The sequence below is a fragment of the Megascapheus bottae genome, chromosome 13, assembly GCF_031878675.1.
Source record: "Megascapheus bottae isolate mThoBot1 chromosome 13, mThoBot2.hap1, whole genome shotgun sequence".
Lineage (NCBI taxonomy): Eukaryota > Metazoa > Chordata > Mammalia > Rodentia > Geomyidae > Megascapheus > Megascapheus bottae.
In genome coordinates, this window is record NC_143521.1 from 47,118,093 (window position 1) to 47,190,181 (window position 72,089).

Sequence of the window (72,089 nt, forward strand, 5' to 3'; positions counted from 1 at the left end):
AATAGAGTACTCTAAGAGGCAAAACATATTACATATATAAAAAGTTAACACAAGTAGCCAGCATCAGTGGTTCATGACAGTAATCTTAGCTATTTGGAAGGCTGAGATCAGGAGGATTTTGGCTTGAGGTCAGCATGAATACAGACCCCTTTTCAAACAATAGTTAGACACTGGCCATGATCTCTCAACCTGTGGAGGATGGAATTGGAAGGATCGAGGTTCCAGCCCAGACTAAACAGAAAATAATGTCCATGAGATGCCGTCTTAATGGAAGAAGCCAAATGTGGTGGCACGTGCCTGTCATGCTAGCTATGATGGAATGCAAAGAAGAGGACAGTCTTGATATGGGCCCGCACTCAGGCAAAACCAAAAAACGGTGACCCTAACTCAAAACAGCCAGTCCAAAAAAGAGGAGGACGTATGGATCAATGATAGAGCCTATCAATTGCAAGGCCCTGAGTTCAAAACTCAGGATTGCCCAAAGAAAGAAAGGTTGGCACACATAAAGACGGAAATATCTTATAGCTTCCATTTTGAGATTTTTAGTCATGAGACAACATAATATAGTAATTTAGAATTACTTGTTAATAAAGACAGTTGAATGTCACAGATATATAACAGAGTAGGAAAAGGTAAGTTCACTTCTTTTTTAAAATTTATTTTACTTTATTATTTTTTTTTGTCAGTCCAAGGGCTTAAACTCAGGGCCTGACCACTGGCCTTGGGCTTCTTAAGGCTAGAACTCTACCACTTGAGCCATAGCACTACTTCTGGTTTTTTCTATGTATGTGGGACTGAGGACTTGAACCCCAGTCTTCATGCATCTTGGCAAGCACTCTACCACTGAGCTAAACTGTGGGCCCTAAATTTATTCTTTATATATTAAATATTAGGATTCTTATTTCTAGCCTCATGAAGAGTATGGACAGACCCAATAGTTGTCATAACAGCTTATTTTGTTTCTGTTTTATATTTCTGGTGTTACTGGAGTTTGAACTTGGGGCCTCACTCTTTTTCTAGTTGCTTACTTAGCTGGTGCTCTGCCACTTGAGCCACATCCTCATCCCTACTTTTTTTTTGCTGATTTTCTTAGACATACAGACCCACATTCTTCTCCATGCAGGCTCGTTGTGAATCATGATTCTTTAGATCTTAGCCTCGTGAGTAGCATGCGCTACTGGAACTCATCTTGTTTGTTTCTTTTGAAACAGTCTCCTCTACAGCCCAGGTGAGAGTGCAGTCAGTCATAAGGGGGGTAAGCATGAAGAGAGAAGAGCCCCAACTCTGAAATCTGCCTCCTTGAGATGAGGGTTTGGGGATAACTATCTGGTAAGAAGCAGGGTGCTATGGGGATGGGGAAAGCAACTAGAAGAAAAATGGTCCATGTCTCTATGGGATATATTCAGAGAGTGATGTTGTTAGCAAAGTCTCTGGTGATTTTTTTGAGGGGGGGAGCTGCTAATCCTAGTGGGTGTCCATCAGACACCAGTGCACGTGCAAATGAACAGCCTGTAGCTTTATGTCTCTGAGAAGTAAACTAGGTAACTAGTATCAGCATTACCCACTAGTCATAAGTGTTATCTCCAGAAAAATTAGTGAGTGACTCATTCTTTATTTGCATGTCCTCCAAATTAGTGGTCAAGTAACCAAACCCAAAGCTAGGGCAATTAGCCAGATTTCCCTGGGTTTTAAGATCATGCTTGCCTAGATGGATTGCTCAGCCTTTTTTGGAAGGTCCCACTTGGCCTTCTGCTACTATTATGTGTACAAACCAGTGTTTCCTGCCTGCCAATTGCAAAGCAAAAGACTCTCTTATATGCTCCTCAGAAGTGTGTTTTGGTCTCTTGTATAGCTCTGAATGGCTATCTTTATCTTTCCTCGGAAGTACCAATTCTACTTCTCAATAGTGTCAACTCCAGTGTTCTTGTAGTCATTGTCTCCCCATATTTGAGAACAATGCATGCTCTTTTGCTGCATGTCATCTGCTTTCCCTCCTACCACTGCAGGTAAGAGATGTAGCAATTTCTAAGCTTCTTGGTATGGTATGTGATTTGTGATCTCACATTACTGAGTCACTGCTGGCCAGCAGTAGCTGACCTGCTCCAAAATTGAATCATGGCATCTCCTTCCTTGGGCCATGCCTCACGTCCAATCTTTGAGACTGGGTTCCAAGAAGAGAAAATTCCAAATCAAATGAAGCATTCAGCCTTCATTCCTGATTTCTAGGTGGTAACTTGCAAATTCCTAGGGTTTTATATGTAATCGTGATAGCTTTGTTATTTATAGCCGTTTCTTAAACCTGTCCCCCCCCCCCCCCGGACACAGGATAGACTTGGGTTTTTTAGTCAACCAAAAAGACCAACTATGAGCTTAAAGGGGTTATAGTGTTTCTGTTGTTTTGCTTCCTTAGTCCTAAGGGCTTGAACTCAGGGCCTTCCTGGATATTGTCCTTGAGCTTTGCTCTTCAAGGCTAATAATGCTTTACCACTTTGAGCCACAGTTCCACCCCCAGTTTTCTGGTCTTCATTGGAGATAAGAATTCATGGAGGGCAGGGGGCAGATGGCTCATGCCTGTAATGCTAGCCACTCAGGAGGCTGAGATCTGAAGATCATGGTTCAAAGCTACCCTGGGTATGAAAGTCTATGGGACTCTGATCTCCAAGTAACCACCAGAAAACCAAGAGTGGCTCTGTAGAAAAAAGGGGGCCTTGAGCTGAAGAGCTCAGGGGCAATGTCCAGACCCAGAGTTCAAGCCTCATGACCAAAAAAACCCCAAAAAACAAAAACCAAAAAAAACCTCATGGACTTTTCTGCCTAGGCAGGCTGTGACTCACCATCCTCAGATCTCAATCTCCTGAGTAGCTAGGATTACAGATGTGAGCCACCAATGCCCAGAATAAGGATTGAAATATCAAGCCACACACCAGCCAAACCTCCTTGACTTTTTAGTTGGGGTCAGAGCTGGAAATGGAGTTCAATCTTGTGGCCAGCCATTTCAGCAATCACAGCAATGTAACAAAACTCCAGCCAAAATATTCCAGATAGGTATTTGGAAAGTTCTACTTTGCCAGAACATCTGCATTCAGGACTAGTGGGTGTCTCAATTCCAAAGGAAAGGACAAGGAGGCTCAGATTTGTAGTAAAGCCTTTAATAATAAAACTACAATAAGAACTCTACTGCTTTCCTGAGTTCTGTGAGTGGTTTTAACAAATCATCAAATGGGGGAGGGAGGCGGTCATAAGAAAGCCTGCATTTGTAGCCAGATGGGCAAAGTGCAGATGGCCTGTGAATCCCAAATTTGCAGATGGGTTTTGGTATGAGGGATTTTTACTGGGGACTCTGTCCTTCCCTTGTGAGGGCTTTGGAACCGCTGAACGGTTAGTGACCAAACTGTCTTGTGGTTATGATGTTATCATAACAAAGGACTTAGCTGGTCCCTCAGGGAGATTAGATGCTCTATTGGGCACTGCTGTCCTAAGTGGGGTAGAGGCCCTTGGACTGCAGCTCTCTTTAGGTCAGGGAAGTTTCTGAAGAGAGCTGAGAACTGAGGGGTTTCTGTGGGTAATACTCCTGGGGAACTGAGGGGTGGATCATCCTGAAAGTAAGATTCTGGTAGCAAGTCTTAGGCCCTAGACTTTGTAACTATTTCTATCCCTTAACTAGTAAAACAAATTTGGAAGCATTTGTAGCTGAAAATGATCCAAAGACAGGGATGGATAGACTGAGGACTCTGGGGAAATCCTCATGATTGAGCAGACTGCTTCTCATTTAGATCTTTTGGTTGTCTTTATTTTGAACAAGGACAAAGCCCTGCATCCATAGCAGGAATCCTAAGGCTCTCCAAGCCAGAGCCAGAGGTGCAGTCTCTTTTTTTTAGTATGTGGAAGACTCCTCCCTCCCCTTCCTCACCTCATTGTACCACTATGATTTACTCTCAGGACCTCTCCTAGAAATGCTCTCCTCCCTTTCTGCTTGGCTAATCTCTGTTCTTGTTTTAGGTCTTTGTCTAAAGGTCTTTTTTTTCCTTTTTCAGAGAAATCTCTTTTCTCCTTCACTCTAGAACAAGGCTACTTGTTTCATGCTGTCATAGCTTCTGTCCTGTCTAGTTGACCTTTTTAGTGAAGCTCCACCAGCAAAGTTATTCAAGTGTTTAGCTGTTTAATATTTGTCTTTCTCATCCAATAAATTTTATGAAGGCAGGGATTAGAGTTACATCATCCTTTCCTTTTTCTTTAGTAATTAACTTGGTATTTGACTCTAGGGTTAAAAATATATATATATATAACAGGGCCGGAGTTTGGCCTAGTGGTAAGAGTGCTTGCCTAGCATGCATGAAGACCCAGGTTCGATTCCTCGGCACCACATATATAGAAAAATGCCGGAAATGGTGCTGTGGCTCAAGTGGTAGAGCTCTAGTTTTGAGAAAGCCCAAGAACAGAGCTCAGGCCCCAAGTTTAAGGCATAGGACTGGAAAAAAAATGTACTTGGGCCAGGTAAGGTCGGTCACACCTGTAATCCTAGCTGCTCAGGAGGCTGAGATATGAGGATCGAAGTTCAAAGCCAGCTTGGTCACTAAAGACTATGAGACTCTTATCTCCATTTAACCACTAGAAAATGGGAAGTGGAATTGTAGGAGTAGGGTGGTAGCCTTGAGCTGAATAGCTCAGGAACAGTGCTCAAGCCCAGAGTTCAAGCCCCATGGCAAACAAAAAAAAAAAAATGTACTCAGACCAAAAGTGTGGCCTAGTGGTGGAGTGCTTGCCTAGAATGCATGAAGCCCTAGATTCAATTCCCCAGTACCACATACACAGAAAAAGCCAGCAATAGTGCTGTGTCTCAAGTGATAGAGCACTAGCCTTGAGAAAGCTCAAGGACAGTACCCAGTTTAAGCTGTAGGACTGGCTATATATATATATATATATATATATATATATATATATATTATAGCTGGGCATGGTGGCTCGTGACTGCAATCCTAGCTACTCAGGAGGTTAAAATCTGAGGATTGAAGCTCAAAGCCAGCTCAGGAACCAAAGACCCTGAGATTCTTATCTCCAATTAACCACTACAAAACCAGAAGTAGAGCTGTGGCTCAAGGGGTAATGCAGTAGACTTGAGCTGAAGAGCTCAGGGACAGTGCCCAGATCCAGAGTTCAATCCCCACGACCAATTAAAAAAACAAAAAAATATAATAATGTTATAAATATAAATAAATAAATAAATAAATAAATAAATAAATATGGTGAAGGCCAGGCATGGTACCTCACGCTTGTAAGCCCAGCTATATGGGAGGCAAAGAGACTGCAAAAGCAAAGAAAATTGATGACATTACCATCTCATCAAACAAATCTGGCAAGGTACTGGTGGCTCATGCCTGTAATCCTAACTACTCAGGAGGCTGAGTTCTGAAGGATATGGTTTTAAGCCATCTCAGACAGTAAAGTTCATGAGACTTTTAATCTTCAATGAATCAGCAAAAAGCTGAAAATGGATCTGTGGCTTAAATGGTAGAGATCCAGCCTTGAATTTAAAACAAAAAACCCTAAGGAACAGCACCTAGGCCTTGAGTCCAAGTTCTAGTACTGGCCCAGACACATAAAAAATTTATACAAGACTAAAGATTCTGATTCATGTAACTGTAACAAGTCTGTATATCAACTGTACAATAATATTTTTTAAAAAAAATGAACTGGAAGCATAGCTTATTCAAATGCTTAGCAAAGTGATGAATTCAAACCTCAGTATCATCAACAAAAGATGTTGAGTGAACAATAAAGTGATGAAGAAATTATAACAACCATACAATACAGAGGTTAATGCTGAGGACCTGGGTGCAAATTCTGGACTGTGTTCAAAACCTGAGTTATCAATGAAGAGCCCTGTAAATTAAGTCTCCCACTTGGACAATAGAGACATTTGTCAATTGAGATAATCAGTAATTTTCTGCCTAGGAGAATTGTGTGGCATAAGAATCTGTTTATCAGCAGCAGCTCAGTTTTAGCTGTTAGGCACACATGTAGTCTGGCCTGAATCCAGAACCACTTTCTGGTCTCCATTCTTAGCCTTTTTGTGCATGTCTTAGACTCTTAGTCTTTTTCTTCACCGGCAAACAAGTCAGATTCCAAACACCAGATTCCATGATTCCATAGTGAGAGGTTTAAATATTTGTTTATAATAAGTGCTTTATATGTGTTTACTCTTATCATTATTATCCATTAATTTAGATTGGGAGACACCTTTGGTTTGAAAATGGGAGCTTGTTAGTGGCTTAAGCTATGTCCTCCAGATAGCTAAAGTTATACTATCAAGCAAATAATGGATCTGAGATTATTTTGAAGACAAGAGTCAGAGTCATGGAGTATTTCCTGGAAACATTTCTAGCCAGATGTGGAAGACTTCATAGGATGAGTCTACTCTAGCAATAATTATGTCTTTAAAAAAATCAAGGGTGGTTTATCCTTTCAGAGTGTGTGACAATCCCCAGAAGCTAGGATTTTTCTTCTTTATTTTTGTGTGTGCGTGCCTGTCCTGAACTCTAGGCTTGGATCCTGTCTTTGATGGTTTGTGCTCAAGACTAGTCTCTACTACTTGAGCCACAGCATCACTTTTGGTCTTTTTTGTTAATTAACTGGAGGTAAGAGTCTCATGGATTATCCTGCCCAGACTAACTTCGAAGAGCCGTTCTCAGATCTCAGCATCCTGAATAGCTAGGATTATAGGTGAGAGTCACTATTTCCTGGCTTCCTCCTTATTTTTGAGTCCAGAAAAGTAACTACTATTTTGGTAAACATGGACTTTCTTCAGCCATTTAAGTTTCAATGTACCAGACTGGTGACTTTCTTCAGATCTGCCCTAGGCTTAAGAGCAAATTCACATCACTTATATTTCAGATCTACCTTCACCAAGTCTTCTTATATATTTATGACAGGCTGATTCTCTCAGTTTGGACACTTCTGCAGGTAAAACGGTAACCTCCTATCTCCCCCCTTATTGTTTCTCCACATTTTTAGATTACTTTATTGTATCCCTCAAACTGGTAACTTGGAGCCTGGGACTGACTAAGAGTGAAATCTGAAATTTGTTTCTGCCTGTGAAGCTAACTGCTTGGGTAAATTGGGGCATAACTTGGGGCACAGGTTTCCTGAGGCAGAAAGAGAAAAATGGAAACGTTTCCAAGTTTCAGTGATTATATATTAAAACCAATGTAGTCATAGTGTACATTTAGAGTACACAGTTATATTGAATATTTCATAAATGAATCTAAAAGTTACCCCCATTTCTTTGTGCTGATGTTGGAATGTGGATTTGTTACAAAGATAAAAACTCTCATTCCTTGCAATGTTTCTATTGAATTTAATTCCTAGTGCTGTTCTGAGAATCCATTAAGAACTTCACTGTGGTCGTCAGAGCAGTCTTTGATTGGCTGTTACAAGAAAGACAGAGATGGCCCTGTTTGAGGTCGTTTCTAAGTATTTCTTTTTTAGAATAAATTAAAAAAAAAAAACCAGACAGGTAGATCTATAAGGGTCACTATGCTTCACCAATTTACTCTGGTGTTAGATGCAGTCTTAATGGGTGTGTACTTTCTTAATCTTTGCTGGGCCTTAGCGTGTACGTCTTTAAAATGCCTTGCAGGGTTGACCACAAGACTGAAGACAGAGGCTGGGCTAACACTGAAATGCTGTGTGCATGACAGAGGACACCAAACAAGCAGAATAAAGCAAATAGCGCCCTTGATGACAATTTTTTATACTCTGGTCTCAGAAACATCTATAACGTGAGAACACGTTATCCGTACTGGATTTTATGTATAGTATGTGTGACTGTTATTCTTAATGTACTATGTTATTTCTCATCTCTTTTGTTGTCCCTGGGTTATTCTCATATTGTTACAGTATCTTACCTTGTAATCTGGTATATTATATATACGTTTATTTGCTTATTTGAAATAGGAAAGGGAAGGGGGGAAACAAGATAAAGGGAGGAGTGGGGAAGGGAAATGGGGACAAAAACATGAGAAGGGTATCCATGTGTATGAAGTAATGCACCCTCTATCTGGAGACTGTAACTGTAACCCTTCTGTTAATTACAGTTTTTTTAAAATAACGAGTGTAAACGGGGACCATGGCAAGCTAACCTTTTCCCACTGTCCTAGTGATTGGCGCACTGGCTACAGGTTCCAGGTTGTGCTGGGTTCCAATTCTGGCACTGCCATTAATTAGCTATATCAACTTCCTCAGTTTCTAAACTTCTCCAAGTTTTACACTCCTTTAAGTCCAGATTCATACAAGGCAGACGGGATTTCTTCATCAGAGGCGTTAGGGTGAGCCAGCAGGCGTGGGAAGGCCACAGACTCACTCCCGCCCAAACAGCAGCTCAGCCTGGATCCCACCTCCGGGTGAAGGGAGGAGACACATCCGGCGCCGAATGATCCAGCCAATCGTACAGCAGGACAGGGCTGGAGAGCCCGCCTCTGGACGGCGTGCGCGCGCCCCACGTTCGCACGCACAGCACGCACGCTGCGGCAGCGCGCGCGCAGGCCCAGCCCTCGTCGCCGCCGCCATTTTAGCTTCTGGTTCGGGCCGCACGGTGTGGGCTGTTGTAGCGGGAGGGGTGGAGGTTTTCCCCCCCACACACCCCGTGAGTGAAGTCGCTGCTCTCGACTGAGCGGATAAAGCCGTCCGCTTTATCTCTGGTTGGTTCCTTCTGCTGGGCGAGGGTGAAGATGTCCAAGCGGCACCGGTTGGATCTCGGGGAGGATTACCCCTCCGGCAAGAAGCGTGCGGGGACCGATGGGTAAGCCAGGCCCGGGGCGCGAGGCGGCGGCTCGGGCTCGGGGGGCGGCGGGGGGGGGGCCGGCGAGGGACCCGCCGACCGGGCCTTGGCTGCTTTGGGGGTTGGAGGAGGAGGAGCGGCGCCTGATCGGCCCGCAAGGGCGCCGGGATGCGAATGGCGGGGCCGCCGCCCGGCCTTGTGTGGAGGGCGGAGAGGCCTGGGGCGGCCACGAGGGCGGCGGCGGCGGCGGCGGCGGCTCCGACTCCCTCCCTCCGCCCGCCCGCCCCGTCCTCCCCGCGCTCCTCCGCGCCCGGCCCTCGGCCAGCGGCCCTGTGGGCTGCAGTCGGGCGGGAAGAAGGCGGCGCGGGCCTCGTGGTCCGGACTCCCGAGCCGGGCAGGGGGCGGGGAGGGCGGCGGGGAGGCCTCCGCCCAAGGGCACCAGGTCTTGCTGGGCCGAGGGCCCGCGGGGAGCGGGACGGGGCGCTCGGGAAGGGGGGAGCGCGCGGCCCCGGGGCAGGCCCGGAGGGGGTGTCGGCCGGGGCCCTCCGCGAGGCCGGCCACCTCCGGGGAGTTTGGCGGTGGGTGGCGGGATTGTGGCGGGCCTGCTGGGAGGAAGGAAAACGTGGAGCGTACCTCGTGGATGGATGGGCGGATGGGCGAGTAGATGGGCCCTGGGGTAGGAGCCGTCGAGTTCGACGGAGGGCGGGGGAGAGCCTGCCTGCATAGGTCGATGAGAAGACAACACTTGCGCTTCTCCAGGCCTTTGCTCCCGCCATCTCCTTTTATTTCCTGCTCAGGCAGGTTATTTGGGCATCCCTGGGGAGGCCGCATGTCTCCCCCTTTTAAAGTTCTTTTTTTTCTTTTAGTTTTCCGCCATCTCCCTGCCTTTCCTTCCTAAGTTACTTTTGAAAGACAGACGATGATGACGGTTCTCGGGTGCACCATTTAAGAATGCGTTCCTCGGCATTAGTGACGGGGTCCATGAAGTAAATGTACATGTTTCTCTTGGAAAACACGTGGTCTTGGTCATTTGAAATATCCTCGGCGTTTTAGTGTGGTGGTTTTTTTTTTTTTTTAAATAATTGTAGAAAAGAAAGAATGGTTATTGTTTGTGGCAGAGTAAAGGCTCTGGTGTGGGTTAGAAGTTCCTTTGTAGGTTCTCGGTGGTGGTTTACTTTTTTCTTTCCCTAAGGGTGGCATTTGTGTCAGTTACCTTTTGTCCAGTGTAAATTCCGATCTTTTAGGTGTTTAAAGCTAGAAACTCCACGTAAGTAGGAAGTGTGTGTTGGGACACAGATCAGTATCATCTTTGTAATTTCTGTGAAGTTTTGTTCACATAAAGTTTTCTTTTTTTGTATTCTAAGGAATCTAGAGTAGGATGTACCTTTGGGTGCCTTTCACATTCTAATTTTGTATATTTTTAAAACTTACAATACTAGACCTTGTGTATTAAGTAACATTATAAAACAAGTCTCTAAGGCTGCTCCAGACAATAGGCATAGGGTGTTAGTACCCTCGAGCTCTTTATAGATTCTTAGAGAACCTTCAAGTCTACTCTGCTCCACTTACAGGAGGAGACAAGAAGAGTTAAGATGGTTTGGGATAGAGCACATAGTTCTTATAAGTAGAGTCTAGAAGATTGCTCTTTGCACTTCCATGCTAAAAGTACTGTGTGATGCTGTAGTTTTAATGACATGTCAATGATGGGTTTGTAAAGTGAGGGAAGGCTTGGTCCTTCATTCTTGTGATGCAAACATTGCTTGTTGTCTGGCCAGCATACAACTGATCTACAAGGTCAGATTGGAATGGGATGGAATTGATTGTATTTCTGCATTTGTGCACTATTTAAAATGCATTCCTGGCAGTAATGGGTCCATGGTGTGTGTGTGTGTGTGTGTGTGTGTGTGTGTGTGTGTGTGTGTGTGTGTGTGTGTGTGTGTGTGTAGGTTTTGACATTCTCTTGGAAAGCACAAGCCCTTGATAAAAGTAACACTTTGGGGTCTGTGATGATACCATAATGTCTGTGGGTGTTAACATGTATTTGCCTGTCTGTAATGGAGAGTTCATTTGTAGAATGTGCTGAAGTTCTAGAGAGAATCAGAAAAGGAGAGTGTGGGGGGGGGGAGGGAGGGTGTTAGAGTTAGTTAGTTCTAGGGCTTGAATTCAAGGCCTGGATGCTGTCTCTGAACTTTTGTGACAAAGGCTAGTGCTCCACCGTTTGAGCCACAAGGTCTACTTCTGGATATTTGGTTGTTGGAGATGAGAGTCTCAACATACCTACCTGCTTTGACTAGGCTCAAATTATTATCCTCAGATCTCAGCCTCCTGATCAGCCAGGATTAAAGGCATGAGCCACCTGTCCTTAGCCTGGAGGTGATTTTTACATTAGTTTGTCTTTTTATCTGTTTTATGAATTTGAATGTCAAAAATTGGTCTTAGTGTGGCCTAGTGGTAGAGTGCTTGCCTAGCATGCACGAAGACCCAGGTTCCATTCCTCCTGCCATATACATAGAAAAAGCTGGAAGTGGTGCTGTGGCTCAAGTGGTAGAGCTCTAGCTTTGAGAAAAGTCCAAGGACAGTGCTCCAGCCCTGAGTTCAAGCCCCACAAATGGCAAAAAAAAAAAAAAGTGGTCTTATTTCTCCAGTATTCACAAAGGGGAATAACTAGAAAGGACTTAATTCAGTAATTTCATGCTTCTTACTGAAAAGCATTTATTCTTTCATACTTAAATGGTTGAAGTAAGGTGGAAAAGTTGTAAGTTTTTGCTATGTATTCAGACCTCTTTTTCCTATTTTTAATAAGTCCATAGTCTTCAATATAAAATTACCAAGTGACAGGAAATGTGAGATATGGAAGGAACTTTTTTTTTCTTTGTCTATTGTGGGACTTGAACTCTGGGCCTGGGTGTTGTCTCTGAGCTCTTCAGGTCAAGGCTACCGGCCTACCCCTTGAGCCACATACCTTTGCGCCACAGCGCCACTTCTGGTTTTCTGGTGGTTAATTGGATCTCAGGGACTTTTCAGTGTCCAGGCTGGCTTTGAACCCTCATCCTCAGATCTCAGCCTCCTGAGTAGCTAGGATTATAGTCATGAGCCACCACACCAGGCTGGAACTCTTTTTTTAAGTCGGTCATAAGGCTTGAACTCTGCCCTACCCTGGAGCCAAGCCCTACTTCTCCCCGTGTTTTCTTGAGGTTAATTGAAGATAGGAGTCTCAGGTTCTTTTGAGCCCGCTGGCTTTGAACCTTGATCCTCTTGGCTGAAACTTTTTTTAAACTTAGAAACATTTTTATTCCAATGCTGATTTGGTTGTATTACTTTCTAAGAGCTTTTCCTGTTAATTGAAAGTAGACTCTTATACCACAAATAGAGGGTATGCTGCATGCCTGACACTCTTATAGGTGCTTTGTCATGTGAACACATTTTCACCACAATTCCTTTTGGTAGGTGAGGTTAAATGACTTGCTTTCCTGGAACAGAAATATCCCTGCCCGAAGGTGTTTAGAATGCAGTAGATTCCCTGAAACTTTTCTCTGCATCTTTGGGGAACATTCTGAGAGCAGTTTTTGGTCCCTGGTATTAACATTTAATATCTGGAGGTGAATCTTTCAATATGTGTCATTATATGTGCTTTGACTTTTCTCTAAAATGTAACTAGCGGTAGATAGATATGTTATCCTTTTCATTGGTTGCATAGTGTTCCAGTTGTAAAGGTTCATGGTAACTCAACTAATGTCTTGCTTGTTGATACTTAAGTACTTTCTATGTGGTTTGCAGATGAAAATCATGGTGAACATTTTTAAATAAACATATTGTGCCCCTGACAACTGTGCTTAGATGTTCCTGAAAGTAAGATTACCAGTAAAGGGAGAACAGGGAGATGTTTCATTAAAGTATTGATTGTGATGATGAGTTTACATCCTCTCTAGAACTATTTCAGTGCCTATTTTAATACTCCGTGTGAATTTGTGTGTCTGTGTCTGTGTCTGTGTGTCTATCATGGGGCTTGAAGTGTGGGCCTGAATGCTGTCCCTGAGCAGCTCATCAGCTCATGGCTACTACCCTACCCTTGAGCCCCAGCCCACCTCCTGTTTTCTAGTAGTTAATTGGAGATGAGTCTCTAGGGCTTTTTAGTGCCCTGGTACTGGCTCTGATCTCAGCCTTCTGAGTAGCTAGGATTACAGGCATGAGCCACAGCACCCAACTTCCAGGTGAATTTTAAAGGAGTTATTCTAGTCTAATTAAAAAAATTACCACCAGTATTTATTAGATATTTCCAGTATGCCAGGCAATATTTTATGCACACTTCAATTACATGAAGCACTGAAAAAAATTGCCACCATTGATAGGTGGGGAAGGAAGTACTGTGAGCTAGAGATGTACCTGTTCAAAAAAGAATAGTCCTGTACAAGTTTACAGACTTGTGAAGCAGAGGGCTTGGGTCCCTGCTTAATGGATTTTTATTTTTTTTATTTTATTTTTTGCTAGTCCTGGGCTTGGGCTCAGGGCTTGAGCACTGCCCTTGGACTTTCTCAAGGCTATCACTCTACTACTTGAGCCTCAGCACCACTTCCGGCTTTTTGCTATGTATGTGGTACCAAGGAATCGAACCTGGGTCTTTGTACGTGCTAGGCAAGCACTCTACCACTAGGCCAAACTCCTGGCCCCTGCTTAATGGATTTTTAATCCTTACTATAGGATGTAGTTTCAGGAGGTTTTTGTATCCTCATAGTTGCTTTATTTAACCTGATGACTTTTATTTAAGTTTTTCACTTTGCAAAGTTTATACCTTGTATGTGGTTTTGAATATTTCATTTTTGGGGGAGGGAAGGGGGAATATGAAGTTGTGAATGAGGTGGATCCTTAAACCATTGTCAGGCATGGTTTTTTGTTTTTTTAAACCAGAACATTGGTCTAGTTTTCTCATCATGCCTTTTTGTCTACATTTTATAAGGTGAAGGGGCAGGTCTATATCTTTTTAAGTGCTTGGTACTGTGCTGGATACTGGAGAAGTCCATTAAGCCTTTTGATTTATTCCATGATGAAGTGATTATTAGAAACATAAATCCTCCCCCCCCCTTTTTTTTTTTGGTCAGTCATGGAACTTGGACTCTGGGCCTGGTTGCTGACCCTGAGCTCTTCAGCTCAAGGCTACCACCCCACCCCATTGAGCCACAGTGCCAAGTTTCTAGTGGTTAACTGGAGAGAGTCTCATGATCTTTAGTGCCTGGGCTGGCTTTGATCTCAGCCTCCTCAGTACCTAGGATTACAGGTATAAGCCACTGTGCCCATAGAGAAACAAAACCCCATCTAATACCAGCTGTTAAGTGGTTGCTCTACCACTTAAACCATATCCTTGGACTCTTTTTGCTTTTCTTGTATTCAATTTTTGCCCAAGCCAGTTGAGTCAAAAATATTCGTGTAACTTTCTGTAAAGTTAAGATAATAAGTGCATATCACCTACATCTAGTTCATTGGTTAAGATGGGATTTTACTAACTTGCCCTGTATCCCAAGCTACCCTTGATCCTTGGTGATTTCCACTTTCAGGAAGATCACAGTTAGGATTACAGGTGTGAACCTAGACCAGGTGACTAAGGGTTGTCTCTAGTTTCAGCCATTTGTAACCATAGTGCTTCTTACATTTCCTGGACATATTAAATGCCATTTATATATTACTCTCCATGTTTGGGGGCTTATGCTTATTTATGACCACCTTAGACCAGAATCATAATGGGAGAAACAAAGTAGATGGTTAATAGCATATTCAGAGACAGTCTAGGACTTTCAGATTTCAAATTGTGACACTTCATCTTATGTTGTTATCTTTGAGAGGTGTGTGTGTGTGTGTGTGTGTGTGTGTATGTATATGTATGTGTATGTGTGTTGGGTAAGGTGAGTGGCTTTATTCAAGCTGTTATGCCATCTAAGTCAGTGAGCTTTATAAAATAAGGCTTTTTTCCCCTTCTGATTAATCATGCTTGGAATAAAATTAGATATTTTAAGAAGGATAAGCTCAGATATAGTTGGCTAGTTGACTGAAGTATTCTAACTGAATGCTATCTAAATTTTGTATTTTAGCTATATTCTATGTGAATTGAATTATTGTTGCCTGTGTGCGCATGCTTGCATGTGTGCATGCACTTGTGTATTCTGGAGCGCAAATACTCTCTTTTACCCTGCTTCTGATCCTTCATTCACAGAAAACATTTAAGAATAAGAAACAATAACACAGTTGTGTCTTATGGCATATTGGCTCGTTGTTTTAAGTCTGAGTTCAGTGTGAGAATTGTCTGATGTTAAGTGAATAGTAAAATGAGTAAGCACAGGCTATCAACTATCAGGTCACTTATAGGTATGTCTCAGAGCCATGCTACTTGTCTGATTTCCTAGCATAGATAATGGTATTAGAGTTTATCTCTAATAACTAGAAGTGGATACCAGAACTGGTATTCTTTAACATTGGCTTAACTTCAATTAAAGGAATTAACCTGGAAAAAAATTAACATTTTAGAAACAACTTCAGTGAACAATGTTCAGTGAAACTTTTTTCTAACATTGCTATATTTTACTGACTGAAGGTATGTGAAAATATACAAGTAATCAATTAAAGCCAGGAATAAAGTATTTTTTATTTTGTTTTTCTTACAAGTAGTATATATATATATGTATTTGTGATACTGTATATAATGTTAAACTATGCTTTTTTATTTAGCATTATGGCATGAAACTGCAAAAAATAATTTTTCGCTAAACTTTCTGGGAAAGATTGTGATATCCCTTTTTTACAACTTGACCTTTTCCTTACCTTATACTTAGTCCTTGACTTCTTTTGTTAAAATAAGTAGGGCTTTTTATTTGCATGAGGCTCAGTTCTTGTGTTGTCTTGTTAAAAGTTGTTGAAGGAGAATTTAGATATACTGTGTCATTATGTAAGAGATGTTTATGACAGATTTTGGGGAATTGGTCAATGCTTCATTAGCTATTGAGATTTAGATCTTTGTGACCATGCTACGATAAGCACGGTTTTTGCACAACTGTGAATCTGAACTTAACATTTTTTATTTGTAGGAAAGATCGAGATCGTGACCGGGATCGTGAAGATCGTTCCAAAGATCGAGATCGAGAACGTGATAGAGGAGATAGAGAACGGGAGAGGGAGAAAGAAAAGGAGAAGGAGTTGCGAGCTTCAACTAATGCTATGCTTATCAGTGCTGGATTGCCACCTTTAAAAGCATCTCATTCAGCTCATTCAACCCACTCAGCTCATTCAACACATTCTACACATTCTGCCCACTCAGCACACACTGGACATGCAGGACACACATCACTTCCACAGTGCATTAATCCATTCACCAACTTACCCCATACCCCTCGCTACTATGATATTCTAAAGAAACGTCTTCAGCTTCCAGTGTGGGAATACAAGGATAGATTTACAGATATTCTTGTTAGACATCAATCATTTGTACTTGTTGGTGAGACTGGGTCTGGTAAAACAACACAGGTGAGTTATTGTGGACTGTTGCATATTTTTACTAGTGTTAAAACTTAGTAGATATTGTTTAGTTGATCTGAGTGATCATTTCCATTGTTTATCTTGTAGAACACCTTGAAGAATAGCTACTGTGATGATTAGTAAGGGAGAATACTGTGGGGAGTCATATATTCTTCAGTTCTGTTAACTTAGGTGTGGAGGTGAAAATCTCCAACCCACATTGACTCTGGGGTTAGGTATGTAATTGGAGGCATAAAGTTTGTGTTCTTGTGCTGAGTGGTGAGATCTGAACCACAAAGTGGTGTTTTGTTTTTTAATATTCTTTTAAAAAGTATGAGTGCGAAAAGGCTTATAGTAAAGCCTACTTATGACTTCTGTTTGGCTCTTCCCAGCCCCACTAAACAGTGTCTAAGGTGCCTCATTACTAATATACCTAGAAATTGTCAAATGCAGATAAGGCATTTTTTACTAGGCCCCTGTGGATAGATATCTGCGACGTTTTTTAATGATTTTATGGGTAAGTATGCTGTGTTGAGGTATCATTTGTGATAAATACAGCCAGATAGCCTTTTTTTCCAAGCTTGAGATTTTTACTAACCTGGTAGGTGAAAAGAGTGTTATTTCTGCAAGTTTTTGCTGAGTAATATAAACATACTTTTATATGTTTGAATATATATATAGGTAAATATATATCATGATTACAGAAGTTGTCATTGTAGAAAATTTGGGAAATGGTTGAAATGAATTTAATAATTACCTGTGTTAATATGCAGAGATATGTCAAAGGTACATAGTTAGAAAAGTCTACAAGGCATTGTCTTCACTGAGAGGCTGGATGTGGTGATGAGGTGTACCTGTAATGGTGAAGATGGGAAGTCTAAATTAGCACCCTTCGTGGGAAATGGGATTCTATCTTGAAAATAATTGGTGGAAAATGGGGTTGAAGGTGTTGCTTAGCAGTGTGTGCCAGCTTAAAAAGCACAAGACTGAGTTCAAACCCCAGTAATTAAAAACAAAGGCATTGTCTTTGGAGGGTACTTGACATATGACTACTTAAGATTGTAGGATTTGAAGGGGAAAACCCAGACAGTTTGTAAAGTGAATTTCATTCAAATGATTTTTTTGGCATATGCTTATTAAAACCTACTCCAATGTCAACCATAGTTTTGGTTATCTCTGTGCCAGTGAGAAAATGAGACCATCTAAATGAAATCTAAAGTAATAAGTCACTTTGACAGATGATCCACAGTATGGACATTTTGTATTGCTACTTTGTGTGTATATAATAGAAGAGACTGAAGCTACTTCAGCCAAATGGACAGCAGGAGTACAGGCATAAGTTTACAAGAGGGAAATCATTGCCCTGAGTGTGTGGCAAGAAAAGTGAAAATTGGTTTTGCTTTTACACTTAAGTTTGAGATACCAATAAAATCATTCTGATGGAAATAACTTACTAGATTTTAGGTGAGAGCTAATGAGGACTGACATTTTTGCCTTCTATGTAAAATAGAAGTTAATAAAAAGGACTACTGAAGGTAGTCTCTTGAAGAGTAAAGGGTTGAGGATCAGTTTTGTGGCTTCCCCCACCAATGGGGAACACAAATTCTAGAAAGTGGCCTGTGTTTGCCAAGCAGCTACTCTTGTGCTGAACCATGCCTGTAGCACTGATTATTTTTGAGATAAGATGTTATTTTCTGCCTGGGACCATCCTAGAATGGCAACCCTTCTATTTAATGCTTTCTGAAGTATCTAATGACAGGCACATACCGTTGAGTCGGACTTTTTGCCTGTTCTGCCCTGGAACTAAGATTTTTCAGGGTCTAGAATAGCTAGGATTAGGTTTGAGCCACCATATTCAAGCTTTTGAGGATTTATTTTAAGAAAAGATCTTCATGTAATAGAAGGGAAAATTGCTGATAGCCAGTAGAACTGGTGATTGGCTTGAATGAGCTAGTCTATTTCAGAACTTTGCTTTGTAATTCAGTTTTCTATATGCATTCACCAAGTATTTTGTTTTTGTTGTTGTTTGGTTTTGGTTGGTAGTGGGACTTGAACTCTGGGCCTGGGCTCAAGGCTCTAGCCCTACTCCTTAGCCACAGCACTGCTTCTGGTTTTCTGGTGGTTAATTGGAGCTAAGAGTCTCTTGGATGTTAGTGCTCAAGCTGGCTTTGAACCAAGATCCTCATATCTCAGCCTTCTGAGTAGCTAGGATTTAGGCATGAGTCACTGGACCCAGCCCAATTTGTTCTGGAAAGTTATTCCTGAAACTCAAGGGTCCAAGTATTTCCTTTGTATTATGCAGGCAAAACAGAGTATATATGGCGTAGAAGCAGGTAAAAGAATCAGCTACCTTCTATTAGTCCAACTGATTTTCTAAAAATATAAAAATAATGCAGTCTACTAGCTGAACTTTTTCTTTGTAATGTGTTTTTGTTTGAACACGTATGAACGTAGGTTTTTTTTTTTTAAAGAAAGGGATTTTAGCAGATTTTCACTTTTGTAATTTGTACATTTAATGTTTATTAGGTTGTCATTCTCAGTTAATTTCAGAGTATAAAGAAATCCTGAAAGTTTGAGAACTGCTAAATTCACCACAGCTATCTTGTTTTTGAAATAAAGATGAATTATCCATTTCAGTAGAGTGAGTGTATTAAGAATTCTGAATTACTTTTAAATGCCTTTAATATGCAAGTCGGTGCCCATTAAAATGCATTGTGCCTTTGCAGGATGATTGATGAAATGATGAAGCCTTACTAGAAGGCCATTAACTGATTTTTGTTGATTTACAGAACTAGGAAGATAATTCTTTAGTTTACTGTTGTTCATTTTAACCTTATAAAGATATTTGTTCCCAGAAAAGTAGTGGATTAGCTCTGCTTTCCATGGGCTATAACAAGAGCTATCCCCAGATTGCAGAGAGTACTTTAAAGTATAGCAACCACTGTTTTTCAGCTGTCATTGTGCAAACACCTACCAAATAAGCCATGTATCTTGCGGCCATTGGAGTTTGAGAGGCTTTTGGAAACATTGATAGAGAAACACATGGCTGTGTAGCACTGATTCCTGTGTAAAATGTGGTGGGCATTTATATTTTTCCCATAGTTCTTTTCCTTTTGAATGTCTGGATCAGGACTCAACAGTGGAGGATACATTAGTGTCTGCATAATGGAACAGAGTGAATGTTATCTTCACTACCAAAGCTTGGTTTTTTTCTTTTCCATTTTCACCCTGGCTACCTTTATGTGTAGTGTGATTTCTTTAGGTACAGTTGGATCTTAAACAAGGTTCTGTTGAATATGAGCAGTAACTAAAGTTGAATTTTTATTTTGGGCCAGTTGAGGGGCTTGAACTCAGGGCCTCAGCACTGTCTTTGGACTTTTCTCAGGGCTAGAGCTCTACCACTAGAGCCACAGCACCACTTCCAGCTTTTTTCTATATATGTGGTACTGAGGAATCAAACTCAGGTCCTTGTGCTTGCTAGGCAAGCAATCTACCACTAGACCAAACTCCCAGCTGAAGTTGAATTTTTAGATGATAGCTAAAGTACAATTGGGTGTACTATTTGGGATGATGGAATTTGAATTGAATTTAAAGATGCAGTTTATAGTAGTTACAAAAAATGTTATCTGCTTTAAAACTAAGATATTTTTGGAAATGGGCATTTGTTAAGAAGTATAATTTGCTGATAACTTGGATCTTTTTTATTGCATAAAGAGAAATAATGATGGAATGTCATTGAGCATAGTGTCAGTATACCCAATACCTCAGATTAATCATGGCCTGAGTCAGTGTTAGATATAACTCCTTGGTGTAGAGAGCTCAGGTTATTACAAGTTTGAATCATAAGTGTTTCTCGTGTTTTCCTAATTGAATTTTGTTTTAAATTATTTGAATGAGATGAAAAATACATTAATAATATACTTGATGCTTAGATAAGAATGGAATAATTTAAATGTGATCTTATTTAATAGATTCCACAGTGGTGTGTGGAGTACATGCGGTCATTACCAGGACCTAAGAGAGGAGTTGCCTGTACCCAGCCCAGGAGAGTGGCTGCAATGAGTGTGGCTCAGAGAGTTGCTGATGAAATGGATGTGATGCTGGGCCAGGAAGTTGGTTACTCCATTCGATTTGAAGACTGCAGTAGTGCAAAAACTATTCTTAAGTAAGTATGCTATGTCTTTAAAAATGAATACTTCCTCTGGTTGTGGCATTCAGCTACTACTTAAGTAAGAACTTGGTTAATGGACGCTCAAGTTACCCAAATTTATAATGGAATAGTCTCAAGTAGCTTGTAAACTTGCCAGATGACTTTTCTTGTTAATAATTGTATATTGTACAGTTTAAGGATGATTAATTGGTGCTGGTTCTTAGTAGAATGTTACTGATTGTATAAATTATCAGGACCTCACTGTTCCTCTTTGGGGTACACATGGCAAGAATGAGCTGCTTTTTAACCTTCCTACTGTATTTTATCTTTATCTTAAGCTGTGTTCTTCATAGTGATGTACATTGTTTGATGGTCATTTTTTTTTTTCCAAAAAGATCTCGTTCTTGTTGCTCTGTATCTGTATAGGACATTGAATTCTTTTTTAATCTGTCATATATTATCCCTAAGGTTTTTTTCTTTTTTAATTTTGTTTTCTTGGTGTTTAGTTTTTTGGGGGTGTTTGGTGGTGGGGAGTGGTACTGGAAGAACACAGGACTCCCTTTTTTAGATGATCTCCCATTTAAGCCATAGCCCTGGTTCCTCAGGCTATTTTAAAAGACATTTGGGAACTAAGTTATTTATCTGGACAGTGACCTTTTTTGAATACAGATGTGTAGTGTAATAGGATAAGTGAGAATCTTCTGATTATATTTTTGCTAAATTATGCTTGCACAATTGTAAATGTGGAAGGGTAGTATGAAGCCATGTGCTGATGACTCATGTCTATAATCCTAGGTACTCAGGAGCCTGAGATCTGAGGGACTTTGTTCAAAGCCAGGCCAGGCACTTAAGTCTGTGAGACTCTTATCTCCAGTTAACCATCAGAAAACTGGAAGTGGCACTGTAGCTCAAAGTGGTAGAACACTAACTTTGAGCTGAAGAGGTCAGGGACAGCTGATCCAGAGTTCAAGCCTTAGAACTGACACAACCCCCTAATCCCCGAGTAGCATGAACCAAGATTATTTAATCAAAACATCTAATGTGTCAGATTTTTCTTACTTGTTTGGTATATATTGTCTAATTATACCTTAACATTTTAGTTTCATGTAACAGCAATTGTAATTTTTTTTTTTTTTTTTTTTTTTTTTTTTGCCAGTCCTGGGCTTGAGCTCAGGGCCTGAGCACTGTCCTTGGACTTTCTCAAGGCTAGAGCTCTACCATTTGAGCCTCAGCACCACTTCCGGCTTTTTGCTATGTGTGCGGTACCGAGGAATTGAACCCAGGTCTTCGTGCATGCTAGGCAAGCATTCTACCACTAGGCCAAACTCCCGGCCCCAGCAATTGTAATTTAAGATACTTCCACTGACTTGTCTTTTTTTTTTTTTTGCCAGTCCTGGGCTTGAGCTCAGGGCCTGAGCACTGTCCTTGGACTTTCTCAAGGCTAGAGCTCAACCACTTGAGCCTCAGCACCACTTCTGACTTTTTTTCTGTGTATGTGGTACTGAGGAATTGAACCCAGGTCTTTGTGCATGCTAGGCAAGCACTCTACCACTAGGCCAAACTCCCAGCCCCCCACTGACTTGTCTTTAAGAGGCATATTTTCAGTTTAAACTTTAGTCTTTATTGAGATGCTAGCACATTATTGATCACTTGTAATTACAGTGTAATTGACAAAGTAATTACATAAAATCGTAGCTCATTTTTATCTACTTTAAAATGCAGAAGATGTCAGGGGCTAAAGGAAAATAAAGGGCAAATTTAGTAGCAGTATCTTTCTGACATTTGATTTCTGATTACAACATTTTCCTTGGTAAGTTACATTGGAGAGAATTTGGAAACGAGAGAAAGGTATATGCATTGTTGGGCGGTATGTTAGGAAGTAGAGGTGAGATGTATCCTCTTGAGGTTTTGGTTTATTTAGTAGAAGTGACAACATAAATGAGTATATTAGCTTAGAGCTAATGTATTTTGGGCATTGTGATGATATGGAGCAGTTCTCAGAAGCCCTTATTAATTTTTGTTGTAATTTTTGTAAATAGTCCCAATTAAGATAAGTTTATTAGTGTTGTTTCCAGGATCTGCTAGAGTTAAAAGTAAAGCCTAAGTCCTTGTAGGGTGCGGTGGGCCATGCCTGTAATCCTAGCTACTCAGGAGGCTGAGATCTGAGGATCGAGGTTCAAAGCCAGCTCGTGCACTAAAGGACCTGACTCTTGTCTCCAATTAACCTCTAGAAAACAGGGAGTGGAGCTTGGCTCAGGGGTAGGGTGGTAGCCTGAGCTAAAGAGCTCAGGGACAGCGCTCAGACAGAGTTCAAGCCTCATGACCCACCAAAAAATAAAAATAGAACCTAGTGTTGTTTATAAGTGATATTATTACTGGGATTACCTTATGTATATGTACCCAGGGTGTTGTCAGGGGAACTTTTAATTTATACTGTGGAAGAATAGCAAAGAGGATTAACTGACCATTGTAATGGAGGGACACAGTTTTAAAGCACAATTTGAATGTGCTTTAGCAGATTAATGTCCGTGTTCCCCCATCCCGAGTCCTCTGTCCATGAACTCTTTAGAACTCAACCACTTTGAGTGACAGAGCCACTTTCAGTTTTCTGGTAGTTAATTGGAGATAAGAGTTTCACAAACTTTAGTGCCCGGGCTGACTTTGATTCTTAGAGCTCAACTTCCTGAGTAGCTAGGATTGCAGGTGTGAGCTACCAGTACCCAGCTTAAATTAGTGTATTTAAATATATATGTATAAAACGAAGGATGAAAATGTCTCAGTGTTTAAAATATCTGTGAATAAATTCTAAGTTTTCTAACACAATTGTAAATTGTGCCATTTATAGAGTGAAAATTTTGAAAACAATACATTAATACCAAAGAACAGACCAGAAGGTAAAAGACAAGTTATGTAAAGGAGAGGGTAATTGATAACATCCAACACATTTATAAATGATGAGGGGGAGGGCAGGATGACCATGGGGCTTGAACTCAGAGCCTGGGCACTGTTCCTAAGCTTCTCTATGCTCGAGGCTAGCATTCTACCACTTGAGCCACAGCACCACTTCCAGCTTCCCCTGTTTTATGTGGTGCTGGGAAATGGAACCCAAGGCTTCATGCATTCTAGGCAAGCACTCTACCACTAAGCTACATCCCCAACCTCACATTTGCAGGTTTTGAAAAGCAATTTGTAGTTGAAGTTCAACAAATTTTAACAATTCGATCCTTTGGTTAATGAGATAATGAGTTCAAAATAATGCTTAGGAATTCATTTAGCTGAGTATGTTTGGTAGGCAATGCTAGATAACGGTATATCATGAAAAGTAGCCCCAGTTCATACCCCCAAACGAATTGTGAAAACATAAATATGACTCTTGAAGTTAGGCATGTGAAACAGATCTTTCTCCCCCCCTCCCCCCCATTTGAACTTAAGGCCGGGGCAATATTCTTGGACACTTTTGCTCAAGGCTAGTGTTCTGCCATTTGAGCCACACTGCCACTTCCGGATTTTTCTGTGCATGTGGTACCGAGAAATCGCACCCAGGACAAGCTAGGCAAGCACCTCCGTCTACCACTAGGCTTTTTGTGAAAGAAAACTCAAGGGCTTAATTAGGACTGGGAAAGTTAGAATTTTAAGTAAACCCCTGAATTGAAAGATACAAGAGGGATTGGAGTGCCAGGTTGCTGTATGAGAATGTTACAGGCAGTTAGCTTTTTTTGTTAATCTAAAGAGAAAATTTACAACTTGAGAAGGTACTATAATTTTATGCATTTTCTAGACATCTGATTGACTTAAGCCAGTAGTCTATTTTAAGATGTTAATGGACTAGTTTATGGATCAGAGATGTCCTTTTTAATCTCCATTCCCTAATTAGGCCACAAAGTCTTTGGGGAACTGCATTCCTGTCTATATTTGTGTATTTGCTTAGTATTCAGAATCTTTTCATGGTTTTTTTGTTTGTTGGTCCTTGGGCTTGAACTCAGGGTCTGGGCACTGTCCTAGAGGGTAGTGCTCTAACCACTTAAGCCACAGCACCACTTCTGACTTTTTCTGTATATATGATACCAAAGAATCGAACCCAGGGCTTTGTGCATACCAGGCAGGCACTCTTACCACAAGGCCACACTCCTGGCCCTTTTGGGGGTATTTATAACCTGAAGAGGTTATAGCAACAATATCAGTGAAGTTTTGTGCCTTCCATTTGGCATTTGGATGGATCTTTATTATAATTTTTTTTAAGGGTGGATCATTAATGAAAAGACATCAGACTTCTGGTTGAGCAGGGTCTAGTACTAAGATGATATAATGTATGCAGGTTACTTGTCATTTTGAATCCTTTTCTTTGGAGTCTATAATTTGTTTCCATTTAGGTATTGTGCAAGGCCAAGATCCAATCTGGGATTAATTTATGAACTAAAAGTTCTATAAGACTGTGCTGACCCAAGATGTTTGGTATTTAATTTGAAGGCAAGCTGATGGAAAGCCAAGAGAAAGAAAAGATGAGGATGTGGTTGAAATTTGTGACAGGGAGAAATGAACACTCTTGGATTTCTTTTCTTTTTTTGTCAGTTGTGGGCCTTGAACTTTGGGTCTGGGCAGTATCCCTGAGCTCTTCAGCTCAAGGCACCCTAAGGCCCCATCCCTTGGCCTGGGTGCTGTCCCTGAGCTCTTCAGCTCAAGGCACCACCCTACTCCTTGAGCCACAGTGCTACTTCTGGTTTTCTGGTTGTTAATTGGAGATAAGAGACTCGGGGTCTTTACTACCTAGTCAGTCTTTAGTGCTCAGGCTGGCTTTGAACCTCAGATCTTAGCCTCCCAAGTAGCTAGGATTATAGGCGTGAACCATCACGCCAGGCTTTCAATCTTGGATTTCATAGTGTGAAAAATCTCTTCAAAATTTTGCAAACCAGCTGAGATGTACTTTCATACAGTCAGAATCATACAGCTGTAGAATTTTTTCCTTAATCTCAAAAGGGTAGGGAATTTCCATAGGGAGAATGATGAAAAAGAATGCAAAAGTATTTAACAAATATCAGCATTATACACATGTTGTGACATTAAGGAGATGGATGAGTATTATAGAACCTTTAAGATCGATGCTGGAGGATTAACATAGCAAGTTCCTTTGGGATTCCTAAGAGCAGAATGAAGCAATGAAGTTACACATCCAATCAGCATTATCATTTAAAAAGTAGGTGACTTAAGACAAAAAAGGACTAGTTCCCGAAGCAAAGCTTTTGGAGTCACAGGGTTTGTGTCCTACTATGCAAGATTAAATGTTTCAGTCAATATTAGTGATTATTGCTGTTGCTAGTAGTAGATTTCCACTTTGGGAAATTATATTGGATCTTATAACCAGTGGAAAAGACTTACAAAATTGCTTTTTAACACATTAGTTGAATTACAACTGAGGAAGATTAGCATGAATTAAACCTAGGTCTTATTTTGTTACTCTGGACTAAGTAAATATAAATATAAAGGACTTGAATAGGTGAAAACCTGGTGTGTGTGCTTGAAAGACCATTAATTGTACAAATAATTATAGATGAATTCATTGAACGTCTGTTCAGTGGTAAGCTTTGTTCTAATTTAAGTGTAGCACTTCAGCAGATTATTTTATTTCACTCTGGATATTTAGAAAAGATTAGAAGTAGAAGACAAAATTCTAACTACTTAAGTCTTATGAAAAAATTGTAAATAGATTCATTCATTCTTGGGAAGCTAATTTTCTAATTTATTATTTAATTTTTATACTTAAATAGTTGCAGGGAATGAAGTATAGAAGACTCTGGTACCATCTTAGAAAATCTGAAATAACCCACACATTCATCCTAGCTTTCTTCATATATGGTTGTGAGGATGAAAGAATATTTTCTTCACAACGTACTAAAATTGCAAAAATGGGGCAATGTATTTTGAAACAAATACGGTTTTACTGCCTTTGTTTTTGTTAAGTGCTTTTTTTTTGTTTTTGGTTGGTGGTGGGGCTTGAGCTCGAGGCCTGCATGCTGTCCCTGAGCTCTTCAGCTCAAGACTTCCACCTGTCCCTTGAACCACAGCCCCATTTCCTGTTTTCTAATGGTTAGGTGGAGGTAAGAATCTTATGGACATTAGCGCCCAAGCTGGCTTTGAACCTTGATCCTCAGATCTCAGCCTCCTGAGCAGCTAGGATTATAGGTGTGAGCCACCACACCTGCCTTAAGTGCTTTTAAAAAATCAGAAAACATATCAAATATATTTCAAGCCCCTTTGCTATAACTGTGTTTTTGTGTCTTAAGCATTTTAGCTACATTGAATTTGTATATTACAAATTTGGTTTGGGTGGTTTTTGCTTACTTATGCTAGGACATTGTTAATTATACTAAATACTGTCTTCTTAAAGGTTTCATTGTATTTGTTTCTAAACCATTTGCATTATATTAGATATTTGCATTGTGCTATGTATTACTTTGTATTTGTATTGCATTAGATATAACATTATTTAAAGCATATGGAAAGATACGGATAGACTATTGTTGAGAGTTGAGTATCCACAGATTTTGGAATCTGCCAGAGGGCCTATCTTGAAAAAGTTATCTGCGAACAACTGTACTTCTTTTGATCAAAGTATCTTTCAGAAGTGTACATTCAGTATAACCTTAAGGAAATTACTAAACACAAACTTGTTAATGTAGGCATGTTAATGTCTGTAAGCTTTTCTGTAGTATAAACTGTTATATTTCTATGTTTTTTGGTTTATTGTGGGCTTGAACTTAGTGCTGGGCAGCCTTTTTTTTTTTTTTTTTTTGCTCAAAGCTAGTGCTCTACTACTTTAAGCCACAACTTTTTTTTTTTTTTTTTTTTTTTTTTACCAGTCCTGGCTTGGACTCAGGGCCTGAGCACTGTCCCTGGATTTTCTCAAGGCTAGGGCTCTACCAGTTGAGCCACAGCATCACTTCTGGCTTTTTTGTACGTATGTGGTACCGAGGAATCGAACCTGGGTCTTTGTGCATGCCAGGCAAGCACTCTACCACTAGGCCAAACTCCCGGCCCTAAGCCACGACTTTTAAGAGTTCTAGTTTTGTTATTAGAAAACATGGGAGGAGGACTGTGGTTCCATGTCTTGATCTCAGGCCCTAGACCTTACCCCTTAGCTTTTTTACTCAAAGCTGGCACTCTACCACTTGAGCTACATCTTCACTTTCAGTTTTTCTTGGTCAATTGGAGATAAAGTTAAGGACTTTCCTGCTTGAGCTGATTTCAAATTGTGGTTCTAAATTTCAGCCTCCAAAGTAGCTAGGATTATATGTGTGAGCCAACTGCACCTTGCCGAAGAATAATTCTTAAGTATTACTAAGCTTACAATACTTTGAAAAACACATTTGGTATTGGTCTGGAATTTAAGATAATTTATTCCTGAAATTCTACAGTTCCTGGCCCTGAACATTCCATCTTTTTTCCCCTTCCTTCTGGGACACAATGTGAGCCTCACTTGAAATCCTGCTTCTCTCCCTTAATACTGGAATTATTACTAATGTAGTCCCTTCATGCCTGGCTTTCTAAAGGTTTTCTAAGGTCTCAAGAGATGCTTTAATACAACAGGTATTTAAGCAGAAAAGCGGGGGCCTAAACTAGGTTTGTGTGTGGGGGGGTGTCAGTCATGGTGCTTGAACTTTGAGCCTGGGCCCTGTCCTTGAGCCACAGGCACACTTCCTGTTTTCTAGTGGTTAATTGGAGATAAGAGTCTCTCATTCTTTAGTGCCCCAGCTGGCTTTGAACCATGATCCTCTGATATCAGCCTCCTGAGGATTACAGACCTAAAACACCCTTGTCCGCCAATTGTTTGCCCTCACTTATGATTCCATGCAATTCCTTAAGTATTTGTAGAACTTTGTTTAGGAAATTAAGAAGAGCAATAAACCTGAGTACCAGGAAATACTAGCCTTTCAAGCAGACTCTAAAATGTAGATATGATATAGCTGTATATTTGGTTAGGCCAAAGGAAAGCCTGTACAGTAGAAGATAAACCTAGCTTAAACAGTATTGGAACAGCACAACCCAAGTAGGATTTTTTAGAATAGAAATGTTCTCCATTATTTATTCTATGCTTAGTATACATATTTGGGCTGTGTTTATTACTCACTCTGTACCATGGAGATTGTTCTAGATTAATATGTTTGTTCATTCTTTTTAATGGCTCCTTGGTATTTATGATTGTGTCCTTCAAAATCACCAAGTGCTGTTGAAGCCAAGGAAACTATCACAAGTAAATTGTGGTTTGCTGCTGAGATGTCAGTAAAACATCTCTGAAGGCAAAATTCCAAATATCCTAAAGTAGGTCACAGGAATTCCAGAGCATTGGAGGTGGTAGTGTCACTGTTTCATCAACTGTACTGGACTGTTAGGACTCTGAGTCATATAATAATTGTCAGTGGTTTTCTTTCAATCTTACAGAAAATAATAATGTTGTAGCTAAAAATTGTCCATTTTAGAAGTGATGGTTGTTAAATTTTTTAAATTAATAGAATAAAAATACATAAATATAGCTGAAGTGGACTTGTCTACCAAAAATTTTTATTAAAATGTAAGTTTGGGTGAGTTCTTTATATACTCTGTTTGCCAAACATGTGGCATTAACTATAAATATACCAGGCTGATCTCAGAAAGATTACACTAAAGTTGAAGAGCTAAAATGATGTCATAGAAAGTGGCTTAAGATTTCTATACTACCTTAAAATCTGTATAAAACAATGGACTTCATAATTCACTGAATGGTAACTTCAGTATTTGAAAGGTATGCTGTGTTTCTGTCCTGTCCAGGTGCCCAGCTTCGCAGTTGTCATGTATTAGTCAGAGTAGAGATGTCTGACCCATATGCTGGACTACAAACCACCCTTAGTCTTATACCAACTAGCATAATTCCTCATATGAAGGCTGGATGCTCTATTCTCTCTTTAGATGAGTTGGGAGTGGTAGTGGGGAAGTGATCCTGTATTTTGAACTAAAGGCCTTGATTTTGCTTGACAGGCACATGAGCCTGCCTTCAGCCTCTTAAGCTATATTTATAACTGGTTTTCCTCCTTTATTTTTCCTTTTTAGTTACTGACCTAACTGATCCTCTCCTCTATTTACACATTATTTCCATAGTGTAGATACTGCACTTGAGTACCAGAGATTTTTTGATTTTGCTTTGTTTGTTTGTTTTGCTGGTCCTTGGGTTTGAACTCTGAGTCTGAGTACTGTCCTTGAGCTTTTGTGCTAAAGCTAGTATTCTACCACTTGAGCCACAGCTCCACTTCTAGCTTTTTGAGGTTAATTGGAGATGAGAGTTACAGGGTTCTCCTCTGCCCTGGTTGGCTTTGAACTGTGATCCTAGATCTCAGGCTCCTGAGTAGCTAGGATTGCAAAAGCCTCCTGACTGATACCCCCTCCACACCTCACCCCCAGCATGCACGCAAAAAAAAGTCTCAGCACTTTGCAGTATTGTATTATATGCAACTTATGTGGTGTATAGTCAGTACAAAATGTCTTGAAGCTTAGCTTAGTTTTGCAATTGATGGTGAAACACTAGCACATTTACCTTTTTTTGCTTAGCTGGTTTACTTTTCATTTTTATGTAGTGAAGTTTAGTTTTATAATGACTTAAAGGAACCATGACCAACATGTTAACTGTGAATATAGGTATATGACTGATGGAATGCTACTTCGTGAAGCTATGAATGATCCCCTCTTGGAGCGCTACGGTGTAATAATTCTTGATGAAGCTCATGAAAGAACACTTGCTACGGATATACTGATGGGAGTCCTGAAGGAGGTTGTAAGACAGAGATCAGACTTAAAGGTAAAGTAATTTATCCATTTGATTTATTTAGTGGTGTGTGCATGAATAAGACAGCGGGAACACCAATCTGTACTCAGGTACCTAAGTTACTTATTTAAGTTACTTATTTCCTGGTATTCTTAATTTTGGAGGGAGGGTTTTTTAGTCTGCCTTCTGTGGCTTTACATAAGACTTCTTTATAGTGCTAGCAAGTAGGTATTTCATAATCTTTTGTGGCTGGGCTGCTCATTAAGTGTATAATATCCATCTTTGTTCCTCAAAACAAACAGCTCAGGACAATATGCTCATGGCAGAAATATATTTACTTGCCATTTCTCCTTTCTCTCTTGTACTTTTTTTTTTTTTTGCCAGTCCTGGGGCTTGAGTATTATCCTTCGGCTTTCTATGTGTGTGATACCAAGGAATTAACCCTCTTCCCCTCCTTCCCCCAGTTCTTTGTGCACACTAGCAAGCACTCTACCTCTATGCCAAACTCCTGGCCTCTCTCCTCTTGTACTTTTGCCAGTGTTACTCTGTAAGCCTGTTTTCTGATGTTTTGTCCCCCAAGTTCCCTTTTGTGGTGTGTGACTGAGAGGGAGAGTGATTTGAAAATTAAGACTCATTGCTTGTTGCTCTGTGTGTTAGAGAAGTACAAAGTGAATACTGTGATTGCTAAAGAGCTATCGAGGTTTCAGAGAATAGCTCAATTTACAGTAGAATTAAGATCCTCTCTTAATAGTTTACCTAAAGAGACAGCAGCAGCACAATTTAGTACTTTTTTCTTTTTATCTTTTTTTTAGCAGTATTGAAGACCCTTTCTTGCTCTAGTTTTTTTTTTTTTTAAGTTATGCTCATTAATGATGATACAAAAAAGAGATAATGTACATGTGCTTTTCTGGCTACTTTTTGCATTCTCCATTGGAAAGTTTCAATAAATGCATGTTACTGTCATTTACCAGTCCTTTCACTTATTTCTAGAAAACTTACTGTTTTTAAGGTATTGTTTCACAAAGTCATGCTGTAGTTCACTTATTTATTGGGTATTCCTAAACATTTAAATGTGAGCATTGTACTGCAGCTCTGTGTTTTTTACAATAAATATGTTTATTTAAAGGTAGTTTTTTTCTATTTTTTTCCTTCTTGATCAAGACCATGAGCTGAGGACTTGCTAGGCAAGCAAGCCTTCTACCACTAGACCAGAGTCCCGGCCTGAGACCATGAACTCTTAATTTTAAAATAATTTGCTATTTTCTTTCAGGTTATAGTTATGAGTGCTACTCTAGATGCAGGAAAATTCCAGATTTACTTCGACAACTGCCCTCTTTTAACTATTCCTGGACGTACGCATCCTGTTGAAATCTTTTATACTCCAGAACCTGAAAGAGATTATCTTGAGGCAGCAATTCGTACAGTGATCCAGATACACATGTGTGAAGAAGAAGAAGGAGATCTCCTCCTTTTCCTAACTGGTCAAGAGGTATAATTATGTGTTTCATTGCTTAGCTTTTGTTATTTCATTTGTCCTGAACAGCAGCTTTAACTTACAAACTTGACACGCATTAACCTTTTCTCAGTGGTTTGGTTTTATTCGCTGTGTTAGTACTAAGATGTAAAATATATATAGCCAACTGCTTTGTAAACCATAGAGTATATGTTACAGTTAATTAGCATGGGTGTTACATATTTTTAGGTTTGCAGGATTTAGGTGTTTGTAGTTTCAACTTTGCAGAGGCCCAGGTTGTTACAGTATTTTAACTAAGGCATGAATTTGTATCACAGCTGTTTTAAAATCAGACAGTCCTCATTAGTTAATAGCTTGTGAGTGAAATTTTGTGCTCATCTGTCTTATCCATACATTCTTGTCTTTCACGAACCCTGTAGAAGCCTGAATTCCAATTTATTTTTAGATACTAATACTGTTTCCAGCATTTTGTAAACTTTTTCAACAGGGTGTTTATAGGTATATCATGAAAACACTTGGATAAAACAAGGCTTTGGAAAAATTTTGCACTGAATAGTTTCTTAGTGTCTTTCCCCCCCCTCTGATAGTCTTTTAAGTGTTTTAGAATGTGCTTCTGAAACTGCAGTATGTGAGATCATTGAGAAAAGTTAAGAGAATCTGATCCAGTAGGTAAAGTTTGATGATGAGAATCTTTAACTTTCCAAGAAGCATTAATAAGTATTTTAGCATTATCCATGTATCTCCAGAGCTGAGTAGCAGGGTTCTAGTGCAGTGTGGGAATTATTCTGCTGTGCTCTTCACTGAAACCTAGGACTTTAGCACTAAAAAGTGACTAGTGTGACGAGAGAGAGACTAAATTTTAGGTTTATAGCCTCATTGTAGCTGTTTACCTATCTCCATTTTTGTGTTACCCACTATTACAAAGCAGTTATTTATTTTTATCCGCCATGAGTCTGTCCCTGAGTTTTTTCACTCACGGCTGTTGCTCTACCAACCACTTTGAGTCATAACACTAATGGAAGCTAAGAATTGCCGGAGTTGGCTTTGAACCATGATACTCAGATCTTAGCCCCCTGAGATCTAGCTAGGATTACAGGCATGAGCCACTAGTGCCTTGCTGATTTTACATTTTGAAAAGATTATCCAGATAGATGGTAGGTAGATGGAACATCCCTGGACCTTTTTTACGTCTCTTGAACAGTGGATTGCCTGCCTGCTAGCCAATTCTTATCTCTTCCGTAATTGTCATAAAGATGAAATTTGGGGGCACAATGTAGCTGAATTTCCTTTAGTTCCTTGGGCCATTTTATGATTTACGGGTCTCCTTTGAGGAAGCAATTTAGCCAAAGTGATTTCTTTAGCTATTAATGATATATCAAATTGTTGCCAGTGATTAACTCTGGTAGATATCAAAGGTTTCCTAGGCGACTCTTGTGTTTAGTTTCTAAAGAGGTGTTTGATAGGTAATATTTGATCAAATGTTAAGAGCTAGATGTATTATTTAAGTACTGGATTTTTGTTGTTGTTGTTTTGCTTTGTTTTTTGTTTTTGCCAATCCTGGGCTTTAGCTCATTGTCCTTGGACTTTCTCAAAGCTAGAGCTCTACCACTTGAGTCTCAAGCACCACTTCCTGGTTTTTCTAAGTATGTGGTACTGAGAATTAAACCCGGGTCTTTGTGCATGCTAGGCATGTACTCTACCACTAGGCCAAACTCCCAGCTTTTTTGTTTGTTTTTTTTTAAAAACTTTTAATATTTATAGTTTTAACCCATTGGCAATCCATGATTTCCTTCTGTAGTGCAGGGGATTTCAGCCTCAGCATTGTTACATTGTAGGGTTGTTTTTTGTTGTTGTTGTTGGAGAATGCCTATTACCGTATTTTCTAGCTTCTCTCCATTAGACATTTTCTCAGTAACAGGCATTGCTAAATGCCCTTCTTGGAAAATTGTGAATGAAATCTTTTCTTTCCATGTAAAGGATAAGGACTTGGAGGGTGGAAAATATAAAGCATGTTATTTGATTTTCCAGATAAAATTGCCTTCTTTTGATATTATGCCTTCTTTTTGTGTAATTGAATGGAAAATATCCATATATTTTTAAGCAAGAGTATCAGGTGATTTGTGTATGCACAAGCCAGCATGAGCTTTCTCTCTCTCTCTGTCTCTCTCTCTCTGTCTCTCTGTCTCTGTCTCTTTCTCCCCCCCCCCTCACCCTCTCTCCCTCTCTTCATGCTCTTCAGCTGTAGTCTTGGTGCTGCTTGGGCCTGGGTGTTGCCCTTGAGCTCTTTTGTTCAAGACTACTACTTGGGCACAGCTCCACTTTCAGCTTTTAAGGGGTGGGATGATTAATTGGTGATAAGAGTCTCAAGGACTTCCTGCTTGGGCTGGCTTGGAGTCATGACCCTCAGATCTCTGCCTCCTGAGTAGCTAGTGCTCTTTGATGGACTATTAAAAAAAACAAACATTTATTTATATTGTAATTCAAGTGTCCAAGCTGTAATGCAAGATACTCGTTTTGTTCTCGTGTCTGTTGTGTAGTTTCTGCAAGTTCAGTGTATTTTCTTTTACTTAAGTTACTAGTTAAAGTAGTAATTATGCTTATATAACCAACAATATTTGAATACATTCATTAGATGGCCTCAGGGTGAGATTTTGAGCTTTTCTCTGAGTGAACTTAGTGCTGTTGTCATTTTGACATCTGTAAATTTCATAGCTTGGAAAAGGAAGGCAGATAGTAAGCCCTGTGGTTATCTGATGTGTGTTATGGAGTATGTTTTTCATGGGAAAAAAAAAACCTATTTACATGTATACCATAACATTTTTTTTGCAGTCTTTAAGTATCTGCTGAACCTTGAATTTAAATTGTGCTTACTGACCAAAAGGTAAATAAAATACTACTCTCTCCCCTTGGAGAAACATGATTACTTGATAAGTTTAGATTCTATGAACCAGTAGTTTTGTACATCTCAATAGCCTCTGTAATTTAGCAATAACATCAGATTTGAAAATTAAAAGTCCTTTTAACATGGTACTAGTTTGTTCACTTTAAAACAACGGTGCCTCTGTCCCTCAATTTATTTGAGAAGAGGAAAGGTTTTAGGGCATAAAAAGGCCAAGCTGTGGTTTAAATTGAAGGCCTTAGAGTATAGGAATTAGAGAAAGAAGTGAATTGAAATGCAAATTTTGTGTAAGTAGGTACTTAAAGATGCTAAGACTTTATTGGCTAAGCCATAATCTTTTATTTCTTACTTTCAAATATTCCTAACACATTAGGTAAAGTAAAGCTGTAATCATTATCTTAAAATGATATAATATTAAATGCATAATTTGGCACTTAAATAATATATGAAATCTGGAAGCTAAGTGGCATTGGAAGCTAAGTGGCATTGGACCGTTTTTTCCCCCCAGTATATAGTCTTAATTTATGGTAAATTTTTTAAAAATGGAAATAATGTATATATCAGAAAGTTGATTTTATTTCTGTTCAGACTTGTGTTGTGGGTTTGTTTTTTGTTTTTGCCAGTTGTGGGCCTTGAATTCAGAGCCTGAGCACTGCCTTTGGACTTTTCTCAAGGCTAGAGCCCTACCACTTGAGCCACAGCACCACTTCCAGCTTTTTTTGGTGTATCTGGTACTGGGGAATTGAACCTGGGTCTTTGTGCATGCTAGGCAAACACTATCACTAGGCAAACTCCAGGCCCCCAATATTTTTAAAACTTACATAGAAATCTTAGTTTTGAACTTGAGTGCCAGCAGGGGGCACTCTAATCTTAGATGCAGCATTTAAAAGCATCTTTTCTACTACTTATTTCCTTTGTTAATATTTTTTTGTTTGGTAGATAACAGTCTATTTTCATTTTCTTTTAAAAATTTAACTGGATTCCTTACATTTTTCTGAGTTAGTAGTACACTGGCATTTGGACCTGGTCTCAGACCTCCTTAGGTGGTGTTCTACCTCTGAGCCATATGCCCAACTCTTTTTTGCTTGTGTGTGTGTGTTTTGGTGGGTCATGGGGCTTGAACTCAGCTTTGGCACCGTCCCGTGTGTGTGTGTGTGTGTGTGTGTGTGTGTGTGTGTGTGTGTGTGTGTGTTGGTGGGTCATGGGGCTTGAACTCAGCTTTGGCACCGTCCCGTGTGTGTGTGTGTGTGTGTGTGTGTGTGTGTGTGTGTGTGTGTGTGTGTTTTGGTGGGTCATGGGGCTTGAACTCAGCTTTGGCACCGTCCCTGAGCTCCTCAGCTCAAGGCTACGACCCTACCCTGGAGCCAAAACCCCAACCACACTTTCTGGAGGTTAATTGGAGATAAGAGTTTCAGGTCCTTTTGTTGTGGGGACTGGCTTTAAACCTTGCTCCCCAGATCTCAGTGTATTGAGTAGCTAGGATTACAGGCATGAGCCACTGCACCCAGTTCAGCTTTAGTTTTTTTGTTTTGTTTTGCCAGTCCTGGGGCTTGAACTCTGGCACTGTTTGTTCTTGGACACTTTTGCTAACTTTTTGTCCTAGCTGGCTTTAACCTTGACCTCAAACCGTGGTTCTCTTGGTCTTCAATTCCCAAGTAGCTGGGATTACGTTTGAGAACCCATCACACCTGACCCAACATGCACTTGTTAATAGTAATTTTCTGGTTTTAGCGTTTTTAAAGCCAAGAACACTCAGGCTATTTAAGAAAATTTAAAACACTTGAAATGAGATGTCTTTGTCTTAAGAACCTTGCACTAAAAAAAAAATTTATTTATTTCCAGTCCTTGAACTCAGTCCTTGGGCTTTCTCGAGGCTAGAGCTGTACAACTTGAGCCACAGCACCATTTCTGGCTTTTTTCTATGTATGTGGTACCGAGGAATCGAACCCGGGTCCTTGTGCATGCTAGGCAAGCACTCTACCACTAGGCTAAACTCCTGGCCCAGAGCCTTGTATTTTTTTTATCTTAATTTTTTTTAAAGAATTTATTAACATTGATCTTTACATCATATTTCAAATGTCATGTTTAACAAACAAGTATTCAAGAAAGGAATCTCTGTATACATCACTGGCACTTGGATTTTAGATCATAATTAAAATTAAGCTGAGGGTTTGTATGTCATAGATACATATTAATCTATGTAATAAAACATTATGTCTATAGTCATAAATTTTTATGTCTATGTAGTTATGTTTATATCTCCAATACCATGTCCATAACATTGGGTAACCAAATACTGAGTAGTGTTTAGATCTAATATCCACATATTAAGAATACCATGCCTTTTGTTCCGTTGATCTTAACTTACTGCACTTAACATGATTCGCCCAACTTCATCCACTTCCCAGCAAATGCCATTATTTTATCTTGTCTGTTGGCTATGTAGAATTCTATTGTATACATATACCACATTTTTTGTATCTATTCATCTGCAGTATGGCATCTGGGTTGTTTCCATCACTTGGCTGTTGTGAATAGTGCAGAGATGAACATAGCTGAACAGGTGTCCTTATCATATCCTGGGTTATGATGTTCAGGATAGATGCCCAGGAGTGGTATGGTGGGATTGTAGGGAGGGTCTATTTTCAGTTCTTTAAGAAATCTCCAAACTGCCTTCCAGAGTGAGCCTTGTATTTTTTTTTTAACAGAGTTGCACTTTGAGTTAAAACATTTTCCAGGAAAATGTTAGTGGGATAAAAATTTGTTTACCTGAAGTTCCTTCCCCTCTGTTGTAGCATTCTGCCTTTTGAATAAAAGATTAGCTGTTGATTAGGCTAGCTGCTGAATGGGTCACTGGACAGATATATCTGTATCTATAGATATACATATATCTATCAGGTTATATATGTATCTGTGTATATATGTATATACACACCTATATATATAACAGGGTGTTTGATATATTAAGTACTTCGAAATTAATTAATTAATTAATTAATTAATTTTTTGCCAGTCCTGGGCTTGAGCTCAGGGCCTGAGCACTGTCCTTGGATTTTCTCAAGGCTAGAGCTCTACCACTTCAGCCTCAGCACCACTTCCGGCTTTTTTCTATATGTGGTATCGAGGAATCGAACCTGGGTCTTCATACATGCTAGGCAAGCACTTTAACCACTAGGCTAAACTCCCGGCCCCGTACTTTGAAATTTAAATGAATTATCCAGTAAAATTTAGAAAATACTTTCCCATCATATTTCTACTGCCATTTTCTCATCCTCTTAGCTGTCACCCCTCCCTCTAAATATATCTCCTTTAAACATTCATTTGAATGAAAATCATTTGAATAGGTTTTTGTGGTATTCCTTACCACATATTTAGTCTAGTTCTTAATTATGTTGATTACTATAAGATGTTCTCATTAGGCACAGTGAAGTAAATTTTCTGTATCATTGTGTAATTGTAGTAGTGATATGTGACAGTAAAGCCTAATTGGCATTTAAAATATCTAGAACATTTGTTTCTCTAAGATTGTAAGAATTGGAAAGGTCATGAATGAAATTAATTATTCCTGCATGACAGAACAGTCATCCCATGCTGTATCATGGTTTCCTTGTTTCATCTTCACTGTATCCTGGGTTTACAAAAAAAAAAAAAAATGTAACTAGTGATCTCTTACCTATCCTGGGAGCTAAGTTCCAGAGATCCCCTCAATAGATGAAAATTTGCAGAGCAGCAATAAGTGAACAAAGGAAATAGCAAAGGAAGTCTAGGTAATGCTGCTGCTTCTCGGATTTTTACCTATTGTGGGTCTGGAATATAACTCCTGTGATAGGTGAGGGATCACTGAATTTGAGAATTAGGAAATCAGTGGAATGTAAATAAGTTATACATATTCAGTTGAGTGCAAAAATCAGTATTTTAAGGATTTGGGGGTTTCCTGAAATTTAGAAAGTTAAGCTTGGTGACTCAATTAAATTAAGTTTGTTAAGCAATAGTCTATCCGTGAAATGAAAACAGATTGTACACATAAAGTGAACAGTGTAGAAGTAAGATTGTGATAAGTATTTCTTTTTTTAGTATTTTTATTTTCAGACTCAAAACTTTAATTTTGTAGGAAATTGATGAGGCTTGTAAGAGAATAAAACGTGAAGTTGATGATTTGGGCCCTGAAGTTGGCGACATTAAAATCATTCCACTGTACTCTACGCTTCCACCCCAGCAGCAGCAACGCATCTTTGAGCCTCCACCTCCAAAAAAACAGAATGGAGCAATTGGAAGAAAGGTAATATTAGAAACTTACTAAAAAGCAAAACTTTTAATACTAAAAGGATTGTGAGATATCAAAATATATTCACTTATAGAGAAGTTGTGGGTGAGACTGTTATCTAGATTATATACAACAAAATAGTTATAGTAGGAGTAAAAATGTATTGAGGTCATACATACCTTCTGACTATATGAAGAATGTACTGCTGCTTCCTACAAATGCACTTCTTCCTTAGCAGGTGCGAGATAGACTAAAGTGAGCCAAGAAAAGGGGATGCTGTCTTAAGTGCTCTTTCTCCTTTCGTAACCATTGCCAAAAATGAAGCACTTCTTCCCTTGGTTGTTGGATTTCTTCCTAGAATTTTTTTTTTTTTTAAAGAAAGAACTGGAATAAATGGGTGTTCAGAGTTATTGGGGATGGAGAAAGTAAGAATAAGGGAAGCAGTCAGATTATTAAAGTACTATGTGTACATGTGTAAAATATCACAATGAAGCTTCTTTAAATTAGCACACTGAAAAAAATGATAAGAACAGGTTCTGTATGGGCCCTGGGCACTATTGGAGGCAGGAGGATGAATTGAAAGGGTGAAGAGGGGGTAAATGGTCAAAATACTTGATATGCTTGTGGGGAAATGTAACGGTGAAGCTTGTTGAGGTTGGTGGGAAGGAAATAATAGGGAGGATATGGGAGGAAATGAATTTGGTAAAGGTTGCATTTTATGGATGTGTGAAAACACCTTGTACAACTAAATTGATAGTTAAAATGGACAGAACATTTTTGTATAGATGTGTAAAAGGTTGTCTCATAACACTCACACTGCATAACAGGCTCCTTGAAAGCAGGAATTATGCCTGGTTTCTCTTTGTAGGCATTACTTTGCTCCTTTGAGACATTTCATTGAAATCAGAGACAAGTGTTAGGTTGAAACAGAGCAGGAGAGATTACACTGGTTTTAATGGTTTGAAAACCAGAAGTCTGTTTTGTTGCATAATACATCTCCATGTGAGTTTTGTTAAAATTCTTCATCTCTTGTCTTAATCACCTTTGGTTGATGGTTATCATTGGGAAAGCTTGTTGTGCAGGAATTTATTAATGGAGTAAACTCTGGTCACTGCTAAAAATTTCTTGCTTTGGGATGTGGGAAAAAAGCATGCCTGGAAATTCCCCCATAATTGTTATATTTGGGATGCATTGTTTTCTATGTTAAGGAGTAATGGGTTGGTTTTTTTCCCCTAGTTTTGCTACCAGCCTTTTTGCTAATATTTTCAATGGTGAATGAAAATTATAAATAATAAATTCTTTGTGTTTAACTTCTCCAGAATATTGAACCGTACAAATAACTTCTAGAATATGCTAAAGTTTTGTTTGCTCGTTTTTTTCTGGGTCGGTTGTGGTACTTGAACTCTGAGTCTGGGAGCTGTCTCTGCTTTTTAGCTCAAGCCTCGTGTTCTACCTCTTGGGCCACCACTGGTTTTCTGACATTTAATTGGAAATAGAAGTCTCATGGACTTTTTTGTGCTTGGGCTGACATTGAAGCACTATCCTCAGATCTCAGCCTCCTGAGTAGCTAGGATTACTGGTGTGAGTCATTGGCTCCCGGGTATGCCAAAGTTTATTTATTTATTTATTTATTTTTGCCAGTCCTGGGCCTTGAACTTTCTCAAGGCTGGAGCTCTACCACTTGAGCCACAGCACCATTTCTCTATGTATGTGGTACCAAGGAATCAAACCCAGCTCTTTGTGCATGCTAGGTAATCACTCTACCGCTAGGCTAAACTTCCAGGCCTGTCAACATTTTATGTTTGTTGTATGTATGCTGGACTTTAGAGAAAAATGTGTCATATTTGGTTGTAGTATATAATTTTAATGTTTTACCATTTTAAAGTTTACCGTTGGGTAGTATCAACATGCAGCAAATTGGTTGCTTTTTTTTAAATTGCAGTTTGCTTATATATATTCTTTGTCATGTGTGGGACTACCCTTTTAAAGTTTTCACACCTGAGCTTTTATATGAGTACATTGGAATTGTGATTTGTCTGGTGCCAATCTAGCACAGAGTATAATTTTTTTAGATTTTGCAGCATGTCTATGGGTTAGAGTTAGGGCTAAAGTTCTTTTAGCTCTTAAACTTAGTCACTTATGTACATTTGTCCTATCCAGGCTGGTTCTTCTATGGATACACACATATACACACATTCTTTTTCTCATGAATAGATCTTTTTCCCTCCAAGTGCTTTCCTGAGCAAATTTCCTCACCAAAGCCGTCACTCTTTTACAGTCTAACAGCACACTTTTGATGTTGTTCACACTTTTTGTCCATGCCAAATCTTCCCTTATATACCATGAAAGCTATGAAAATAGTCTTTTATCCAATTTATCAGGTCAACTGCTTTTCATATACATGCATCTACATCTGAATGTCACAAATATGTTCCTGAAAATCAAGTGTTCTGGGCAAAAATACCAACAGTAAATACTCTTTTTCTCATTGTTACAAAAGAAAAGAGATTCTACATAATGTTATTTCTAATTCCCATTGCCTATCATCTCCATAAGATTGCACTTTCCAAAACATAAACAGTTGTTTCTGATGAGCTAACTGCTGATTCCTTTTGGGCGGGGGGTGGGGAGGGAGCAGGGGTGTCCATCAAGGGGCTTGAACTCTGGGTCTGGGAGCTGTCCCTAAGCTCTTCACCTCCAGGCTAGTGTTCTACCACTTGAGCCACACACAGTACCACTTCCCATTTTCTGGTGGTTAATTGGAGATAAGAGCCTCCCACTTTTGTGCCGGGGCTGGCTTTGAACTGTGATCCTCAGATCTCAGCTGACTCTTACTGGTGTATTCTTTCCTCCATTGTGTCATTTTGTTTAAAATGTTGAGTTCATAAAAATAGTATTCAACCTAGGTCATTGTATAAATTGTGTTTCTATTGTTTAACAGTACTTTTCTTTTGATTATCTTGCATGGATAATCAATATAATGGGTAGCTTAGTTATATAATAAAATTCCTGTTGGGAAAGGAATTGCTATTGTGAACCAATGAAAGTAAATCTTTATTCATTCAGAAGTTCTTTTGGGTAAATTAGTGGCAGTCTGAATGTTATGTTCTTTTTCCTTGATGTTTAATGAAGTTTTCTATATTGTTTCTGAATAGGTCGTTGTGTCAACTAACATTGCAGAGACATCTTTGACAATAGATGGTGTGGTATTTGTGATTGATCCTGGATTTGCCAAACAAAAGGTCTGTGTTTTAGTTGCATTGTAAGTTAATGTGTCAGCTAATATTAATTTTTTACATTTTCCTGTTTCCCTTCATTTTTAGAGTTCTATTTCAGCCCTTAGCTCTGTCTTTCAGAAGTTGAGATAGTGTTTAATATTTACTCCTAAGCTTTGGCTATAGTGCCTTTCCCTTTCCCCTTTAGAAATCCTTTGGTATGTTTATCTGTATGCTCACTTAAGCATATTAAGAGAGTAAAAAAAAATCATAACAATATTTTCTACAGGTAGTACCTTATCCAACTGTGTGCTTTGACACACACAGAGATGCTATGTTACATATTAAAATAGTGATGGACATCAAGTGCTCACATTTGAATGAATTAGCTACATTTGTAGGTATATTGTGTCATTGATGGAAATGTTATCATTAGATTGAAAGGATTTAGCTGTCATGAGTTTTAATTTCAAAATACTTTTCTTGATGTCCATTCATAGATGTTGAAATTGAAGGTCTCTGTTAGGTAATGCCTCTCACTATGTAGCATGGTAGAAAGGAAGTAATATTTAAATTAGGGGAGGTAAAGATTATGTAAGCTATCACATGTGTTAAGTGTTTCCATGTTAAGTCTTGGGAATGCCTGGAAGAAGTTTTCCTCTTCCATGAGATAGTGAATTCTGTTGTGGTGGCTGATTTATGGCGATTAGTACACTTTGTTTATTAGCATTAACTGTGAGTTTGGGTGTTTCTGTTGATCCACCTTTGTATTCAGATGAAAAAAGCTTTTTCCCCTCCACATTCCAATAGGTATATAATCCTCGAATCAGGGTTGAGTCTCTGCTGGTGACAGCTATTAGTAAAGCTTCAGCTCAACAAAGGGCTGGTCGAGCTGGACGTACCAGACCTGGAAAATGCTTCAGACTGTACACAGAGAAAGCTTATAAAACAGAAATGCAGGTAAGAAATATTGTTATACCGAATGTGTTTGGGTAGATTGAGTATTATTCAGAAGAAAGCAGAATTCATGTACTTCATACTCTTAGAACCATATTTTTTGCCCTGAGTGGGGATGTATAGGGTGTAATCACAGATTTGAGTTGAGATGGTACTGAGATAATCCAAAGATATCAGAGGAATGTGTCTGTCTGCTTTCTCTAGTCTAGTACACAGTGACTTCTCAGGAAACAGAGTGGAAGTAATGCCAAAACAAGTAGCTTAGGAGGTAGAGAACTCAGAGTAGGAGATTCTCTGATGAACATGTTTTTTGTTTTTGGTAGGATAACACCTATCCTGAGATTTTGCGATCTAATTTAGGATCTGTTGTGTTACAATTGAAGAAACTTGGTATTGATGATTTGGTGCATTTTGATTTTATGGATCCACCAGGTATGCCTCCTGACAATACATTTTGCCCTTTGTTTAAACCAGATTTGTTTCCTTGCTATTTTCCTGGTATATGCATTAAATGTACTGTATCTTTTTCTCCAAGTGTGCAGTGAGATAGGTCTTAGGTGGTAGTATTGTTAAGAATTATTATTATATGAGCAAATAATTCTTCTTTCCCTTCAAAAATGATTCTGGGTTAATTGAATTATCATTTGGTAACATATGGGACAATAGTTTGATAGAATGTTGCTAAATAATACTAACATAGCTTTTTTAGAATGAAAACAGTATTTTTGCTATTTTGTGTGATTCATTATTTGCTATATGTGTGCAAATGCCTTTGATGACAATTGGAGTTTTGACTTGTGTCCATTAAAAAAAGGAAGTTTTAGTTTGTACTTTGTCACATTTTTGTTTGCTTAAAGTAACTTATCTAATATAGTGGCTTTTCCCCCTAGCTCCTGAAACTCTGATGAGAGCCCTAGAACTTCTGAATTACCTGGCTGCTCTAAATGATGATGGAGATTTGACTGAATTGGGATCCATGATGGCAGAGTTTCCTCTCGATCCACAGCTCGCTAAAATGGTTATTGCAAGTTGTGACTACAACTGTTCTAATGAGGTCCTATCTATTACTGCTATGTTGTCAGGTAATAGAGGGAAAGGAACTGAAAAAAGCCCAGCACTTCAGAGTTTGGGTGGACTTCCTTTTTGTTTGTGTTTTTTAATATTTAGTATAATAGTGAATTTTACAGATGGTTTTAAGGAACTTACTTTGTTTCCTAAATACCTTGTAAATAGTTTCATAATTGATAATCATAGTTACAAAAGTAGTCTTTGTGCACCAAACAGTGAAACATTGGCTCTCTTGAGCAAATAAAATTGCAATAAGCATAAGTTTAATGCAGTTGTAACTGAATTCTTTGGTAGGTCTATGACTATTTTGAGGTTTATTGACAGTACAAGAAGAATTTTTTTCTAGTACTTGACACTATGCAGTAAGCCTATGATACATTCAGGTGAGCCTCTATACACACATGTGTATTTTAGTGGTAGTCAAATGAACATGGATTTAAATTTAGTTTCAAATAGGTAGGAGTTTAGATTTAGGATGAAAATCAAATCTGATTTTGTTACTCTTACAATAACAGAAAAAATAGTTCGTAAAGGAAATCAGAAGGGGCCAGGAGTTTAGCCTAGTGGTAGAGTGCTAGCATGCACAAAGACCAGGGTTCGATTCTTCAGTACCACATACATGGGGGTGGGGGAAAGCCGGGAGTGGTACTGAGGCTCAAGTGGTAGAGCTCTAGCCTTGAGAAAGTCCAAGGACTGCTTAGGCCCCAAGCTCTAGTCTAGAACTGGCCAAAAAAGAAAGAAAGAAAGTCAGAATGCAAGCTGGTTTCTATTTTTAGTAGCAATAAAGCTTAATATAGAAAGGAATAGTAACTTAGAAGTTAAACTTACCAAAATGGATAAGAAGTCTTGTTAACAAATGAATGAAGATTGTTAAAAGCTAAAACCAGTGAAGTTTCTGCTGATAAGCAAAAATTGTGTGTTTCTAGTTTCCGTACTGGAAAAGAGCTGACTTCTGAGTGCAGAGTGGTTTATGATTCTTTATGACTTAATGTCACAAGTAACTTAGAATTGATGGACTCATAGGATATAATATCATTTTCAAAATACAAAATTATGGTTCAGTTTAGATATGATATATTCAAATGGTATGATTTTTACTTAAGTAGCTCAAATGTTTTCTTGCTGAGTTATGACTGATCAGACTCAGAGCAGATGGGCAGGGCAGTATTGAATCACTTTATTTAAATTGTAGTCTTAATTGCGGAGGTGGTGGTAGGTTGTTGTCTGCCTTTCTTACATGTTTTGTCAGATTCTCCCAGTTGTACTTCTCCCAAGATTTGGGTTTGTAGGGAAAGAATGGGGCAGGAAGTAACAGATTGTGTCTGTTACCTACTTGGGTTTCATTCCTCTATTTAGTTTCTCTTATCAAGCATCCACTCTAATAAGTTGTTTGAGTTTAGAATCTTAGTACTTTAAAATTTGTCTTGTAATGAGATCTAAATCTTCCAACTGCTTATTTCAGTCTCATTTGTAATAGGAGTGATGCAAACAGAAGTTTAACTGGTTTTAAAACATCAATACGAACTTAGGTTCAGTGTTTTTTAAGACAGTCCATTTGTTGGAAAATGTTAAGTCAGGAGGAAGCCATGGAACAAAAAACAATTTTCTGAGCTTATAAAGCTTTGTTTGCCACTTAGTTTCTGAAGTTTTGAGACATAAATCAAGCCTATAGGGCACTACTTACACACTCCCACTTAATTCTGGTGGTGAATTCACTTCATACCCACAGTTGTAAGAAGTTTCTGTACTTTTATGAATTATTACCTTGCTTCAGTTACAGTAAGCAAGACTTCATATTCACTGTGATCATGTTCCATTGTCTTTATTTGGCTATCTTGACATCTTTTTAAAGGGGAAACTGTATGGGAAAGAGTAATTCATACTGTATTTGGTCTCCTTGTTGATTATTCCCATTATCTTTTATGAAATGATAATTTGATTTTTCCATTGATAAAAGTTTAATAGCTTTAAAAATGTGTTGAAAAGACCCGAGCTTGTTAAATATTTCTTTTCATACTGCTTTTTATGACTATGGAATTGCTAAAGTGAATTAAGGAAAGTTGTATTTCAAAAATTGTAGTGCACACTTTGTAACAACTTAAAGCTTTATGTGAATTAATACTGAGGATCTAAACAAATACTGTAGTTAAATACTTTGATGACCCTTGAAATAATGATTGTTTTGGACTAATTGTCGACTTTTTAAAATACTGAGTTTTGCTCTTGAGGAATCAAATCTCTTTTTTGGTCTTGGGGCTTCATATTTGTTGATCCTTTTATTGAAATGCTGCAATGCTAGGCTGAATATCTCAACTTTTAGGATTTTCTTGATTCTTAAGGCGGTTTAACCTTCCACCACTACTGCTATCATCAAACTCAAGGTTATTTGATAATTTTTATGTTCACATATGCTTCTGCTTACCGGTGCTAATAGTGATACCCGCCAGTTGGCAATAGCCACAGATCTAGGGAAATATATCTGATAGAATTGTGGCAGTAGAATGCATAGTTGTTGTAGATCTGCAATGGGCAAGTATGGCTTTCTATCTTTCATGGGCATTCTGTGGGTTGAATGAATGTCCTTCTAAAAAAATTAACAGTTAACAGGCTGCTGACATCATAATTCTGGTAATTGGTAGAGCTATCAGCACTGGTTTTTTTGAAATAAGTTGAGCTTTCTAGTAACTTGATGGCCTTCAGAATAGCTGTTTTGATATGCCTACTTTTAGATCTAGTTAAAATAATCAGGTACTCTGTAGCTTTGAAACCCTCTTGTCTTACAGATGTGGTTAGGTGTTGATGTACCAAATCAAGGTAGTAAACAGTCCAAGATGCAGTTGGAGGCCATCCTGCCCTGCCCTATGCTCTGTGAACTGACCTAGCTAGGCCTTGTTCCTCTATCTGTGAATGCGTGACTCATCGATATGGGCGTTTGTGTTGGGCCCATACCAACCTTGTTTAGTCCCACAGTGTTTTGTTCGCCCCACGGAGGCCAAGAAAGCTGCAGATGAGGCCAAGATGAGATTTGCCCACATAGATGGAGATCATCTGACACTGCTGAATGTCTACCACGCTTTTAAACAAAGTAAGTCTAAATTGGATTGCAAGTACTCCTTTGTCTAAATGTCACTTCCAGCGCATAAGATGGTTCTTCATCCCACTTTCATTTATTATCAGTGACAACTCTACATTAGAAACCCAGAGGTACTTTATAAAACTCCTGACTAGCATTCAAAATAGAAATTGTCAGTCTTTTTTTTTTTTATGTTCAGGTTTATAATCAAGTGGAAGAAACCTGGAAAAGGCAGGTGATTAAAAAATATGAAAAACTTGTATAAATTTACTAGTAAAATGCAAATGGTACTTTATTGTACGTTTTATATTTTTTAATGAATAGTTCTATATTGCTAATAGAACCATTCTCTTTTTCGGGAGGCATTGAGGTTTGAACTTTACCTAGTGCATGCTTAAGTTTCAGCAAGGATTTCTTTTAAAATAATAGTTATGGGCTGGGAATGTGGCTTAGTGTTACAGTGCTTGCTTAGCCTGAGCTAGATTCCTCAGTGCCACATAAACAGAAAAGGCCAAAAGTGGTGCTGTGGCTCAAGCAAAAAGAAGCTCAGGGACAGTGCCCAAGCCCCAGGACTAGCGGCGGCCGGTGGTGGTGGCGGTAGCAGCAGCAGTAATAATACAGTTAGAAATAGAATGAGATGTTTTGTATTCCCTTGCTGAGAATGATTGTTAGACTCAATTGCTAGTTGTTTTGAAGATGGAGTCTAGCCAGTTTTTCTGCACAGGATGGCCTCATACCATGATCTTCGGTACCTCAGCTTCCTGTCTGGGTAGCAAGGTTTATAGACACCAGGCCACTGACAATTGGTTCTTCTTAACATTTTTACTAATTTTTTTACTAAAGCGAACAAAAGAACAGTAAATGACATTTCTTGCTCAGGACACAAGTGGTCTATGAGCATGAAAAGGAACAGTGTAAACTCTACTGTTAGCTCAAAAAAATGCATTGTTATCAATTGCTGTTTACGGATGTTAATTCTGTTAAAACTGGCAAAGAATGAAAAAGTAATCCTTAGCTGGGTGAGATTAGTGGATAATTCATATGAAGGAGCTATTATATACATATGTGTGGTCTCTATGAAAAGCAAGCTTTGAGTTATCAACAACCTCAATAAATCCTAAAATATGGTACGGACATACAAAGAAATTCTTACATGTGATGTTTATATATCTAAGACAAGTTACTCGCTCAGAAACAAATTGCTAATTGGTAGACTCAAGGAGGAAAACTGCCATGTTAATGTATGTTGGAGAAAGATGAACGGGGTTCTGCATTTTATGCTCATTTTCCTCTTTCATTTCCAAATTATTTCAGACAGAGGTCTAACTAGCATTTCTTATCTTTGACATTGTGGTTTTGATGATAAGCAGTCGGTTTAGTGAATATTTCAGAATTCATCAGTAGGAAAATACTATAATACATGTCATGAAGTCACTTTGAAGTGCTATCCATGAGCCTGTTTATTAAACATGGACAGAAGTTCCAGGCATCTTGTAAACTAAACTTGTATCACTTGTTTTTCAAACCTTGCTGGTAAATAATTGCTGAGAAATGTGTCATCATCAAACTTTACTTTCTTAGGACTTAAGAGGCTCTAACTCAGGCATAATAGTCACTTGAAATTCATGTTTATAACTATGATGCATTTGATTATCTTAATCAAAGGCTGTGGTTTCTTTGAAAATGAGCACGTAAGACATGGCATTTTATCAGATTCTTCCTGTCTATTAAACCATCTGTTGGAAACACCCATGGATATTAATGGATAAAGAGAATTGGTTCAGAAATCATTCCTTTGTCATCTAATACCCAAACACATTAGTGTTGTTGTTGAGCTACAATACAACATTTTAGAAAATGTAGTAACATTAGAGGTCTTTTTTTTTTTTTAAAGAAAATGATGTGGGCAAATTCCTTTTCTGGATTATTTAGCTTAACAATTTTCCTTTAAAATTAGAAAATAGTCCTGTGTGGATGATTCATTGTCCCTCTCTTTTCCTCCCCTCCAACTTTTTAGATCATGAATCGGTTCAGTGGTGTTATGACAACTTCATTAACTACAGGTCCCTGATGTCTGCAGACAATGTACGCCAGCAGCTATCACGAATTATGGACAGATTTAACTTGCCTCGACGAAGTACTGACTTCACTAGCAGGGACTATTATATTAATATAAGAAAAGCTTTGGTTACTGGCTATTTTATGCAGGTATGTGGGCAATTTAGGAATGCAGAATTGAATCTATATTATTTTATTTCCATTGAAGGCCTTTAGGTCTACTTAAAAGTAAATTTAAGAGCACCTGTAAAAATTAGAAATGTTGTCACCTGTAGTTTCTTTGAAGGAATAAGCTTAATCAGAAATTTATGTATAATGAACCAATAAATTGGTGTATTAGATGACAAGGTTAGTAATCCATTTGGGTTGGAAATAATTACAGAATTATTTAGAGCAATTATTACAATATTTGTTATATCAAATGCTAGATGGACATTTTAGTCATTGGTGGACAAAATGGAACTTCAACCCTTTACTTTGTGTGTGTCCTTTTTGGAGCTTGCACTGAGCCTTGGTGCTGTGTGTCTCAAGCTTTTTTGCTTAAGGCCAGTTAGCACCTACCATTTGAGCCACACTTCTACTTCTGCTGTTTTGTTGGTTAGAGATAGTCTTAAAAGACTTTCCTGGCTGGGTTGGTTTTGAATCACAGTCCTCAGGTCCTCAGATCTCAGCATCCTGAGTTCCAAGGATTGCAGGCATGGACCTTTGTCACCAAGTTACTCTTTTTAGTTTTGATAAATGGGTCAAAATTTCCTTGTGTTCTTTCCCACAGTGTATTAACAGGAAGCAGTTATTTGAGTATATCTAGAAATGTGTAGTTAACTTGTTACCTACCTAAAACATCCCCCAATTTAAATACTCATATAGCTAGGTTTTATTTACATTTCTATCTAGAAATAGAAAATAGATGGTAGCAATACTAAGATCCTTGGCCACTACTCAAGGAAGAAATTGTGATTTTGAGATAAACATGGTGACAGAAAAGGTTTTGTTTTCTTGAAGTGTGTTGCATTGGATATTATCAGAATTGAAATAAAAGTAGAAGGTAAATACTGCAGACATAGAACTCTGTCTCAGCTGTTTAACTATGTGGCCTGGTAGTATGACAGCAACCACAGGCAAATGGATGTTACTATGTTCCAATAGAATATAGAAATGTTGAAATTTGAATGTCTTGGATCTTTTTTTCTTATGCTTAATAGAATGTTTCTATTGTTTACTTTTTTTCTCTGATCACTTAAAAATGTTTGCTCACAGATCTTAAAATACAGGTTGTAAGCCAGTTGTAAGATGGCTTACAGCTTATTCAAGGCTGATAATTTCTGATTTTACAAGGTAGTGAGAAGTAGAAATAGCCATAGAATGAAAAGCAAAACATGAAACTGATCTGTTCTTATTATATAAAATGTCATTTTCTATTACTTCTATAACTAGCATATCAGAGTAGAAGCATTCTATTAATTTCCTGGTGTTGATTTCAGGTGGCACATTTAGAACGAACAGGACATTACTTAACTGTGAAAGATAACCAGGTGGTTCAGTTGCATCCCTCTACTGTTCTTGACCACAAACCTGAATGGGTGCTTTACAATGAGTTTGTTCTCACAACAAAGAATTACATTCGAACATGTACAGATATCAAGCCAGAATGGTGAGTGAATTTTTTTATTTTTGTTATTGTTTGCTCAGAATAGAATCTGAGTTTATAGCATGAGTCGTGGCCTCTCTTTGCAAGTTGAATAACTTGGTTTTCTCCTCAAGGATGTATGTGTGCATGCGTGGCACCAGGAATTTTACCTTATGGTGTGATTATCTCATAATGCAGTCTTTTCCTGTAATGAGAAGGCAGTGAGATTGTTACTCTGGCAAAGTAGTGCTCCCCGTTGGGGTCTTCAGTTTTGCCAGAACCCATCTGCGACTCAGGATAGAAAATGACACTAGGTACACTTAATGTCAGGTAGTGTCGCCTGCTTAGTATTCTGCTTCTTTCCTACACTGATGGATGACTTTTGACAGTGTAGAGTTTTACCATTTTATCTAAAATGTTTTGTTGAGAGATTTGTATAGCTAAACTTTCTAAAAGATTTTGATCGTCTATTCTTTGGGATGTAGAGTTATAGTAAATTCATTAAAACATTGAGAATGGGAAGGTGCAATCTTTTGATTATCACATTTCATTTCACATAGAGCTTGTCTTATTACCATAAAACGTTGAAGAGCCATTCAGGTTAAGATAGTGTGCTGAAGTAAAGAAATCAACAGCCTATGTATTACACTATTCACGCTTTTAAAAGATTATATTTTTAAGCTTTCCAGTGATTTTGAAAAATTCCCAGGTAGCACATTTCTGAAGTTGTAAAGATTTGTAATTTTGATTGTTACAGAATTGCTTTTGTTCACCAGGATAGTATTGATTAATGCCTAGCCTATTAGCAGCTCTGACACATGAATTAAATGTTAACTTGGTGATTTTATTCCCCCTTTCTGGACAGGTTGGTGAAAATTGCCCCTCAATATTACGACATGAGCAATTTCCCACAGTGTGAAGCAAAGAGACAGTTGGACCGCATTATTGCCAAACTTCAATCCAAGGAATATTCACAGTACTGAACTCAATGCTAAGAACTGAAGTTATTCAGAGGACAGCTTTAAAAAGATGAGTGAACTCAAAAGTTCAAGTTGTGCTCTTCACATTGGTTCAATAATGGCCTTTATTTGAAAGCTTTTTAATTTTTCTTTACAGTAAATATTCCATTCTGATTTCATAAATTAAACATTTATGCCTCCCTTTTGTGTTGACACTGTAGCTCATACTGGAAAAGTCGATCAATGTTTTGCAGTTTATTGAAAGTAGTTCTATATATAACAATGTTATGAGCATTTCTTTAGAAATGGTTGAAAATGCTTCTAAAATGTGATTATCGACCATGGTATGCATGATCGTTGTAATTGTTGACATTCCTTTTAGAAGTTGTGAAATGTTACAACTTGTGCTTATGTAGACACATCTTCTGTCTCAGTACAGAGGCACTGACTTCAATAAAGTCTATTTATACTAAATTTGGCCAAAGCCCTTTGGTATCTTTATTCCAGTCTCCATGAATATAGTTGCTTCTCTTCCCAAGAGTGGGGCTTTTTCCTTTTTTATTATAATTATAGTGTTAGTATATACGTGGCATCTTTTCCCAGGAGTACTCTATAGATAAAGTAGTCATTAAAGCTGTATTTCAGAGTGTAGTACAGCACTTCGTCAATCAGTACGTGATCTAGTGGGGTAAAATGTGTAATAGTTTTTGAAATTGAATTTCAGCAGACAGAATAATGAATGAGTTGCTGTTTCTTTGTCTTAAGCTTTAGTTTATGTGGCTGATAGTTTCTTTTGTTACATTTTTGTCACGTTTTATACTCAGATGGACATTTTAATCACTCACCTCTGAACATGTTTATTTGTATTAGATAGGAAGGCACAGTTATATTTTAGATCTCAAATAGTTATACTGTAATTGCAGTGTTGGAAGTTTTATGCAATACACAAAGTAATCTGTATAGTGTGTTGAGCTGAGAATTTATCCTTTATTTCCTTTAATAAGCATTAACCCTTTGAAACCAAAAGATGTTTGTGGCCCATCTAAGATGCTGTAATAAATTTAATTGTTTCCATTTAAAGGCTTAACTACTGTAATTTTTAATGTTTGAACTTTCCCTTTTGTTTTAAAAAATTTAATACTATGTATATGTTACTGGAAAACATTCGTGTCACATAAGAGAGTGAATGCCAATTTAGGCTGCTTTTTAATGTGCCTTGTGGTTGGAAAGCATTGTAACTGATGACCTTGCATTGAGAATAGACAGATGGAAGTGGTTGCAAACATGCGACTTCTAAAGTGTCTTCTACTCCTTTATCTTGGAGATTTGGCAACAAATTTGATAAGAATTACAGTTTTCCTTGAGAATATAGTCATGACCACATTAATCCTTTTGTGACATAGGAAAATTGCATTCTGATATTCTACTTGTCACTAAAACTCAAGACACTTTTCAAAAATAATCTGATAGGGTCTCCTTTCTCTCCCATACTCTTTCCTTCATCCCATGTTCTGCAAGGTGACATCAGCAAATAGAATCATTGACCCCATGAAAGCTGAGGAAATGAAAACAGATGAGAAGCTCGGCACAGTGACTCAGGCCTGTAATCCTAGATACTCAGAAGGCTGAGATCTGAGGATCGAGTTTTCAAGCCAGCTCAAACCAGCCCAAGCACTAAAGTCTGTGAGATTTTTATTTCCAGTTAACTACTAGAAAACCAGAAGTGGCACTCAAGGGGTAGGGTGGTAGGTAGCCTTGAGCTGAATTGCTCAGGGAGAGCATCCAGGCCCAGAGTTCAAGCCCCATGATCACCCCCCCCCCAAAAAAAAAAATCAGATGAGAAGGGAGATAAAACACCTTAAAATAAACCCACTTAGCGAGAATTAAACTCAACCCAGAAGTATTCTATACTTAGCCTTTGAGTTTTTAACTCAGTCATAGGATTTTAGGTTTATAAATACTTACAAGCACTTAATAATTGGGATGACCATCCTTCCACTTGTTTTTTTGTTTTTGTTTGTTTGTTTGTTTTGCCAGTCCTGGGGCTTGAACTCAGGGCTTGGGCACTGCTCAGGGCTAGTGCTCTGCCATTTGAGCCACAGCAGCACTTCCAGCTTTTTCTGTGCATGTGTTACCAAGGAGTCGAACCCAGGGCTTTGTGCATTCGATGTGAGCACTCTACCTCTAGGCTACGCTCCCAGCCCTGTTTGTTTTATTAATGTGGGTTCTTTTCAGGAAATTTTACTGGTCTCTAAAATGTCCTGTTTGTAACTATTGTGCAAATGGTCACTGGCTAGTTTCATTCTGTTAGTAACATTGGCCAGCTTGAGGAAACGGAGTTCTCTATGTGAGCTTTTCATAATTGCCACGAGTTATGTTTACTAGCTTGAGCCTTGAATTTGGATCAGAAATCACATGAGAAAATGAGATAATATACCATAAGACCTTTTTAAAAAAATTTCTTGGGCCTGGGAGTTTGGTTTAGTTGGTAGAGTGCTCGCCTAGCATGCATGAAAACCTGGGTTCGATTCCTGGGTACTACATACATAGAAAAAGCCAGACGTGGTGCTGTGGCTCAAGTGGCAGAGCTCTAGTCTTGAGTAAGCCCCAGGACTGGCAAAAATATAAAAAGTTCTCCTTGGGGACAGAATTAGTTTACTTTTTGATAATATTTCTTAATGGAACTTAGACATTATTCATTTTTTAAGCACCAACTTGAAAGGCATTGTACGAAAGACAGCTCTTAAAAATAGATTTTTCAAATTACAGTCAGGTTATGATTTAAAAGAAAGAACTGTAGTTTGAAGTGAGGTATGATGAAGTGGTAAGAAAAATATATAGAACATACCAAAAGTCTGAAAGGGAAGATTGGTGATTAGATAACCCACAATCTTGAAGCTGCCCACACAAGGATGAGCAAGGATAAGCTTTTAGAAGAGATCTTATTAGAAATTTAAGGCCTGCTTTATTGGATGTAATTTACCTAGAATGAACTATAACTCATTTAGATGTACAGTTTGCTAAACATACATACTAGTTATGTAATCACAATTCAAAATTTTGAGTATATCTCAAAACCTCTTTGTATAGGGAGTTAGTTACCCTTTCTCTACTCTTAGGTGCTTTAGGACTGCCATTTTTTTTTCTTTGAATTCTGCCTTTTCCGGGTGATCATGAATTAAATGTTTCATTTGGTGTAATAGTCTTAGGATTTATGTTGTAAGTATTCGCACATACTTTGTTAAAAACTTGCTCTAAGTACTATGCTGTTGCCTGCATGCTGCATGTATACGTTTCTTTACCAGTTAGAAATAAACTATTTCTAAAGTTGGTGGTTAGGAATAAAAAGCTTTTTGTGTGGAGTTCTTTTTAACAATAGGTCGTCCCTCACCCCTCACCCCCCATTAATAACTGAATCAGGATTATGTGTTAAGTGCATGGTTGACTTATAAAAACTAACCAGCAATTTCAGAATGCTGTTTCATTTTGTTCTACACCAGCAATATTGAAAGGTTGCAGCAGTATTATGGACATTTTATAGCTACCTATTTTTATTTCATATTTTAGTGCCACATTATAGTTTCAGGTTGCATTATACTAATGACTAATCATAAACATGCTTATTTCTCTTAGGTCAAGTGACTGATCATTTAACTTTATAACGTGTGTCATTGTTGAGTGTAAGGATTTTTTTTTCATGTATTCTAGATGGTTTTTGCAAGTTCAGATGAACTTAGTAGCAGTCTAGAAAACACTTGCATGAGGGTGCCAGTGCAAAGCGAAATGGTCTTCAAACAGCTGGTTTACAGGTGGATGTGGTAATCCATGGATGAATCTGCTGACATCCTAGTTGCTTCTCAAGAGGGTGGCAGTGCTTGCAGGCATAGAACCTTGGGTAACAAGTGAAGGAGGTTCTTGCAGAGAAGCACAGTGAGTGTGCTGTGAATCTGATGGTGCCTGCGTTTAGCTCTTTGGTTTCTAGACCGACAGCTTACGTAGGTTCAAGGTAGAAGCAACAGACAGGAATTCACAAACACCAAGTATTACCTGCCCATGTGTTTTATGTGACCCTTGTGGGATATTGCAAGCAAATGAGCCATTATTTTAAAATGGAGCAAGCTTACATAAAGATTTCAAAACAATATATAATTCTGGCATGGACAGACCTGCTGGAATTTCAGCATGACACCATGTAGTGGAATTCTTCAGTTTATCAGAACCCCCCCTCACTGTCATTGCAACTATCCAGCCTACGGACAATGAGTGGGAAAGCCATTTCCCTTAGCCTGTCACCTGAGGGCGTGGATACCTGAGCCTGGGGAGCTGCTAGCTTCGGAAAGGGGATGCCCATATGCTGTGCAAGGCCCCATCATTGGAAAGGATGTGCTGCTGTTACTGCATTGATGATATAGTCTAAGGAAAGTGAGTGTGAAGATATTTTCCATGTGTCTTGGAGCTCCCTCTCAACTTGGCTGGCCATTTTTTTGTTTGTTTCAGATGGTGGCCTGTTTCTTTATTGTGCGGTTTTTGTGTAGACCTGTGTTATGTTTTAGATTTGAGTACACCAGGCAAGTGCTCTGCCTCTTATGCTATATCTACAGCCTTTTTAGATTTTGTTCTTGAGTTAGTGTTGTGCTATTAACTTTTCAGGGATTTAAAACTCAGAGGTTTTGCCTCACCTCTGGAGTAGCTGGAATTACAGGTGTGTGCCACCACACACTTAGCTTCAGAATTTTTTGATTGTGCTTTTTTAGATTGAGCAGTGGGATGGCTTGTTTTTTTAGACATAGTCCAAAAGTAATTTATTTGATTGTACTGGAAACCTTTCCAAAGTAAACTTTATATTCTCTGGTTACTTTTAGCCCTCATGGTGATCTGCTCCCATCTCTGTACTGGAGTCTGGTCAGAAATGTTTGACTGTTTCATTACACTGAGGTTCTTACTTGTTGGTGCCATGACATTTGCTATGTCCCTAGTAAAGCAGGCCCAGTAACTTTTTGACAAGTCTATTTGAAATCTAGTTCCTATGATTTTTGTGCTTGGCTTTCGCAATTGGTCCTCTCTCACTAGTGTTGACACAGTTTACTTTCATAGATGCCCCTTCCTCCCTTTAAGTTAGAGACTGGGTTGTCTTAAGTGCATATAATGAAATCAGATTTTCAGTATAACATTAGACCCGTTAATCTGAGCTTTAGCACCTAGCTCTGCCTGAATGTAGCAGAGAGGTGGTACTAATAATTACCCAAGTGTGGTTGGGTTTAGTGAAAGAAGTAGTACTTAACCAATATGTGGGCCAGGAGGTTACCTGTAAGTGGCAGCGTTTCCTTTCCCACTGTTACCAGTAGAACTAAATATGGATAGCTTATGGCCCCTGGGTAAAGTTCTTTATAAGAACTTGGAAGCATTTATTGTGAATTTCTCCAAGAGGTCACAGCAGTCCCTGACTTCCGATTCTTAGCTGAAGTCTGGAAAAGGTTGTATGTAGACATTGCCATGAGTATGACTGGAGAAAGTTACCTTCCCCAAGTGAATGCCTCACCATGCCCTGTGATACCTGAAGGGCAGGCCATGCTTGTTAGGATATACTGGATTGTATCCACACTTACTGATATTACGTGCTGTCTGATCATGTTTATAGGTACTATTGCACTGCAGTCAGTATCTGACTATAATTAAACAGCCAGAATATTTGCAAAGAGAGTGAGAGGTGTACTTTCTAAGGATTCAGTCAGGAGTCCAGTTGTTCTGACCTTCTTTTGTGGCCCCCTGAGGGGGCTTCAAGACAGCTAAGTTAGACAAGCTGCAGATACTTAGGCTGACAGATGGTAAGCTCTGGCTTACAGCAATTACTTTTCTAGTACCTTTCTTCCATAAAGGAAGAAGGAAATAATAGGGCATCTGTAAGGTATTTAATTTTCCATGCTTTAGCTTTTTAATTAGATCTGGAGAATATTGTTTAGAAATCATTTTCATTTGCCATGTCTTTATCTAGTTAGTAATTCATAAAGACGTAGTAGTGACTTGCCTGGTTTCTTTGTGGTCAGTGTGTAAAATGTTACTATAATAGCCAGGTGCGGTAGCTCACGCCTATAATCCTGGCTGCTCAGGAGACTGAGATCTGAGGATCACAGTTCAAAACCAAATCTGGCACTGAAGTCCATGAAATTCTTATCTCCCAATTAACCACTAGAAAACGGAAAGTGGGGCTGTGGCTCGGGTATGGCAGTAGCCTTGCGCTGAAGAGCTCAGGGACAGCACTGGGGCCCATAATTCAAGCCTCATGACTGATCCTCCCCCCCAAAAATATGTTAGTTTATTAGAAAACAGGAACTAAGGAAATTAGGTAAATGATGGTTCATTGCTCCCACACATTTCTAAGAGGTCATCTATCTCCAGAATATGTCATTGTAACCCTGATTTTTCACTGTTTTGAGTATTAAAGCATTTGAGATAAGCCCTCAGTGTTGAGGAAAGCCTGAACCTGGTGGTAGGCATTAAGAGAAACCCAGTGACAGGCTGTGAAATAGTGTTGTCATAACTTATCAGTGGCTAGTAAATAGGATGGTTGCCTCTGACTCCCATTTTGAGTGAAAGCAGTTTAATTGCATTGCTCCCGTTCAGATAAGCATGGATGGGGAAGGGATCCACGGTCAAATGTGTGAGTGCCGCAGTTAAAGTGTTACTATATAAGATGAATTTCATAAGTGGTATTTTTTACCTGTACTGCTCTACATCAAAAGTAACTAGGAAAAATGCCTCATTCTGTGTTTGTGTATGTGAAGAAATTTGCCCTGGAGTAGTTGTGAAACAATGGGAATTGGCAAATTCTTAATTGTCAGAAGGCTAATTGACTTCCATATGACTCCCTTCCCCAGTCTTGTTTAAAAGTTGAACCTGCTGGGAGTTTGGCCTAATGGTAGAGTGCTTGCCTAGCATGCACGAAGACCTGGGTTTGATTCCTTGGCACTACATATACATAGAAAAAGCCAGAGATGGTGCTGTGACTCAAGTGGTAGAGCTCTAGCCTTGAGAAAGCCCAAGGAGAGTGCCTAGGTTCTGAGTTCAAGGCCCAGGACTGGCAAAAAAAAAAAAAGTTGAGCCATTCCAGTTAAGCGTTTACTTGAAATGCCTTGCCCTGTTAAATGAGACTTAGCACTATCTGGATGTATCACATTGGTGCTTTTAGTTTGGTTGCCTCTTACAGTATAATCAAGCACAAACTAGTATGGGCTACAGTACTCAGAGGAGGGTGGTGGCTGCTTGAGTTAATTTTCACATATGTTACCAGTTCAAATTTTCTACTAGGTTGAAAATTCACTTTGGTTTTCAGTCGTGATAGGTTTTATTCGCTGATGAGTCAAGTTTTTGATTTTTGAGAGAGAAGAGTTTTAACCTTTGAGGTCATCTAGCATTTTAAAATTCAGAATAACCACCTGACTCTTAAAATAATACTGTATTTTGTTTTTGTGGAATGGAAGGGTCAAATGGGCAGGTAATTTGTTTTATTTTGCAATTGGAATAACTCATAAAATCAAAGAAAGTGCTGGAAGAAGATATCAGGAGTGATTTTCACACCAGAATTTTCAAAGACAGTGGAGATCTATTAGTAACCCAAGTTTTGTTCAAGGTGACCCAGTTTGGTTTTTGTCGCCCTCTTCTAGTTCTCAGTGAGGTCTTCATCCTGTGCGGCTTGTCCTTGTAATCCAGTCGTTTTCCTGCATTTTCCAAATAACACTTTTCTTATTTTGTGCTGGTCCTGTGGCTTGAACTCAGGGCCTGGGCACTGTCTTTGAGATTTGTTTGTTCAAAGTTAATGTTTGTTCGAAGTTAATCCTGGACCACTTGAGCCATAGTTCCACTTTGGGCTTTTGAGTTTGAGGGTGGTTACTTGAAGATAAAAGTCTCACAGACTTTCTTGCTACATTAGCGGGAAATTAGCAATGGCTAATTTCAGGCTTTTTTTTCCCCTAGACCATTTTGATTTGTTTCAATAAGACTGAAAAAAAAAAATCCCCCTCTCTGATTGAATGCAGTTACTTTAAGGCAAGGACTCTGAGAGAAAGACATTTTTCCATTTTGATTTATCTCTGTCATTTGTTTGACATACAGTTAATATCCATGTACTACAATGAACATTTCATTGCTCTGTTGAAGAGTACAGCAAAGGGTGTATGGCGCTGATGTTAGGTGGCCAGCTCAGGGTGGAAGTGCCAGTTTTCCTCTGGGTTAGGTTATTTACCTTGGTTCTATATGGTCAAGACTTGGCACAGGGCCGGCAGTTCCATGTTGAGCATTCTTGTTTGCCCGATTACAGTGATCATATATAATAGATTATCTACCATCCTGTCTGATGAGGGATGAGTTGGGAGCCACTGACCAGTGCCATGTAAACTCCCTGCTCCCCATGGTGAACTCAATTACTGTTCTCAACTAGTTCTGCACTTACCCCTCTGAAAGCTCAGAGTGACCAGACAAACGGTTAGGCCAACAGGACTGAGCACAGCTGTGTGGAGTCACATGCTCCTGGCCCTTTGATAGGCTACATTCCACAGTGACATGCCACAGAGCGAGGCTTCCAGCCAAACCAAAATGGAGATGAACAAGAAATCAACCAAGCTTGTAGGCTGTTTACTGCCATACACGTCTGCTTATCCTGACTGACGCCCAAGAAATAACAGAACTCTTGATTCGTCAGTGAGGCTTAAGGTGAAGGTTTAGTAAATTGTATTTAAAACGAAACATCTCTTAACAACAGCCCTAATCCTTCCAAGTTATGTTTGAGTTGAGCCCAATTTTCAGTAGTGAAAGGTGGTGATGGATTTAGCTGGGACCTTCTCTGTTCCTAGCCTGGGTAAGACCTGTCTGTATGAATGAGTTCATGAGGCCTAGCGTCCTCCCTGGGGAGAATCCTGTGGAATGTTCCTTTGGACAGCGTCAAAAGCTGGGCTACTGGGCACTGGTTGCTCACGACTGTAATCGTAGCTGTTCAGGAGGCTGAGATCTGGGGACCATGATTCAAAGCCAGCCTGGTGGGCATGAAAGTCTTTGAGATGTTATCTCCAACCACCAGAAAAACAAGAAGCAAGTCCTTGAGCAAACAGCTCAGGGACAGTGCCCAGACCCTGAGTTCAAGACCCATGATTGACTTGCTCCCCCCCAAAAAAAACTAAGACTGGGGAATTCTGGATTCCCGGTTATACAGCTAGCTGATAAGAGGTAAGAAATACAGAGGGCTTTCCGTGCTCCAAATTGGTACTGTGACAAACCATACTTCCATTTTTACTTAAACATAGGACTTATAATCGTAGCTCCTTACTTCAGTTTAGTTGCTTCTATACTCTTTCTGGATGGAAAATGGAAAGTGCAATTTGTTTCTGCTTGACCATTCCTAGTGACCTTATAAAACGTCACATCTCTCTCAGCCTCGTCATAAAGCCCTAACTGGGCAGTGATCCTATTTTCAGCAGTTTGGATGTTAGCTCATTCCTGTTGCATGGGAGTGTTGTCTGGACTTAATTTGATGAGAGGGAGCTCTTTTCTTTATTGCATGACTCATTGTCCTGATTTATATTACAATGTCTTCTCTGAAAAAAAGGAAAAGCTCTTGGGATGCGGTGGCTCAGGCCCGTTATCCTAGCTACTGAGGAGGTTGAGATCTGACAGTTACAGTACGGGCCAGCTTGGGCAGGAAAGCCATGAGAATCTTACCTACTATTGATCACACTCCAATCCATCACAAACATACACACAGACCCAGGAATGGGGCTTTGGCCCAAGTGGTAGAATACTAGCCTTAAGCAAAAGAAAACAGAAACAACTGAAGGACAGCTCTGGGCCCTGAGTTAAACCCTTCCCTCCACAAAGGAAAAGCTCTTATTGACCTAAAGTAATACAAGTTATCAGAGTGCTAAACCTTTCAAGTTCAGATTTTTTAAAAAACTGGAAAGCTGTTTATGTCCATTTGCATTTATGGCGATTTTGCCAAGAGTTAACCACATTTAAAAATATTACTTGTGGGCCAGGAGTTTGGCCTAGTAGAGTGCTTGCCTAGCATGCACGAAGACCCGGGTTCAATCCCTTAGTACCACATACATAGAAATAAGCTGGGTGATAGAGCTCTAGCCTTGAGAAAACCTAAGGACAATGCTCAGGCCCTGAGCCCAAGCCCAGGCCTGGCAAAAACAAAACCACTTGTAGGTCCATCTTCATTTTTCAGTGGCTCTATTAATCCACCTTCATGTATTTTTGTGTACAGGCAATGAGACATCAGTTGCTTTAGGGAGTCTTATGTGTTGAAACAGTAATCAGTTCAGTAAGATGTCTTACAAGTTAGGGGCCTAAGCATTGATGTAGGTGAATCTGTGGGTGGGTAGTGGTAGTTTGCTTCAACCAGGTCTAGTGGTAGTCACCAACACTCAGGTGCTGAGCTAGGAGCAGTCAGCTCCTCACTGCGTACTTCACAGGTAAGATCTCTGTCTCATTTTACAGATGGTAATTTTCTGAGGCACCTGAGGACAGCCACAGAGCTAGGGAATGACAGGGTACCCATACCACTGCTTGGCAACTCTGTTGGCTCTGAGGTGGATATTACTTGTGTGTGTCCATACATGTGTGCATGCCTGCTGGTCCTGGAGCTTAACAGTGTCCCTGAGCTTTTATGTTCAGGGCTAGTTCTCTAGCACTCTGGGCCACAGCTCTGTGTCTTGTCTTTTTGGTAGTTATTTGGAGTGGGAGTCTCACAGATCTTCCTGCCCAGGCTTGCTTTGAAGTGCTGAGCGCAGATCTCAGCCCCTGAGTAGTTAGGATTACTAACCACTGCTGGGCTATCTGTTCATTTGAACAATTGTGAACACGGGAAACAGGACTTCCCAGGGCTTTGTCAGCTGTTGATGACTCAGCTCAATTTTGCTTTTTTAAAACTTCAGATATAGAGGTTTAATCATACATAGCCTTTAGTAAATGGCATTTGTTCAGATAAAGTTCCTCTGACAGTGAGTCCTGCTGTGTTCTAGTCAAACACTATTTACAGAACCTGGGTATGGGGCTCTGACCTAACAGCTGATATTCTCAGCTAACTGTCCTGAGCCTGTTTATGAGTTTTTCTAAATGAACATTTTATATATTTTGTACTTACGGGTTTTTTTCCCCCTTCAATTTGATGCTCTATCACTTGAGCCACACCTCTGCTTCCAGCTTTTTGTTGGTTAATTGAAGACAAGAATCTCATGGCTTGTTTGCCTGAGCTGGTTTTGAACTTTGATCTTTTGATTTCAGCCTTCTGAGTTACAGATGATAATAGGCGAGAATCATCAGTGCTTTCCAGCTATGCGTGCTTCAAATCTGCTGCTTACCTACTCCATGCTTACAGTTCACCTCTCAGCCTCCCTGACCACTCTTCCTAGGCCGGACACGGATGTCTTCAACTGTCCCTCGCCCTGAAAGAAGCTCGGGGCTGGCTCTCCATTCTTGCCCATTTTCTGGGCAATACACAAGATGACTAGGGGCCGGGAGTTTGGCCTAGTGGTAGAGTGCTTCCCTAGCATGCACAAAGGCCTGGGTTCGATTCCTCGGTACCACATACATACAAAAAAGCTGGATTGGTGCTGAGGCTCAAGTGGTAGAGCTCTAGCCTTGAGAAAGTCCAAGGACAGTGCTCAGGCCCTGAGCTCAAGCCCAGGACTGGCAAAAAAAAAAAAAAAAAAAAAAAGGACACAGTGGCTATTCAAATGTTGTTCTTTCCAATAGCTGGCCCTGCTGCTCTGCCACCAGCATCCCTGCCAGCAGTTGCTGTTAGTCCATGGTCTCTCTTTTGCCAAGTTAATAGCTCACTGTCCATTTCTGTAGTTACTGATGAGCTTGAAACGATATTTGCATATAAGTTTTCTAATAAAAAGTCAGGTTCCTTCTATTGAGCTGGTTATTAAAAACTTCAGATTTTTCAGTGGAATTTTTCCAAATGTGTGAAAGGAGAGGTATTCCATGAGTTTACACCTGTTTGCACCCCTTGTCCCCATATTAATGGTGAATGCTCTGCCAGTCTCATTGCAGCTCTTCCCATCCCCAGACTTGCTTAGTTGGCACAAGAAAGTTTTAAAAGCAGCTTCTGACCACTTGCCAGTCTGCAGCTTAGCAGTGTATTTGTCTCCCTCATGCCTAGCTCTGACCTGTGGGCACCTTTGTGACCTCTTTGTCTTGTCCCACCTGTCAGCTACCTGTCAATCACCTGACACACCACTGTAGCTGTCATTCAGCTTATCTACAGTCAGCTTTCCTACTCTTCTACGTGGCCACCTGTCTGTCCAGGGGTGCCCACAGGTTATGAAGAGGAGATGCAGTCCCAAGGTTGTTTATATCCTAATACTTGCTACCTTTGGTTGGGTTGTCTTTATCCCTAAAGTGTCCTAACGCGAATTTGTAGGTAATTAAGGATCCTCAGGTGAAGTTATGGATTTTAATGGACCCAGTGGGTCCTCAAAAGAATAGAGGGTAATCTGATGACTGTAGCAGAGGTTAGAATGCTATGAGCAAGGTAGGGTGCGGTGGCTCACACCTGTAATCCTAGCTTCTCAGGAGGCTAAGAGCTGAGGATCAAGATTCAAAGCCAGCCCGGGCACAAAAGGACCTGAGACTCATTTCCAGTTAACCTCTAGAAAATGGGAAGTGGGGCTTGGCTCAAGGTTAGGGTGCTAGCCTTGAGCTGAAGAGCTCAGGGACAGCGCCTAGGCCGAGTTCAAGCTCCATGACCGCCCCCCCCCACCCCCCCCACACACAAAAAAGCTATGGGGAAGGAGCCACAGTTCAGGGAGTACAAATGGCTTATAGAAGTGTGAAAAGGCAAGGAAATGGTCTCCCCTAAGAACTACAGAAGCACCACAGGTCTGAGGGACATGGCTTAGCTTGTAATGGATCTCTGACCTCCAGAGCTGTAAGATAAGTTTGTGATGTGAGCCATTTCCTGTTTTGTGCAGAAGCTATAAATTCCTATGAAGAAGCCTTATGGTTTCCTCTTCCTGAATTTCCCTTCTCTCCCTTGTGGCCTCCTCTTCCTCCCCTCCCCCCTTCCCCATCTCAGTCTCTACTTCAGTGTCTCCTACTCAGAGATGTCCATTTCAGGTAAAACTCATCATAGGAACCATTTCTCTGCTCTATTTTTCTTTGTGGCACTGACTCCAGCCTCACACATGTTACAACAACACTGTTCTTACTTCCCGATGAGAGCAAGGGCTCTCAAAAGTCCCTAAGTAGGGACCCATTAAACCCTGGTGAAGAGGGAAGGAAGGAAGAATCTTGCTTGTAAGAATCTTATGGCTTAAGCGCTTCCTAAGTGATGTTCCCACTTCAGCTGCATGCTTGGGGTCGCAGGCATGTGTCTTCCTCAAATCTTAAGAAAAAACAAGGACGCTCTGCTTAAATCATGGAATGCTTCAAATGCACGGCAGGTTGTCAGCAAGAAATCCCTGTTCATTTGACACTGCAGACTCAAGGCGAGTAGCTTTTAAAAACTCTAACAGGATTTGAGCCACTGTGTTGGGCCAAGGGCAAAAGTGAGCCAAAGACTGGAAGCAAATGGTTCTGAGCTTTCTAGGGGGTGCAGAGTTGGACTGTGTGGGGAGGTTGAGACCTATTTCTCTACCCAGGGGTGGGAGTGAGCTGCTGGCATTATCTACAGGCCTTTACGGTGTGACTTTTGAAAAGTATCCTGGGCTGGGCTGGGCTGGGCTGGGAGTTTGGCCTAGTGGTAGAGTGCTTGCCTAGCATGCATGAGGACCCAGGTTCAATTCCTCAGTACCACATACAGAGAAAAACCTGGAAATGAAGCTGTGGCTCAAGTGGTAGAGCTCTAGCCTTGAGAAAGCCTGAGGACAGTGCTTAGGCCCTGAGTTCAAATCCCAGGACTGGCCAAAAAGAAAGAGAAAGAAAGAAGGTGCCCTGTGCTGTCGCTTTTGAAAAATAAGTTCCTAGCCAGGCACCAGTGGCTCACGCCTCCAATCCCAACTATTCAGGAGGCTGAGATCAAAGATCTCCAAAGTCAGCCTGGATTGACTCACTGAGAGACTCTTAGCTTCACTTAACAGCAAAAGGCCTGAAGTGGAAGTGTGGTTCAAGTGGTAGAAGGCTAGCCTTGATCAGGAGGCCCTGAGGTCAAGCAAGCCCCAAGATGGACACAAGAAAAGAAAACAGTGAACTATTTTTTTTTCTGTTTTCTGAACATCTTTAATTCTTCTCACCCATACTTCCAGTTGTTACTGTGACATTTCACAGGTTTGCTCTTGGAGACTGAAAAATACTGGCTCTTGATGCCAGCAAATGGTGGCTGTGAGCTTGAGCCAGCGGGGTGGACCTGTGATGACTCAGCTCCAGTGAGTTCCACAGCGTCCCCTGCAGTTTGGTGCTCGCCTTGCCTGCAGTCACAGGTAGACCAAACCCCTTTGGCCTTGCTTCTCTTCCCAGCCTCCACGTCCTACAAAACACTTGCCCTGGATTTTTGTTTCAGGCTTTGCTGCTGGGGACCCCAAATTGGACATTAACTCTCAGCTTCACCCTGACCCCTGCCTGCTTGCTACACAGGTTCCATCCACGCCAACCTCGGATCATCTGCCTGTGCCATTTCCCTCTACAAAACAATATGATTCAGTACAATACAACAGCATGCCATTTCCTTCTGGCCTGAGTTAAGTCCTGCACATCTTTCGGCTGCCTCTTCTCTGTCTTATAGGACCGGTCATCACCCTCCAAGGTCGTTCCTTCCTCAGCAGCTGCTGAGTGCCTCCTCATTGAGACAGTTCTGATGTTTTTCACCCTCTATCAACGGTTGAAACGATGGGTGGCCTGTGCTATGAGAACTGTCTAATCACCCCGAGGAGCTATATGGATCAATGGTTTTTCAGTGGTGACAATATCCAACCAAGAAGAGGGTGCCATCAATTTAAACAGCTTTGCTTATAGATGAGAAGACACCCAACCTGAAGACGGTCAGGGAAAAATGGGCTGGGTTTGAGATCCCAGCTGGGATCCAGGCCCTCTGAGCCAATCACTATGGCCTGGAGCTATGGTCTGCCAACTGCTGGGCTGACTGTTGATCTACTTACCACCCATGCACCCATCCATCCATTTGCCTACCCCTCCCCAACCTGTTCACCCATCCATACTTTGTTTACACAATCCATTCGTCTATTTACACCCTGTCTGTGCACTAATGTATGCGCCTGTTCACCCATCTATTCCTCTATCCATCAATCTACCTGCCTACCCATTCACCTATTCACCCTGTGCATACAGGCACATGAATCCATAATGCACCATCCATCCCATCCAGCCAGTCACCCATCCATCTCTTGAGCATCTCTTACCTGGCCTGCTCCAAGCCCTGTACTGGGGCTCAAGGGATGCTGTAGGCTCATGAATGAAATAAAAACCATCTTATACAAATGTTTAAGTAAGAAAGCAAAGGGGAAGCGGGGCAGGGGAAGCAAGGAAGACTCATGCTTCTCAAGCGCATAGGTGGTGCCTGATAAATATTAATCATTTCTTGATTCATTTGCTTTCATTTGCTCCCCAGGAGAAGCATATGCTCCTGTGATGGAATAAGAGCACATGGCTGAGTGCACTTTGTAAACTGGGAAGCCCGTACAAATGTGAGGAGCCACTGTGGTTAGCAGATAGATAGGCCACCAAAAGCACTGCCTGGAACTTAGTAGGTACTAAGGGGCTCAGCTGGCAGGGGAGCCTTGCCAACTTTCAGGAAAAGGTCTTAATGCTGTGAAAACATTTCCGTTTATTCAGCTGTATAACAGTGACACACATTTTAATTTAACATTCTCAAATCTTTAATTTCACATTTCATGCCAGAATGCCTCCTTTCATAGCCCCACCTGTGCGTCACCCTTCTACTGTCCAGTTTATCGTCAGCCTTTTTTGTTGATCTTTGTTGTCCATGTTTCCTTATCATTAGTGATAGTGGCCTGTAATCCTAGCTACTCAGGAAGCTGAGATCGGAGGATTGAGGTTCAAGGCCAGCCTGGGCACTAAAGTCCATGAGACTCTTATCCCCAATTATCCACCAGAAAACAGAAGTGGTGTTATGGCTCCAGGGATAGGACAGTAGCCTTGAGCTCCAGAGCTCGGGGGCAATGCCCAGGCCCAGAGTTCAAGTCCCACCACTGACAAAGAAATAAAAAAAGTGAGAGTGGTGATAGATAGGTAGAGTTCTTGTGTGGGTTTGGATGTTTCTTTTCCTTTTGGTTAGTCATGGGGCTTGAACTTGGGGCCTGGGCACTGCCCCTGAGCTTTTCTGTGCAAGGCTAGTACTCTATTACTTTGATCCACAGCACCACTCACGATTTTCTGATTGTTAGAGTCTTAGAAATGTTGCTGCCCAGCCTGGCTTTAAACCATGATCCTTAGATCTCAGATTGAGTAGCTAGGATTACAAGCATGAGCCACTGGTACCTGGCTAGATGAGTGTCTTAACTGGGCCACACTCAATTCTTTATTTATTTTTGTGGGGCTTGAACTCTGGGCCTGGGTGCTGTCCCTGAGCTCTTCAGCTCAAGGCTATCTCTACCCCTTGAGCCACAGCACTAATTCTGGTTTTCTGGTGGTTAATTGGAGATAAGATTCTCAAGCTCTTTAGTGCCCAGGGTGGCTTTGAACTGTGATCCTCAGATCTCAGCCTTCTGAGTAGCTAGGATTCCAGACATGAGCTGCCAGTGCTTCACTTCACATTCCACTTTTAAGTCTTAGTTCTCTCACTTTTACAATTGAAGAATACCATGGAGAATAGAGGATAGGCATATACAAAGCTGGTACCTTCTCTCCCTCACTAATTTCCTCCCTTCCTCAGTCTACATACCCACCTAATGTCTATTGCTGTTTAACAAATGACTTTCAATCAAACAGCTATTTCATGAATGAGGGATCAGTTTGTTTGTTGGTTGTTTTGGGGAGCATGGCTGAGGTGGCTCAGTGATGGGCCAGTAGGTTTCTAGAGCTCAGTCTCAGCCCCAGGTCACACCCTTAGGGTTTCCTTTTCCCTCCTACAATAGTGGCTCCATTTCAAAATTCAGTGTTCCAAGAGACAAGTGACAGGGACTACAATGTGTCTATGCTGTGTCCTCTGAGAGCCTCCTGGTGTTCACCCCGTTGCCATGTTTTCCTGGCTAGTCTGGTTGATCCTGAGGGTCAGCTTTGACTCTAGGGTATGAGAAGGGGTGCAGGATGGGTGACATAAGGGCGAAAGGTTTTTCAATTGCCTGTAGTCTCCTAGTTGCTGCAGTTGCTCCAGTCTGCCCTCTGGAAGCCTGGGGGCTGCATACACCTTGGACTTCTGTGCTGATGTGGGTGGGTTCCTGAAGCCCGTCCAGCTGTAGATCAGCTACTGGTTCCCAATTCTCCTCGATAACCTCACAGATCTGGAGGTGGCAGCTCTGTGGACAGCACATTCGCAGCCATTCAGCACAGTCACAGCCAGGCAGGTCTTAACCCCATGTTCACGAGCACACACTGGTGATGGTGACCACAAAAAGTGCATATGCAAATCGCACATGGCATGCCGAGATCTAGTTCTGATCATCCTCTCATGATCCAAGATGGGTAGAAACCAAATATTGGCTCCATGGTTGTGATACTATCTCATCTTCAGGGGGCCACACAGTTCATGTTTTAAACACCATAGGCTTCTTTACGGCTAGGTCTGTTTTCACTTCACAACTGACTTCCCAGAGTCCCTCACTTGGGTCCATTTTCCTCTGTCCTTCACACAGTGATGTTACTCTATTACTCACATGTTTAAAGCCCCATTACTTTCCCTGTACTCCTTATTTTCCCAGATCAGTGTTGATTTCTCTCCCAGGGACCGTGAATAGATCTTGTGTGTCTGGAACCAACAGGTCAGCGGAGCCAGGGACATGCTGGCTGGCTGGCTGGCTGGCTTTCACACCGTCTGGTAAGCAGGTTCCATCCAGCACACTCATAGAAGCAGGAAGTCTCTTTCTCTGGTTGGTTCTGGGACAGGTCCACCAAGGCAAATGAGGAGGGAGTGCATGCGCCCCCTAGTGGGTGCTTCTGCTGCTGCCACCAGAGTGGAGGCTTTCTCAGAAGGCTGTGGGCAATTCTTTTAGACCAAAATGGGAAGTTGTTCCAGTAAAGACGATAAGGTTTGATGACAGGGGTTTGTGGGTTCCACCCTCATTTTACAGACGGTGGCCTTGGGGTTACTCAGTATGATATAACTGCTCAGATGGATGGAGTAGGGTCCCCCACGCCTGAATATTAGGGGACAACCAGGAGCCAGCTCTTAGTTCTTTTATCATATGTGGTTTTAAATCTTGAGGGCCTCCAATAAGTAAGACCTGGAGTGAAGGTCATCTCTTTTAATGACAGCATCATTATTTATATCTGGTATGCTTATACCTGCCCCTGTCAGGTAGAAGGGCTTCACATATTTCAAGCTAGCACCAAGCCATGCAAAATGGGAGCCATTAGTCTCTCTCTCTCTCTCTCTCTCTCTCTCTCTCTCTCTCTCTCTCTCTCTCTCTCTCTCTCTCTCTCTCTCTCTCTTTCTTTTCAGCAGAAGCTCAGAGCATGTAAAATCACACAGCCAATGTGATGGAAGCCCAGCCTTCCCCCTGATCCAGTCTGTTGTCACACCCGTGTGCTTAGCCACGCACAAGTGCTCACCCGCCCAGCCACCTCTCCAGAACCCACTTGTTGACTACCTGCTTTAAACAACTCAAATGTCCCAGGTCCCTGCTGTACGCTTACCTATGTGCCTGCACGATGGAGGATACAAAAGATTCATGAGACTATTTGCTATCTATGATTGCTCTAAAATTGGTTTTGACTTCTTAATAACGGGTAAAATCCCCGAGGAAATACTAAATGATGAAATTTAAAAGAGTGAGTTTCTCAAAGCCGAAAGAAACTGGTTAATAGCAGGCTGAAGGGCAAACATGTTTTCAAAAAAAAAAAGGAAAGAAGAAAAAGAAAGAAAAAAGAACCAACCCAGGGAAAAACCAACACTGTATTAGTGGCATGTGATCTGTATGCCTGTGAGCAGGAAAATGTGAGAGGGGGAGAGAGACATCTCCTTGAGTAAATGAAGCATGAGAGTTCATTAGGACCATGAGAAAGCGTTAACAGAGGCAGAGGGCCTGCCTTGGAAGCATCAAGAGATGGTACTGTACACTGTCTGGTAGGCACAAATTAGGAGCTGGGGAGGCGAAGGCATGATCAGAGGTGTACACTTACAAAACTACCAGATAAATATTTAATAATTAAATATCTTAAAAGCTAAAAGGATCTCTGCATCTTTAAGGCTCTTAAATTCTAGTGGGGGAAAATTCCTTGGATGGTTTAGTCTGAGAGGGGGGTGGGAAAAGATGGGGAGAAGACAATGGAGTTGGTCTGGCTGGGGGTTGGCTTTGCTCTGTGAGCTCAGGGCATCATTATGCTGCAGTAGGATGCGAGGCCTCTGGAGGAATGAAGGAGCAAGTTTAAAACATCAGGACATTTGGGGGATGATGTACAAATGACCAGGCCAGTGACCTACTGGCCAGGACAGAAGACCAGGCCCACCACCTTCTCTACAATGTCCTTGTAGCCTCTTGGCTAGTATAGCAGCTCAGGATGGCAGAAGGCAGATAGAAATTTTGTAAGCCCAGAGGCCTAGAAGGTGAGGAAGACACGTATCTCAGCTGCTAATCTAGGGACCACACTGGCACCAGCCTGTAAGGTCTCAGCTACAGCTGCCGTGACCCCCTCGCTGCCTCTTCTTTTTAACCCTTGGGGTTTTCCCACCACACACTGGTATGATACAATGTTGTTTTTTGAGGCCTCAAAAATCTGTCTGGGCCAGGCTGGGTGGCTCACACCTGTAATCCTAGCTACTCAGGAGGCTGAGATTTGAGAACGAGGGTTCAAAGCCAGCCCGGGCACAAAAGAACTTGAGACTCTAGAAAACAGGAAGTGGGGCTGTGGCTCAAGAGTAGGGTGGAAGCCTTGAGCTGAAGAGCTCAGGGGACAGCGCCCAGCCTGAGTTTAAACCCTGTGACCCACAAAAAAAAAAAAAATCTGGGGGCCGGAGTTTGGCCTAGTGGTTAAAGTGCTTGCCTAGCATGCATGAAGACCTGGGTTCGATTCCTCGGTACCACATACATAGAAAAAAGCCAGAAGTGGTGCTGAGGCTCAAGTGGTAGAGCTCTAGCCTTGAGAAAGTGCAAGGACAGTGCTCAGGCCCTGAGCTCAAGCCCAGGACTGGCAAAAAAAAAAAAATCTGTCTGTTCTAC

The 72,089-nt window shown here is 40.2% G+C and overlaps 1 protein-coding gene across 1 annotated transcript; it reads left to right on the plus strand.

Annotated features, from left to right (window-relative positions):
• Positions 1-8,552: 8,552 nt before the first annotated feature.
• On the plus strand, positions 8,553-52,278 carry Dhx15 (DEAH-box helicase 15). Its single transcript, XM_090343762.1, has 14 exons — positions 8,553-8,797; positions 15,847-16,282; positions 20,245-20,438; positions 30,084-30,243; positions 31,481-31,699; positions 38,695-38,862; positions 42,003-42,089; positions 42,873-43,022; positions 43,343-43,451; positions 43,910-44,101; positions 47,050-47,172; positions 49,178-49,368; positions 50,700-50,869; positions 51,711-52,278. The coding sequence occupies exons 1-14, from the start codon at positions 8,727-8,729 to the stop codon at positions 51,826-51,828; spliced, it is 2,388 nt and encodes a 795-aa protein (XP_090199888.1). The 5' UTR covers positions 8,553-8,726; the 3' UTR covers positions 51,829-52,278.
• The last annotated feature ends 19,811 nt before the right edge of the window (positions 52,279-72,089 follow it).

Coding starts and splice junctions, on each gene's coding strand:
- Dhx15 (XM_090343762.1), top strand. CDS start 8,727: ATGTCCAAGCGGCACCGGTTGGATCTCGGGGAGGATTACCCCTCCGGC. Junction 8,798..15,846: donor AAGCGTGCGGGGACCGATGG/GTAAGCCAGGCC, acceptor TTTTATTTGTAG/GAAAGATCGAGATCGTGACC. Junction 31,700..38,694: donor TTTTCCTAACTGGTCAAGAG/GTATAATTATGT, acceptor TTAATTTTGTAG/GAAATTGATGAGGCTTGTAA.